This window comes from Molossus molossus, unplaced genomic scaffold (assembly GCF_014108415.1).
Source record: "Molossus molossus isolate mMolMol1 unplaced genomic scaffold, mMolMol1.p scaffold_m16_p_4, whole genome shotgun sequence".
Taxonomy (NCBI): domain Eukaryota; kingdom Metazoa; phylum Chordata; class Mammalia; order Chiroptera; family Molossidae; genus Molossus; species Molossus molossus.
In genome coordinates this window covers 71,778,670-71,850,758 of record NW_023425377.1, presented here as the reverse complement: position 1 = coordinate 71,850,758, position 72,089 = coordinate 71,778,670, and the positions used below count along the sequence as shown (strand labels likewise).

At 38.9% G+C, this 72,089-nt stretch overlaps 1 pseudogene; it reads left to right on the top strand.

Moving 5' to 3' along the window:
* Positions 1-36,877: 36,877 nt before the first annotated feature.
* LOC118643846 lies at positions 36,878-70,662 on the top strand (annotated as a pseudogene).
* The last annotated feature ends 1,427 nt before the right edge of the window (positions 70,663-72,089 follow it).

The following is a 72,089-nucleotide window of genomic DNA, read 5'->3' as shown; positions in this document are numbered from 1 at the left end:
CCCTTAGCTACACTCACCAAGAAACAAAGAGAGAGAACCCAAATACACAAAATCAGAAATGAAAGAGGAGAAGTAATAACCGACACCACAGAAATACAAAAGATTGTTAACAGCTACTATGAACAACTAACTATATGGTAACAAATTGGACAATCTAAGGGAAATGGACAAATTTCTAGAAACACATACTCTCCCAAAACAGGACTGGGAAGAGATAGAAAACTTGAATGGACGAATAACAACTAAGAAAATTGAAGAGGTAATCAAGACTCTCCCAGCAAACAAAAGCCTGGCCCAGTTGGCTTCAGGGGGGAGTTTTACCAAACATTCAAAAAGGAACTAACACTCATTCTCCTCAAACTATTTCAAAAAATTCAAGAAGAAGGAAGACTTTCAAACTCATTCTATGAGGCCAGCATAATTCTAATTTCAAAACCAAGAAAAGACACAACAAAGAAAGAAAACTACAGGCCAATATCTCTGATGAACATAGATGCCAAAATCCTGAACAAAATACTAGCAAAACGGATAGAGCAATACATCAAAAGAATTAATCACCATGACCAAGTGGGATTCATTCCAGGGATGCAAAGCTGGTACAATAATCACAAATCAATAAATGTGATACACCACATAAACAAAATGAAGAATAAAAACCACGTGATCATATCAATAGACGCTGAAAAGGCATTAGACAAAATCCAGCATTTATTTCTGATAAAAATGCTCAACAATGTGGAAATAGAGGGATCATATCTCAACATAATAAATGTGATATATGAAAGACCTATAGCCAACATCATACTCAATGGGCAGAAACAAAAACATTTCCATTAAGAACAAAAACAAGACAGGGATGTCCACTTTCGCCACTCTTATTTAACATAGTAATGGAAGTCTTAGCCACAGCAATCGGACAGAAAGAAAAAATATAAGGGATCCAAATTGGAAAGGAGGAAGTGAAACTGTCATTATTCACAGACCACATGATACTATACGTAGAAAACCCCAAACACTCCATCAAAAATTTACTAGACTTAATAAATGAATTTGGCAAAGTAGCAGGATACAAAATTAATGTCAAGAAATCGATGGCATTCTTATACACCAATGATGAAGTCACAAAAAGAAAAATTAAATAGAAATCCCATTTACCATCGTGGCCAAAAAATTAAGATACCTAGGAATAAACTTAACTAAAGAAGTAAAGAACCTATTTGCTGAAAACTACAAGACATTGCAAAAAAAAAAAAAATAAATAGAGGAAGATATAAAAAAGTGGAGGCACATACCTTGTTCATGGATTGGAAGAATTAACGTCATTAAAATGTCCATACTACCCAAAGCAATATAAAGATTCAATGCAATCCTCATCAAATGTCAATGACATTTTTCACAGAACTAGAACAAATACTTCAAAAGTTCATATGGAACCAAAAAAGTCTCTGAATAGCCACAGCAATTTTGAAAAAGAAGGACAAAGTAGGTGGGATTACAATACCAGATATCTGGTTATACTACAAAGTGACTGTAATCAAAACAGCCTGGTACTGGCACAAGAACAGGCATATAGACCAGTGGAACAGAAGAGAGAACCCAGAAATGGACTCAAGGCAATATGCTCAATTAATATTTGACAAAGGTGGCAAGAGCATACAGTGGAGTAAGGACAGCCTCTTTAATAAATGGTGTTGGGAAAATTGGACAGCTACATGCAAAATAATGAAACTAGACCATCAACTTACACCATACACAAAAATAAACTCAAAATGAATAAAAGACTTAAATGTGACCAGTGAATCCATAAAAATTCTAGAAGAAAATGTAGGCATCAAAATTTTGGACATCATACGCAGCAGAATTTTCACTGATATATCACTTAAGGCAACAAAAACAAAGGGAAAAAATGAACACATGGGACTACATCAAACTAAAAATCATCTGCACAGCAAAAGAAACAATTATCAAAATGGAAAGGCAGTCCACTTTATGGGAGAACATCATTGCCAATGATATATCAGATAAGGGGTTGATTTCCAATATATAGAGAGTGCTCATACAACTCAACAAAAGGAAGACAAAGAACCCAATCAAAAAATGGGCAGAGGAGTTGAATAGACACCTCTCCAAACAGGACATACAAATGGCCAAGAGACATATGAAGAAATGCTCAACATCACTAATCCTCAGAGAGATGCAAATTAAAACAACAATGAGGTATCTCCTCACACCTGTCAGAATGGCCGCCATCAACAAATCATCAAACAACAAGTGTTGGCGAGGGTGTGGAGAAAAGGGGACTCTAGTACACTGCTGGTGGGAATGCAGACTGGTGCAGCCACTGTGGAAAACAATATGGTGTTATCTCAAAAAATTAAAAATTGAACTTCAATTTGACATAGTGATCCCACTTCTCGGAAAATGCTGTAAGAAGCCTGAAACACCAATCAGAAAGAATATATGTACTACCATGTTCATAGCTGCACTATTTACAAGAGCTAAGATCTGGAAACAGCCCAAGTGTCCATCAGTAGATGAATGGATAAAAAAAGCAGTGCTATATATATACAATGGAGTACTATGCAGCTGTAAGAAAGAAAGATCTCTTATCCTTTGAGACGACATGGAGAGACCTGGAAAGCATTATCTTAAGTGAAATAAGCCAAGCACGAAAAGGCAAATACCACATGATCTCACTTATATACAGAATATAATGAACATAACAGTCTGAGGATTACGGTAGACCCAGAAACATGGAAGTAGGGCACAGACTGACATCCCTCAGAAGAGGGGGTTGGGGGGTGGAACGAGATAAACCACAGAACTTATATGCATGTATGCATAACCAATGGACATGGACAACAAAGCCGGGGACAGGGTGGGGGGAGGGGGGAAGATGGGGAGGAGGATGCCAATGGGGTAAAAAAGGAGAAACATCTGTAACAAAAAAATAAAAAATTATAATAAATAAAATAAAATAAATATTAGCCAAATTATCTAGGTGAATAAATAAATCTAGTATTAACCACAACATGATATAGATAATTTAGATTTAAACAAAGGGATAATATGATTCCTAATGTTTACAGTAACGTATCTTATACAGATACAATGTATTTTTAAAGGAATGAAAAATGGATTGAGGCTATTTTTTTCTTGCATTTTAAATTGACCAAGGGGACATTCTGTTCAAAATGTACTGAAGTTACAGTTTCTGGGTTTTTTTCATTATTTCTCTTATAATGCTTGAAATGTCTATTTAAAAAGGCAGTGTAAAATGTTACACGTTTATAAAAAGTGTTCTTTTTGTTTGACTGACAATTCATTCTTCATTCTTTATAATAACATTTCCACTAGACATCTTGTGAGTTAAGTAAAAAAAGCAAAAAGAATTGTGTTGTATTTATGGATGAATTCAAAACATGATTTTTTTATATTTTAGAAAATAAAAAATCATTTAATTCTTCATTTTATATTTCAAAATAACACATTTTGTTTTGATATATAACTCCTTGAATGATATCTTAGGTAACAGCTCTTTTAGAGATTTTAGGCTGTGCTTATAGTAGAATGTTGTCTTTATTAATGATACACACTTGATATCCTGCACAGTGTTCAGGATCTGATACATCAAGTAACCAAACATTTCCAGAACAGTTTATATGCACTTGCTCTGTATTTATTATCTGGGTATGAGAAATATAGGTCTCAAGCTTTCGTGGCACCCACAGGTTACCTTGACGATGACATATGCTACATTGCATGGCAGACTTCAGCATGTTCCACTAGGAGATCACAGAATGAGATTGTCTCGCCAAATCCTGGATGGTAAAATAAGGCGTACATTGCAGTGAGTGCCACTGTGGAGTCTAATAAAATGAGCACAGACAGACCGGAGTTTACACATCGTGGACAGGCAATGGTGATTATAAAATGGATCTACTGAAAGGATGAGTGAAGGCATGAACCAGGAACAGTAGTGCACTAGGACCCTGTCGCCAATCCCCTTGGTTTCTTTTTACTGAAAAATATTATGAAGTAGCATCATCATAGTGTAGTTGTGTATCTTCTACCTGTCTGATGGGAAATGACTCTCTGTGAGCAAAACAATCAATTAAAGCAGTAAATGGGTTTTCCTTCCTGTAGAATTTTCCTGAATCCTGAAAAGCAACTCTGGCTACACACAGATTGAGGTGTCTGCAAAGGGGAAAAGTCATTGGTAATAATTTTCCATATTATTAGCAGCTTTGAGAGTATATCTATTATTTCTTGCCTCCTAAAACAGAACTTTGACTTTAATGAAGGTTATCACTGTCTTATGATCAACTCCCGCTGTGTTGATATTACCTAGATATCATATTACGGGTTACTATGATGATCTTTCCTCTTTTAAGGTGTTTGACAAATATTATCAAGGTACCAGATCACTTGTTTTGTACTTGTGTTCACAGTACATAAAAACAGAATAAGGAGTCTGACTAAATTAAAGATTAAAGATTAAACTTCAGGGATATGGACAGATACATTTGGTGTATATATACATATATGAACTTTTAACTTCATTCATTTTACTCATTTGACCACTGCAAGGATATACCCACAGTTAAAAAGAATAGCTTGTGGTACATATACACAATGGAGTACTATGCACCTGTAAGAAAGAAAGATCTCTTATCCTTTGAGACGACATGGAGGGACCTGGAAAGTATTATTCTAAGCAAAACAAGCCAAGCAGAGAAAGACAAGTATCATATGATCTCACTTGTTTGTGTAATATAATGAACATAACAGTGAGGAATGGGGTGGTCCCAGAGACATGGAAGTGGGGTACAGACTGACAATCCCCAGAAGAGGGGGTGGTGGGGGAGAGATAAACCACAGAACTTATATGCATGTATGCATGAACAATGGACATAGACAACAAAGCTGGGGACAAGGTGGGGAGGGAGGGTGAGGGGGGAATCAGTAGGGGGAAAAGGAGAACGATCTATAACAAATATTAATTAATTAAAAATAAATAAAACATATGTTAATAAGAAAAAAGAATAGCTTATACAGCCTGCTGTCTATAGGCATTTGTTCAGAAGGTGTGTAGGTGAGATTACAGGGAATGAGTGGAGATGTGAATTTAATGCTCAGTGAAAGGGGTACACATTCGATCTCATATAGGATCTGTTCAGATTTCTCTGTGAAATCTGTCTCCAGTACTGAAATGACTACATACCTCGGTGAATCCAATAGGCCATTCTACCATTTTGTCATTTTTGACCAAGCCTTGATCATGTGGACTCAGACAAACTCCCCTACTTGAACTAGCAGCCCAACTCCACTCCTTGTCAAAACAATGAGAGCGTAATTGAATGCAATCACAAGAATTCCAGAATGTTGCCCAGAAGGTGGCTGACGCATGGGCTGTGGTGCAACCCTGACAAAGTCCACTTGAGGCTTATTGGAAGCTAATTTTTATACTTAAAAAATGGCTCAACACGGGGTTGTTCATTCTTTTGGCCTTTAGATGTGTTTTAGTGGGAGTGTGGTTGTCTTATGATGAGGTATGGAACAATCTATGACAGTGTAAAAATTCACAATTCCTGGATCTTAAGAATGTTTGGATTCAGTCAGTTACCCCTCAAATCTCAGGGGCTCATGGAACGCTGTGGTGGAGAACAAACCTTTATTGTTCAAGCATTTACTGTTTGTCTTCAATTACTTTGAACAGAAGCATTCTAAATACTCCAGAATTACAGCTTAGAAAGAAGAATCACCTTTTATTCTGAGTCAACTCTACATAAACTTGAAATTACATATCAACTATTCGTAGTAGTATAAATAGAAAGTAAGTGGTAAATTAAATGTTTACATTAATTTTACATGTACATATTTGCCTTTCTCTACAAACTTATTTTTATGGATATTTTGTTTCATTTAATCAACAAATTTGATTATGTATTCTCCCTCTATCATGAAGACAAGTGTTTATAAATATATTCTATATATGGGCTGTGGAGTAGAGGAGCCTGGGTTAAAATCCAGACAAACCCATTTACAGTCCAGGGGTGGCGGGCAGTCCTGAATTTATGTGCACATTTTTCTCACTATTAAAAACAGACTGCAGCCTCTGCTCCCATGATTCTTGCAGGATTTGTAAGAATAAGTATGTATAAAGACAATTAATTTTCCAGACTTACTTTTAGATATCATGTAGATCCAATTTCTGTGTTCAGAAAAAGGGTTTCATAGGGGTTTTGGGTACAGTACACACAGAAGTACAGATAAAGTAATTGGAGTCAGATATGGTTATCATGTCAATATTTTCTAGCATCACATACATCTCAAGGAAAAGTATAGCTGTGACTATCTATGATCTCCCAAGGTTTCATCATGAGTTGTGCATGGATATTTTACATCATTTCATCATACATTAGAAAATACTTTTCTGGTACAATTTCTATTTCATAGTTTGAAACTTAAGTACCCAATGACAGAAGTTTCCAAGTAGACATAATACTTACAGATAAGTCTATAAGCAGTGTGAAATAAACCTCCATCCACTTTGCCCAATTTTATGGATCTTGAGACCAAAACATGTTCCTGATGTATCTCAGTATAATACCTCTGGTGCCATCTAGTGGTCAATGCATGTTCTGTTTCTGGAGGACATTTACCTGCCCAGGAAGAAACATGGGTTGGTCTGCATGTCCAGTAGCATCCATTCCATTTTCAGCAAAAATATTTCATACAGGGCTCAGAGTACAGTATAGCCAGCGTTATAGATGCATACTTGGATTCGGACAAGGTATTGGTATAAACTCTAGGGAAGAATTTGGTAGACAGTCTCTGAGTTTTCCATGTGGAGACCTAGTAAGTGAGTAATCAAACATGTAAAGCCATAATTTACTGCAGAAGAATCTTCTAGGTCATTTAGTAGAGTTAACTCTCCTGAGAAAGTTTTTAAAGGCAGGCATTTCCCTCTTATTTTAAACGCTTTGTTTAATATTTGAAATGTGTGGGGTATGTTACAGATGATTCTTTTTTTTTTTAATCCTCACCCGAGGATATTTTTACATTTATCTTTAGACAGAGTGGGAGGGAGAGAGAGAGAGAGAGAGAGAGAGAGAGAGAGAGAGAGAGAGAGAAACATGATGTGAGAGTGACACATCGATCATCGATTGGGGACTATCTTCAACCGAGGTAGGAGTTCTTGGCCAGAATTGAACTTGGTACCCTTTGGTCTGCAGACCAACGCTCTAACCATTCATCCAACCTGGCCAGGGCTGGATGAATCTCATTTAAATTAAATATATTGGGGATTTTCTTCTTCTGGTATGAAAAGAAGAGGCTTCCATTGAAAGAGTGTTGCTTGTGGTGCATCTCATACATACCAATATCCCATGTTTCTGCCATAATCCACACCTTCCCTGAAGCTAAATAGAATCCAGGCTACCTGCATCACTACCCATTAACAAACCAGCCTTCCCATTTTCACTTTAAGTAGCTAATGACAGCTGAGTCTCATAATTAGCTAGAGGCCTTGGGGTTGTGTTTCTTGTGACAGCTCATAGTGAGAGGTGCAGTCACTCCGATGTGAACCCATAAAGGGGAGGGTCAGCAAGGACACCAGGGTCCTGTCTGAACCTGTCTTGAATTTCAGCTGTGGCAGGATTCCTTGTTTAGCTCACATGAAAGGTTCTCAGGATTGAGAGGGAGAGACACAGAGAGCAGAGTTGGCTCATGCCTCCATCAACTGATGTTCTTTCCTCGAGGACCCGGGAATGAACATGGGGTGGGCTCTGTCCTCACCCACCACCTTCCCCTTATGAGACATGTAACACCAGCAAGCTTTCTAAGCATGCACAGATCAACAAAGCCATACAAAGACTCCTCCAGAATTCCCATGCTGAGTCATTGGGCTTCGCTTCTTTTTATAAAACTTGAGAAATATCCTGGGAGCCCATTTGTGTGTGTGTGTGTGTGTGTGTGTGTGTGTGTGTGTGTGTGTGTTTATAAATTGATATAGAAACAGAGAAAAAGGGGACAGGGAGAAAAAGGAGAGAGAGAGAGAGAGAGAGAGAGAGATTTGTTATTCCACTATTTATGTATTCATTGGTTGATTCATGTGTGTGACCTGACTGAGGCTCAAACCCACAACCTTGGCACATCAGGTCTGGGCTCTAATAATCTGAGCTACCTGGCTAGGGGCCACCATTATGTTTTAATTTATAAATATACAATTAGATTTTAGAGGTGACACTTCCCCCGCCTCCCAAGAGCATGGCCTATCTTCACTGTTTTTCCTTATACATTTTTAAAAAATTTTTGTTAATTTATTTTTGTTACAGATGTTTCTCCTTTTTTTCCCATTGACACCCTCCTCCCCATCCCCCCACCCCATACCGGGCTTTGTTGTTTGTGTCCATCAGTTAAGCGTACATATATATAGGTTCGTTGGTTTATCTCTTCCTACCCCCACCACCTCCTCTTGTAAGGATTGTCAGTCAGTACCTTACTTCCACGTCTCGGAGTCTACTCTATTCCTCAGATTATTGTGTTCATTATATTCAACAAATAAGTGAGATCATGTGATATTTGTCTTTCTCTGGTTGGCTTGTTTCACTGAGGATAATACTTTCCAGGTCCTTCCATGCTGTCTCAAAGAATAAGAGATCTTTCTTTCTTAAAGCCACATAGTATTCGATTTTATATATGTACCACAGTTTTTTTATCCGTCCGTCTACTGATGAACACTTGGGCTGTTCCCAGGTCTCAGCTATTGTAAATAGTGCTGCTATGAACATGGGGGTACATATATTCTTTCTGATTGGTGTTTCAGGCTTCTTAGGGTATAGTCCTAGAACTGGGATCACTGGCTCAAATGTCAGTTCAATTTTTAATTTTTTGAGGTTACACCATAGTGTTTTCAATAGTGGATGCACCAGTTTGCATTCCCACCAGCAATGTACTAGAGTCCAATTTTCTCCACACCCTCGCCAACACTTGTTGTTTGATGATTTGTTGATGGCAGTCATTCTGACATGTGTGAGATGATACCTCATTGTTGTTTTAACTTGCATTTCTCTGATGATTAGTGATGTTGAGCATTTCTTCATATGTCTCTTGGCCATTTGTATGTCCTATTTGGAGAGGTGTCTATTTAAGTCCTCTGCCCATTTTTTATTTTGTTTTTTTGTCTTCCTTTTGTTGAGTTATATGAGTACTCTATATATTTTGGAAATTAACCCCTTATCTGATATATCATTGGCAATTATGCTCTCCCATACAGTGGGTTGCCTTTCATTTTGATGACTGTATCTTTTGCTGTGCAGATGCTTTTTAGTTTGATGTAGTCCCATATGTTTTTTCCCTTTGTTTCTGTTGCCTTATGTGATGTATCAGTGAAAATTCTGCTGTGTATGATGTCCGAAATTTTGATGCCTACATTTTCTTCTAGAATTTTTATGGATTCACAGGTCACATTTAAGTCTTTTATCCATTTTGAGTTTATTCTTGTGTATGGTGTAAGTTGATGGTCTAGTTTCATTTTTTGCATGTAGCTGTCCAATTTTCCCAACACCTTTTATTAAAGAAGTCGTTTTTACTCCATTGAATGCTATTGCCTCCTTTGTCAAATATTAATTGAGCATAATGTCTTGGGTTCATTTCTGGGTTTTCTGTTCTGTTTCACTCATCTGTATGCTTGTTCTTGTGCCAGTACCAGGCTGTTTTGATTACAGTAGCTTTGTAGTATTACCTGATATTCGGTATTGTAATCCCACCTACTTTGTCCCTTTTTTTCAATATTGTTGTGGCTATTCTGGATTTTTTTTGGGGGGGGGGGGCCGGGGGGGTTCCATATGAACTTTCAAAGTATGTGTTCTAGTTCTGTGAAGTATGTCATCATTGGTATTTTGATGGGTATTGCATTGAATCTATAGATTGCTTTGGGTAATTTGGACATTTTAATGATGTTAATTCTTCCAATCCATGAACAAGGTATGTGCTTCCACTTTTTTATATCTTCCTCTATGTCTTTTTTAAATGTCCTGTAGTTTTCTACAAATAGATCCTTTACTTCTTAGGTTAAGTTTATTCCTAGGTATCTTAATTTTTTTGCAGCAATAATAAATGAGATTATTATTAGTTTCTCTTTCTGTGACTTCATCATTGCTGTATAAGAATGCCGTCAATTTCTTGACGTTAATTTTGTATCCTGCTGCTTTGTCAAATTCATTTATTAAGTCTAGTAGATTTCTTTATGGAGTCTTTAGGGTGTTCTATGTATAATATCATGCCATCTGCGAATAATAACAGTTTCACATTCTCCTTTCCAATTTGGACCCTTTATATTTTTTCTTCTTGTCTGATTGCTGTGGCTAAGACTTGCAGTACTATGTTCAATAAGAGTGGTGACAGGGAACATCCCTTCAATTTTCCTGTTCTTAAGGGTAATGCTTTTAGGTTTTGCCCATTGACTATGATGTTGGCTGTAGATCTATCATAAATGGCCTTTATTATATCAAGATCTGATCCCTCTATTCCCACATTGCTGAGTGTTTTTATCATAAATGGGTTCTGGATTTTGTCAAATGCTTTTTCAACATCTATTGATATGATCATATGGTTTTCATATTTCCTTTTGTTTATGTGGTATGTCACATTTATTGATTTGCTCATATTGTACCATCCTTGTATGCCTGGGATGAAACCCACTTGATCATGATGAATAATGTCTTTGATGTATTATTAAATTTGATTTGCTAATATTTTGTTAAAAATTTTAGCATCTGTGTTCATCAGGGATATTGACCTGTAGTTTTCTTTCATTGTAGTGTCTTTTTTGGGTTTTGGAATTAGAATTATGCTGAGCTCATAGAACGAGTTTGGAAGTCTTCTGTCTTCTTGAATTTTTTGAAATAGTTTGAGGAGAATGGGTGTTAGTTCTTTGAATGTTTGGTAAAACTCCCCTGTAAAGCCGTCCAGGCCTGGGCTTTTGTTTGCTGGGAGAGTATTAATTACATTTTCAATATCTTTTGTTGTTATTGGTCTTTTGAAGTTTTCTATCTCTTCCCAGTTCATTTTTGGGAGACTATGTGTTTCTAGAAATTTGTCCATTTCGCTTAGATTGTCCAATTTGTTGCCGTATAATTGTGCATGATATTTGATAACAATCCTTTGTATTTCTGTGGTGTCAGTCATTATTTCTCTTTTTTCATTTCTGATTTTTTGTATTTGGGTTCTCTCTCTCTGTTTCTTGGTGAGTCTAGCTAAGGGTATAACTATCTTATTTATCTTTTCCAAGAACCAGATCTTTGTTTCTTTGATCCTTTGAATTGGTTTTTTGGTCTCTATGTCATTTATTTCTGTCTGATCTTTACTATTTTGTTCCTTCTACTTGCTCTGGGGTTTTCTTTTTGTTTGCTTTCTAGTTCTTTAAATTGTGACGTTAGATAATCTATTAGACATTTTTCTTGCTTCTTGAGGTAGGCCTGTAGTGCTATGAACTTCCCTCTCAGAACTGCTTTAGCTGCATCTCAAAGATTTTGTGTTGTTGTGTGTTCCTTTTCATTGGTTTCCAGAAAGTTTTTAATTTCTTCCTTGATCTCCATGGTGACCCATTCATTGTTTAATAACATGTTATTTAGCCTCCATGTTTTCAAATGTCTTTCCATGTTATTGTTGCAATTGATTTCCAGTTTCATGCCATTGTGATCTGAGAAGATGCTTAATATGATTTCAATCTTTTTGAACTTATAGAGACTTAATTTGTACCCCAACTTGTGGTCTATTTTTGAGAATGTCCCATGTGCACTTGAGAAGAATGTGAAGTCTGCAGTTTGGGCTGTAATTCTCAGTAGATATTTATTAAATCCCTTTGATTTAGTGCTTCATTTAGAGTTTGTGTTTCCTTGTTAATTTTTTGTGTAGAAGATCTATTCAGTGATGTCAGCGGGTTGTTGAAGTCCCCTGCTATTATTGTATTGTTGTTGATTTCTCCTTTGAAGTTCTCCAAAATATTTTTAATATATGTTGGTGCTCCTATATTGGGTGCATATATGTTTACCAAAGTTATAGCTTCCTGTTGGATAGATCCTTTCAATATTATGTAGTGGACTTCTTTGTCTCTAGTTATGGTCTTCATTTTGAAATCTACTTTATCAGATATGAGTGTTGCTACCCCATTATTTTTTTTGCTTTCCTGTTGCTTAAAATATTTTTTTCCATCCCTTCACTTTGAACCTATGTGAGTCTTTTGTTGTGAGGTGGGTTTCTTCTCAACAACATATATGTGAGTCATGCTTTTTTATCCAGTCAGCTACTCTCTGTCTTTTTATCAGAGCATTCAAGCCACTCACATTTCAGGTGATAAATTGATATGGACTTATCTATTGCCATTTTTGTTTAGTGTGGTTTTATTTTTCTTCCTATTTCTTCTACTTATTACAGCAGTCCTTTTGGCATATCTTGCAGTGCCAATTTTGTTAATATATTTCCTTAGCCTTTTTTTTGTCTGGGAAGCTCTTCATTTGACCTTCTATTTTGAGTGATAGCCTTGTTGGATAGAGTAGTCTTGGATTCAGATCCTTGTTTTTCATGACCTTGATTACTTCATGCTACTCCCTTCCTACCTGTAGTGTATCTGTTGAGAAGTCAGCTGAGAACCTATGGAGGTTTCTTCGTAGCTAACCTGTTGCTTATCTCTTGCTGCCTTTAGAATTCTCTCTTTGACTTTAATTTTTAGCATTTTAATTACTAGGTGTCTTGGTGTGGGCCTGTTTGGGTTCTTCTTACTTGGGGCTCTCTGTGTTTCTTTTTTTTTTTTTTTATTGATTAATTTTTGTTACAAATGATTCTCCTTTTTCCCCCCACTGATTCCCCCCTCCCCCTTCCCTCCCTGCCCCTTCCCCAGATTGTTGTCCATGTCCACTGTTCATGCATACATGCATATAAGTTCTGTGGTTCATCCCTCTCTCACCTCCCCACTCCTTAGGGGATTGTCCTCAAACTGTTATGTTCATTATATTCCACAAATCAGTGAGATCATATGAAATTTGTCTTTCTCTGTTTGGCTTGTTTCACTTAGGATGATACTTTCCAGGTCCCTCCATATAGTCTCAAAGGATAAGAGATCTTTCTTTCTTACCGCTGCGTAGTACTCCATTGTGTATATGTACCACAGCTTTTTAATCCATTCGTCTACTGATGGACACTTGGGCTGTTTCCAGATCTTAGCTATTGTAAATAGTGCTGCTATTAACATGGGGGTACGTATATTCTTTCTGATTGATGTGATAGCCAAAATGGTGAAAAACAGAAACTAAAGCCAAATGAAATAATGTGGAATTCTTGAGTAAAAATCATATAAACACCTTATCCTTTTTTTTCTGTTCTTCATTCTTTTTTTTCTATCTTCATTTTTTACTTATTAATGTGTTTTTGTTACGGATGTTTCTTATTTTTCCCCCATTGACACCCTTCTCCCCTTCTCCCTAACCCCATCCCCAGCTTTGTTGTCTATGTTCATTGGTCATGCATACAGGCATGTAAGTTCTGTGGTTTATCTCACCCCCACCCCCAAACTCACTTCCTCTGAGGCTTGTCAGTCTAAGGAAAAAATAAACACATGGAACTACATCAAACTTAAAAGCTTCTTTACAGCAAAGGAAACAACCATCAAAATGAAAAGGGATCCCACTATAGGGGAAAGCATAATTGCCAGTGATGCAAAAGATAAGGGGTTAATTTCCAAAATATATAGAGTGCTCATACAACTCAACAAAAGAAGACAAAAAAAAAACAAAAACAATTAAAAAATGAACAAAGGACCTAAATGGACACCTCTCCAAAAAAAATATACAAATGGCCAAAAGATATATAAAGAAATGCTCAACATCACTAATCATCAAAGACATGCAAATTAAACAACTATGAGGTATCACCTCACACCTGTTAGAAAGACCGCCATCAAAAAATCATCAAACAACAAGTGTTGGCAAGGGTGTGGAGAAAAGGGGACTTTATTACACTGCTTGTGGGAATGCAAACTGGTGCAGCCACTGTGGAAAACACTATCGCTTTACCTCCAAAAATTCAAAATTGAACTGTTATTTGACCCAGCAATCCCACTTCTAGGAATATACCCTAAGAAACCTGAAACAACCATCAGAAAGAATATATGTACCCCTATATTCATAGCAGCACTATTTACAATAGCTAAGATGTGGAAACAACCCAAGTGTCCATCAGTAAATGAGTGGATTAAAAAGCTATGGTACATGTACACAATGGAATACTATGCAGCTGTAAGAAAGAAAGATCTCTTATCTTTAGAGATGGCATGGAAAGTCCTGGAGAGTATTATTTTAAGTAAAACAACCAAGCAGAGAAAGACAAATATCACATGATCTCACTTATTTGTGGAATATAATGAACTAAACAAACTGCTGAACAAAATTAACCCAGAGACATAGAGGTGGGGTACAGACTGACAAGCCATCACTTTACTTTAAACCTATGTGAGTCTTTGTTGTGAGGTGGGTCTCTTGTAAACAACAGATATGTGAGTCATGCTTTCTTACCCAGTCAGCTACTCTGTGTCTTTTTATTGGAGCATTCAAAGCATTTACATTTAAGGTGATTATTGATATGTACTTATTGATTGCCATTTTTGTTTAGTGTGGTTCTATTTTTCTTCCTATTTCTTCTACTAATTACAGCAGTCCATTTAGAATATCCTGCAGTGCTGGTTTGGTGCTAATATATTCCCGTAGGCTTTTTTATTTTTGTCTGGGAAGCTCTTTATTTGACCTTCTATTTTGAGTGTAGCCTTGTTGGATAGAGTAGTCTTGGATTCAGATCCTTCTTTTTCATGACCTTGATTACTTCATGCCATTACCTTCTGGCCTATAGTGTTTCTGTTGAGAAGTCAGATGATAGCCTTATGGGGGTTCCTTTGTAGTAACTTGTTGCTTATCTCTTGCTGCCTTTATGATTCTCTCTTTGTCTTTAATTTTTGGCATTTTAATTATTTATCTAGGTGTGGGCCTGTTTGGGTTCTTCTTACTTGGGGCTCTCTGTGTTTCTTGAAGTTAAATACCTTCTTCCTTCACCAAGTTAGGAAAGTTTTGTCACTATTTCTTCAAATATATTCTCTAACCCTTGCTCATTTTCTTCTTCTTTGGGAACTCCTATGATGCAAATGTTATTATGTTTCCAGTTGTCCCACAGTTTTCTTAAGTTTTCTTTCTGTTTGGTAATTTATTTTTTCCTTTTGGTTTTCTGTTTGGTTGATATTTTCTACCCAGTCTTCTAATTCACTGTTTCGGTCCTTGGCTTCCTCTACTCTGCTGTTAATCCTTCCAATGTGTTCTTTATTCCTGCTATGACATTATTCATTTCCACTTGGTTGGTTTACAATATTTCTATATTTTTACTCATGGTGCTCATGTCCTTACTCATGCTGTTGAGCTTCCTCAAGACCATGGCTCTGAACTCTACTTCTGATAACTTGCTTAACTTCATGTCATTTATCTCATCTTTGGTAGAGTTCTCTTGATTTTCTTTTGGAATTTGTTTCTTTGTTTCATCATTTTGGCTCTCTCAGTAAATTTTGAAGCCTGCCATTTTTTTTTCCAGTGGGTGTTGGTGTTCTGCTGTTTGGGGCTCCCTCTATGGGGTTTGGATGAGTGTGGGAGGACCCGCATTTAACACCACTGTCAAGTCTTACTTTCCTGGTTAGATTTGCAAGCCCAGGAAAGGTTCAGTTATCCTTTAGCTTTTTGCCTGGAGGCTATTAGTCTCTGTTACTCAGGGTCATGGCACATAGCCCTCAAGTGTTCTGCATAAGAGGATTTCCAGACAGTGGGGCAGATGCTGGTTGATAATGAGCCTCAATTTGCATTTTTTTGGCTCACCTGTGTGGAATTGAATTTCTGAGGGAGGGTCTGCTGCTCTTTTTCACATGTCTGGGAGGAGCAAGCTGGCCACTGTTCTGTGTGGCTTGGAAGGAGTAAGCTGGCCACTGTCCTTTGTGTCCATGACTTTGCAAAACTCCAAATCCTGGGTGTTTTCATAGAGTTTCAGTCCTGTCCACCCTCCCTCTGCTGGAGCTCACATTGAGTGGCTTTAGCCAATTTAGTGCTCTGTCCTTGCCCTCTGGTGCTGTGGAGCTGACTTGCTATTTTAACCCTGAGGGCGCTGCTCACTGCTAAGACCACTGCTGTTTATGGGCTCCCAGCCTGCCACCCTCTCGCACCTCCAAAGATGTTATCAGTGTTCCTGGTTATATGGTTCTCTCCTAGTGCTTTTCTGTTGCCTTTTTTCAATGATTGTCTTTATTTTAGTTGTAATTTCCATTTGGTCCTGGGAGATCATCTGTGTAGCTTCCATTTACTTTGCCGCCATTTTCCCCTGTGTCTACTTCCTCCTTTTTAATTTGGATGCCTTTTGTTTTTTTCTACCCATCTGATCACCGTGGATAGAACTTTCAGTAATTTATTGAATGAGAAGGGTGAAAGTGGACATCCCTGTCTTGTTTCCATTCTTTGAGAAGAGATGTAAAGTTTTGGCCATTAAGTATGAGATTGACTGTAAGATTTTTATATATGCTCTTTATTATGTGGTGGTATCGTCCCTCTATTTCCAGTTTGCTGAGAGCTTTTATCAAAAATGGGTGCTGGATTTTATCAAATGCTTTTTCGGCATGTATTCATATAATCATGTGATTTTGATTCTTCATTTTTTTATATGTGGTGTAGCACATATATTGATGTGCAGATATTGTGCCAGTCTTGCATCCCTGGAATAAATCTAACTTGGTCATGGTGTATGATCTCTTTAATGTATGCTGAGTCCAACTTGCTAATATTTAGTTGAGGATCTTAGCATCTAAATTCATCAAAAATATTGGCCTATAATTTTCTTGCTTTGTTGTTTCTTTATCTAGTTTTGGAAGTAGGATGATGCTGGCCTCATAAAAAGAGTAGAAAATATTTCCTCCTCTTGAATTTTTTGGATAGTCTGAGGAGGATATGTGTTCTTACTTTCTTGAATGTTTGGTAAAATTTACCTGTGTAGTAATCTGGTCCAGTATTTTTGTTTGCTGAGAGTTTTTTTTCTTTTTTCTTTTCTTTTTTTATTACTGCTTCCATTTCATTGGTTGTTATCTGTTTATTCATGTTTTCTGATTCTTTGTGGTTGGACTTTGAAAAATTGTAAGTTTCTAGGAATTTGTCCATTTTTCCCAGACTGTCCAATTTGTTGGTATATAGTTGTTCATGTTAATTTCATAAAAATCCTTTGTGTTTTTGTGATGTCAATTGTTACTTTTCCTCTTTTATTTCTATTTTATTTATTTGGGTCCTCTTGCTTTTTACCAATTTTTACTGATTTATTTTTGTTACAGATGTTTCTACTTTTTCACCTTGGATATCCTCCATCCCATCCCATGCCCCCCTTGACCTAGCAAATTTGTCTACATCCACTGGTTATGCATACATGCATATAAGCTCTTTGGCTTATCTCATCCATTCCACCTGCCCCCTCCTCTGAGCTCTGTCAGTGTGAACCATACTCCTTTCTATTTTTTTATCCTCTCCTGAAGACATTTTTGCATTTATCTTCAGGAAGAGTGGGAGAGAGTGGGGGGAAAAGAGAGAGAGACACACATCGAGTAATTGCCACCCACAAGACTGAACCAGGACCGGAGACAAACTGCAACTAAGGTACATGCCCTTATAGGGAACCAAACCCGGGCCTCTCTGGTCCACAGGCCAATGCTCTAACCACTGAGCAAAACTGGCCAGCATAACCGTTCTTCTTTCTATATCTCTGGGTCTATTTTGTTCACCAGCTTATTTTGTTAATTATATTCCACAAATAAGTGAGATTATGTGGTATTTGTCTTTCTCTGATTGGCTTATTTCGCTTAGCATAATGCTCTCCAGGTCTCACCATGTCGTCTCAATTAATAAAAGATCTTTCTTTCTTAGAGCTACATAGTATTCCATTGTGTATATGTACCACAGCTTTTTTATCTACCCATCTACTTAAGCCATGGGCTATTTTCAGATATTAGCAATAATTAATAGTGGTGCCATGAACATAGGGATAAATATATTCTTTCTGATTGGTGTTAGGGTATATTCCTAGAAGTGGGATCACAGGGTCAAATGGCAGATAGATTTTTAATTTTTTGAAGAAACATCATATTGTTTTCTGTAGTGGCTGCACCAGTCTGCATTCCCAACAGCAGTGTACTAGAGTCCCCTTTTCTTCACACCCTCAACAACACTTGTTGTTTGAGGATTTATTGATGGCAATCATTCTGGCAGGTGTGATGTGATACCTCATAGTTGTTTTAATTTTCATCTTGACATTGAGCATTTTAAAAAATATTTCTCTTGACCATTTGTACGTCTTTTTTCCAGAGGTGTCTTATTTAGGTCCTCTGCCCCTTTTTCAATTGGGCTCTTTGTCTTCCTTTTGTTGCGTTGTATGAGCACTCTATATATTGTGGAAATTAACCCTTTTTTTGATGTATTGTTGGCAATTATGCTCTTCCATATAGTAGGTTCCCTTTCCATTTTGATGATTGTTTCTTTTGCTGTACTGAAGCTTTTTAGATTGATGTAGTGCCATGTGTTCATTTTTTTTTTTTCATCCTCACCCGAGGACATTTTTTTTTTTCATTTTTTGTTCAGATAGAGTGGGAGAGGGAGAGAGAGAGAGAGAGAGAGAGAGAGAGAAAGATTGACATGACAGGAACACATCGAGTGGTTGCCACCCACACAACCCAACTAGGGCTGGGGACAAACTGGAACCGAGGTACATGCTCTTAGCGGGAAACAAACCCGGGTCTCTCTGGACCACAGGCCAATGCTCTAACCACTGAACCAAACCAGCCAGGGCCCATGTGTTCATTTTTTACTTTGTTTCTCTTGCGTTAAGCATAAAGTCAGTGAAAATTCTGCTGTGTATAAAATCTGAAACTTTGTTATTTACATTTTCTTATAAAATTTTATGGATTCACGTGTAACATTAAGTTTTTTATCCATTTTGAGTTTATTCTTGTGTATGGTGTAAGTTGATGGTCTAGTTTCTTCTTCTTTTCTTTTTTTGCATGTAGCTGTCCAATTCTTCCAACACCATTTATTGAAGAGCCAGTCTTTTCTAAATCGTGTGCTCTTGCCACCTTTGTTAAATATTAATTGAGCATAATGTCTTGTGGCAAGTACCGATTTCTCTGTTCTGCTCCATTAATTTATATGTCTGTTCTTGTACCAGGACCTGGCTGTTTTGATTACAATTACTTTGTAGTATAACCTGATATCCAGTTTTGTGATCCTTTCTACTTTGTTAGTTTTCAAGATTGTTGTGGCTATTTGGGGTCTTTTTTGTTGTTGTTCCATATAAACTTTTGAGTATATGCTCTAGTTCTGTGAAATATGTCGTTGGTATTTTAATGCGGATTGCATTGAATTTATAGATTTCTTTGAATAGTATGGACATTTTAATAATGTTAATTCTTCCTATCCATGAACAAAGTATGTGCTTCCACTTTTTATATCTTCCTCTATTTCTTTTTTCAATGTCCTGTAGTTTTCTGCTAATAGGTCCTTAGCTTCTTTTGCTCAGTTTATTTTGAGGTATCTTAATTTTTTTGGCCAAAATGGTAAATGGGATAATTTTTTTAAAGTTTCTCTTTCTGTGAGTTCATAATTGGTGTATAAAAATGCCATTGATTTCTTGGTGATAATTATGTGTCTTGCTACCTTTCCAAATTCTTTTATTAAATATAGCAGGTTTTTGATGGAGTCTTTAATGTTTTCTATGTATAATATCATATCATCTGCAAAAAATGACAGTTTCACTTTCTGTTTTCCAATTTAAATCCATTTTATTTTTTTCTTCATGTCTAATTGCTGTGGCTAAGACTTTCAGTACTACATTAAATAAAAGTGGTAAAAGGGCATCCATGTCTTGTTCCTGTTCTTAAGGAAAATGCTTATAGTTTTTGCCCATTGAGTATGACATTTGCTGTAGATTTCTCATATATGACCTTTATTATGTCAGCTTATGATCCCTCTGTTCCCACATTGCTGAGTGTTTTTATCAGAAATGGGTACTGGATTTTGTGGAATACTATTTCAGCACCTATTGAAATGATCATACGGTTTTGATCTTTCATTTTATTCATGTGTTCTATCACATTTACTGATTTGAGAATATTGTACCTGCCTTGAATCCCTGGAATGAATACCACTTGGTTGTAGTGAATAATTCTTTTTATGTATTGCTGGATCTTATTTGTTAATATTTTGTTAAGAATTTTGAGATTTATATTCATCAGGGATATTGGCCTGTAGTTTTCTTTCTTTGTAGTGTCTATATCTGGTTTTAAAATTAGAATTACGCTGGCCTCATAAAACGAGATTGGAAGTCTTCCTACTTCTTGAATATTTTGGAATAGTTCAAGGAGAATGGTTGTTGGTTGTTCTTTGAATGTTTGGAAAAAATCCTCCTTGAAGCCATCTAAGCCTAGGCTTTTGTTTGCTGGATGAGTCATGATTACAACTTCAATTTCATACCTGTTATTGGTCCAGTTCTCTATATGTTCAAGTTTTTTATCTCTTCCTGGTTCAGTTTTGGGAGACTATGTGTTTCTAGAAATTTGTCCATTTTGCTTAGATTGTCTAATTTACTGCCATATAACTGTTCATAGTATTTGTTAGCAATCCTTTGTATTTCTGTGCTGTCAGTTGTTACTTCTCTTTTATTACTGATTTTGTTTATTTGGGTCCTCTCTCTTTGTTTCTTGGTGAGTCTAGCTAAGGATCCATCTATCTTGTTTATCTTTTTAAAGAACCACTTCTTTGTTTCTTTGATCTTTTGAATAGGTTTTTAAATTTTTTTTTGGTTTTCTGTTTTTTATTTTAATTAATTAATTAATTTTTGTTACAGATGTTTCTCCTTTTGCCCCCACTGATTCCCTCCTCCGCCTCCCTCCACGCCCTGTCCCCCACTTTGTTGTCTATGTCCATTGTGCATGGATACATGCATAGAGGTTCTGTGGTTTATTTATTTCCCCCACCCCCTCTTCTGAAGATTATCAGTCTGTACCTCATTTTCACATCTCTGGAACTACCCCATTCCTCAGACTGTTGTGTTCATTACATTACACAAATAAGTGAGATCATATGATACATGTCTTTCTCTATTTGGCTTGTTTCACTTAGAATAATACTTTCCAGGTCCCTCCATGTCATCTCAAAGGATAAGAGATCTTTCTTTCTTACAGCTGCATAGTACTCCATTGTGTATATGTACCACAGCTTTTTTATCCATTCATCTACTGATGTATATTTGGGCTTTTTCCAGATCTAAGCTATTGTAAATAATGCTGCTACAAACATGGGGGTACATATATTCTTTCTGATTGGTGTTTTAGGCTTCTTAGGGTATATTCCTAGAAGTGGGATCACTGGGTCAAATGGAAGTTCAATTTTTAATTTTTTGAGGTAACACCATATTGTTTTCCATAATGGCTGCACCATTCTGCATTCCCACCAGCAGTGTGCTAGAGTCCCCTTTTCTCCACACCTTCATCAACACTTGTTGTTTGATGATTTGTTGATGGCGGTCATTCTGACAGGTGTGAGGTGATATCTCATCATTGTTTTAATTTGCATCTCACTTGATTAGGAATGTTGAGCATTTCTTCATATGTCTCTTGGCTATTTGTATGTCCTGTTTGGAGAGGTGTCTGTTTAATTCCTCTGCCCATTTTGTAATTGGGTTCTTTGTCTTCCTTTTGTTTAGTTGTAGGAGCACTTATATATTTTGGACATTAATCCCTTATCTGATGTATTATTGCCAATTATGCTCTCCCATAGAGTGGGTTGCCTTTCCATTTTGGTGGTTGTTTCCTTTGCTGTGCAGAAGCTTTTGAGTTTTATGTAGTCCCATGTGTTCATTTTCTCTGACCCGCCCCGCAGGTCGAGCAACGAGGACTCTAGAGGGGGAGTGAGGATGAGGAGGGACAAGAGACACGAGAAATGGAGACAAGACAGGGCTCTGATCAAGTCTCAACTTTATTGCAGATAGGTAACAGATTATATACTTGTGGGAAAAGTCAGGCAGGAAGGGAGGAAAAGGGTGCATGAGCAGAGAAAACAATTCTCAATTATCAAAAGCTTTTACTGCTTCAACACCAACCAGGGGCCTTATCTCAGGAATGCTCCTCAAGGCGATACTTCAAGGACCTTCAGGCAATAAACTGCAAGCAGGCAAACAAGTTCTGCACGTACAGCCAACTTATTCTTAAAGGGCCCTCGCTTGACCCCAACAGGTCCCCCTTTTTAATTTTATTGATGATATTACGGGGTTGTGCCTGTCTTAGGTCGGAGAGATCTCACTGTAGTACGTTGAAGGTCTCTTACCCGTCATGGGATAACAAGGCAGCGAAAGGCCTTGCTCCTGTCTTAGGCGAGCCTATGTACCTCTCAGTGTCTCTCAGTTGCCCGTCATTGGCTAACCAACCCAGCGTAATTTAGGCCATCGTTTCAAAGTACGGAATGCCTTGTTCAGCCTGCTCGAGGCGATGATAATGGACCTGTATTTGCTGTATCTTTATTGCCTCAATTTGCTGCTTGATGAAGGCCATAATTTTGTTAAATATTATGGGCCCAAAGGATAGTAAAAGGAGCAAGCCTAAGAGAGGACCTAAAAGAGGGAGGAGGTAAGGGAGAACCCCATTCAGCCCGCTCCATAATGGATTGTCGAAAAGTTCTTTTCTTCTTTTCACCAGGTCATCCTGGAGCTGCTTTATCTTGTCTCTCACGATGCCTGACTTGTTCGCGTAGAAACAGCACTTCTCCTGTAGGGCTAAGCAAATCCCTCCCTGTTCTAAAGTGAGTAAATCTAATCCTCTCCTGTTCTGGAGGACTACCTCCGCAAGCGAATCTAACTGATCTTGTAAATCTTGAATAGTACTAGAAAGTGCCTGGACATCATCTATTAATTGATTAGATAGTTTTGTATAGGTGTGCAGTGACATCCCAACTCCAGCCATTCCAGTAGCGAGAGCCCCGGAAACTCCTAATCCTACCAAGAGGGGAATAAATGAAATGGCTCTTTTGGAGCGTCCCACCAGATAGTCAAGGCCGGGTATAGGAACAGGATCATCCCCGGAGATGACATCAATATCTGGTAGTAAGGTGGCTAGGACACAGATTCCCGTCCAGTTTTGAGGCAAGGCAGAGTAGGCTAGATTGCCACCACACACAAACACTGCTCCTCTATTGGGACACATAGAAATATTATATTCTATATAATTACTGCAATTGGCAAAAGTAATAAATCCTACATCTATGTCATAGCCATTATTCTGAAAATGGCCCTTAAAGCATGAGGGGTTGGAGAACCCCATGGGTTATACTCCAAAAGGTAAACTATAATTGCAATTATTATTATGTTTATAGGAGGTAATGTTTACAGGTAAAGCTACGGGCATAGGGGTGCCCAAAGTCATACATAACCAGCAGTCAGCAGCAAGCATAGGATTAGAAATATTTAATGCTTTATGAGTTGCATCTAATATATCAATTGTCTGGGTGTCCAAATCTACACCCCGTGATTTGGGCAGGGCCAAAGGATGGTAATTAATTTTTGGGTACAGCTGTTCCATAATTTGCTCAAGTCGTTTCTGAGTCTTGGCTTCTTTTATTTTGTCTTGTGGCCCTCCCCCATCAGAAACATGAATTGGGGCTTCTTTGGACCAACACACGGCCTTTCCCACGGTACCCGAGCAAGAGGCTTGGGCGTATTTACTGTGGGAACCTCCTGGCAGAATCTGTCCCCAATCTCCTCCCACAGCGCCTCCCCATTGTCATTGAAGAATTGCAGTGAAATAAGTTCTGCTGTTATAAGTACACTCCTGTACGGACTCATAACAAGAGGAGTGCATCTGATTAGAAAAGGAGGTGCATGGGCAGGTCCCAGGCCGCCCTTTTATAGTAGGTATGATAGAGGGTTTATTTGTACACTGCCATTGCGGCATCCTCAGTCCTCCAAGGTTACTGGGATCTGAGGTGAGATAAGCAGTTCTTTGACCACAATCTACTGTTTTGAATTTGTTTTTTGGTATTGCATAGTTAGTGGCGATGCCTCCTCGACAATCGCAGGGTTTCCCATATAGAGTGTCATATAATTCACTTTTACTTACCGGAGGTTGCAAACCGGTGTCTCCAAGCTGAAGGACTGCATTGAGCGCAACCAGGGTCAGCAAACGTACGGGCTTCATTCTTTCTGCAAGGAATGTGCTATGCTAGTTTAGCTACAGCAGGATTTATTTGTCTGACTAGTCTTTCCGGCAGCCATCCAGCAGAGTGCATCTCCTTTGAATAGACACAAACTGAGCCTCGCCCCCATATTAAGACTGGATCAGGGCCATGCCAGGAATTGTCTAATGGGTCTTTCCACAGTACGGAGGCGTATTGTTTTTGTGTGGAGGACTGCCAAAATCTTTGTGCTGTGGAAAGTCCTTGAGCATCCAAAGTTAAAAAATTTAAAATAAATAGTGTATGAGATAGTAAATTTCTGGGTGTCCCTTTAGTAGGGTACCATTCCCCCTTTTTTATTTTATTGATTGTGCATTTTATGGTTTGATTAGCTCTTTCTACTATGCCCTGTCCCTGTGGATTATAAGGGATGCCTGTAATATGTTTAATGTGCAATTTTGTACAGAAATCTGCAAACCGGGAACTGGTGTATCCAGGCCCATTATCTGTTTTTAGGGAATCTGGCTTCCCCATAGAAGAAAGGGCACTTAACATGTGTGCAATAACATGTTTTGTAGCTTCTCCTGTTTGTAGAGAGGCAAAAATATAACCACTAAATGTATCTATGGAGACATGTATATACTTTAAATTGCCAAACTCAGGGAAATGTGTTACATCCATTTGCCATAAGGCATTAGGTACTAGTCCTTTAGGATTAACTCCCAGATGAGGTATAGGTGTAGTCCGTAAGCACTGAGAGCAACTTTTAACTATTTGTCTAGCCTGTTCCTTGGTTATGTTATGCAGGAGTCTCAAAGTTCTGGCATTAAGATGATGCAACTGATGAGTCTGTTGGGCTGCAGAAATTCCTTTTTGTTGTGTTATGGCAAGGAACAAGTTTTGTGTGGCTGCATCAGCTTTTGCATTACCTTCCGATAATGGACCAGGAAGGCCAGTATGTGCCCTTAAATGTCCTATAAAAAATTGTTGAGTTCTTTGGTGAATTAAGGTTTGTAATTGTCTGAACAGATCACTAGCAGTGGAGACAGTTTTAATATGTCCTACTGTCTCTAGTAATGGAACTGATTGTGCAATATAGGCACTGTCTGTGTATATGTTTAGAGCTTGATTAGGAAAAGTAGCAAATACTGCAATATCTGCTTGTAATTCTATAAGTTGAACAGATGAACACTGTGTATGGAATTGAGTTACTGAGTCACCCACAACATAAGCTGCAGTCCCATTAGAGGACCCACCTGTAAATACTAATAAGGCATTATTTAGAGGCTTATGAGATGTTTTGACAGGAAAAATAAATTCATGTCGGTTAGCAAAATCCAGAAGCTTATTAGGAGGATAATGATTATCAAGTTGCCCACAATATGAGGCCAAAGAAATGGGCCATTCCTCAGTACTCTGCATTAGCCAATTAATTTGTTGATGAGTGTAGGGTAAAATTATTTCATCAGGCTCCTTTCCAAAATAACATTTACCTTGGTCTCTGCCTAATATTATTAATTGAGATATTGCTAAATAATATGGTTCTAAAACTCTTTTTGGAGACGCAGGCAAATGAAGCCATAGTAAGGGTGATGTCTGCCAGAATACAGCTGTAGGAGATTGCTTAGTTGTACAGATTACAAGTTTTAATGGCAGTTGGTAATCTATAAATGTGGTGCCCTGATTCTGTATAGCTTGTTCTACTATTTTTAATGACTGCCGAGCATCTGGGGTAAGTTGTCTAGGGGAGTTAGGGTCAGTATCTCCTTGTAAAATGTCATATAAAGGTCTCAGTTCATATTTGCTAAGTTTTAAGTAAGGAATTAGCCAATTAATATCTCCAAGTAACTTTTGGAAATCATTGAGGGTGTGTAATTTGTCTAATCGTAATTCTATTTTTTGGGATGAAATGTGAGTTCCCTGTAGCTGAAATCCTAAATACGTATATAGATGGGTTACTTGCACTTTTTCAGGGGCGACAATTAAGCCATAAAATTGTAAAGCCTTTTGCATTTCCGCGTAACCTCGCAGAACCTGAGATTCCTGTTCACCTGCAATGAGGATATCATCTATGTAATGAATAATATACATCTGTGCCCAATTATTTCTGACTTTCTGTAAGGCAATAGCAACATATGATTGACATAACGTAGGACTATTGGCCATGCCTTGGGGGAGAACTTTCCATTGATATCTTTTCATAGATTCTCTGAAATTAATAGATGGTAAACTAAATGCAAATCTTTTTTGATCCTCAGGATGTAATGGTATAGTGAAAAAACAATCCTTTAAGTCTATTATTATCTTATAGTATCCCAAAGGAATGGCTGCTGGGGAAGGGAGGCCTGGTTGTAGCGCTCCCATCAGAACCATAGTCTTGTTAACAGCCTTTAAGTCCTGTAACAATCTCCATTTTCCTGACTTTTTCTTGATGACAAATATAGGAGTATTCCATGGGGAATTACTTTCTGTTATATGTCCAGCTGCCAATTGTTCCTGTACCAATTGATGTGCAGCCTGCAATTTTTCAGCACTCAGAGGCCACTGATCAGTTACGGACTCAAGTATAGCCATAGTATAAGGAGCGGTAGCACCATATTGAGCCACAGCAGTTTTTAATTCTTTGATAACCTTAAAATCAAATCCAGTATGATGCCTCCAAGCCTGGCCTTGGGCGTCTGTTGTTTCCGTTACAGGATACGCTTCAGGTTCCTCATTTAAAGGAGGCGAAAGAGGTCCAAAAGGAGTTTTAAGTAGCTTTTGTTTATTATTCCCTTTGCTGGCCTGTTAGGATTACAGTGATACCTCGGTTCTCGAACATAATTCGTTCCAGGAGGATGGTCGAGAACCGAATTGTTCGAGAACCGAAGCAATGAAACCAATAGGAAAGCGTGACTCTCTCCACAAAGCGTGACTCTCTCTCTGCACTCACACTGATGACGCAAGCAAGGCGCGCTGGGCCGAATGAACGCCATTCGGCTCAACTCGGCTCATCTCGGAAGTTCGAGTTCCAAATATTTGTTCGGATTCCGAGACAAAAGTTTCTCAAATCTCCTGGTCGAAAACCGAGGCGTTCGAGAACCGAGGTATCACTGTATTTAAAGGTGGAGCAGGCTTCCCAGTTTTTAGCCTTTCTAAATGTCCAATTAAATCTTGATGTTCCTTTTCTAATTTTATTTGTTCTTTTAAGTACTCTATTTTATCTCTCAACTGTTTCTGAGGATCAATGATAGGGAAAGCAGCAGGAGCTGAGGGCAAGGCAGCTGTATATGGGGGTGGCCAGTAATTTTTATTATGATATCTGACAGCCTGATCAGCTAAATCATCCCAGCCAACCTCTCGAGGGTCGGCCTTGGGTGTGTCATCTTTACTCTTATTTTCGTCGTCACTCTCTTCCTCACTGGAGATGTGCTGTTCAACCTCTAATTCAGTAAGGGATGGATAAATTTTAGGTTTAGTTCCGGCCACCAATTCCTTTGCCTTTTTCTTTTTTGGGGTTTTGCATTTAATTTTTACCCTTGCTTCTGCTACTGCAGCCTCCTCTTCCTCCTCACTTTCCAGTGAAATTAAATCTTCCTGTTCCTTACTGTCTTTAGGTGGCTCTGGGGTTAATTTTGTCTCCTGTAATATAGTTTTTTCCTTTTTCTACGACATTTGCTACCACAGGATCAGATTGCCTTTGAGACAATAGCTCATTTATGGGGTTCCAATATGAAAATGCTGTGACAGGGACCTTCTCTGGCCCAAAGGTATTATAAAAATCTTGTAAGGCATCTCCTACCCTTTTCCATCTCTTTGGATCGATAGTTCCCTCAATAGGAAACCAAGGGCAGAGATCTTTGATATAATCAAAATATTTACATAAATGTTTTACTTTCACCTTTACTCCTTGTGCCTTTAATGCATGACCTAACTGTTCCACAAATAATTCATGCTTACTCATTTCTTGCCCCATGATCGCCGTTCACTTACCCGAGGGGTGCAGACGCAGCAGGTTCCCACGTCGTTCCCTCTTTTCTTTTATTTTATTTTCCTTTGCTTTCCTTTCTGCCGGCCACTCAAACAGCGTCCTTCACTGGATCCCCCGTGCTGGAGCCCCACGTTGGGCGCCACTTGAACCGACCCACAGGTCGAGCAACGGGACTCTAGAGGGGGAGTGAGGATGAGGAGGGACAAGAGACACGAGAAATGGAGACAAGACAGGGCTCTGATCAAGTCTCAACTTTATTGCAGATAGGTAACAGATTATATACTTGTGGGAAAAGTCAGGCAGGAAGGGAGGAAAAGGGTGCATGAGCAGAGAAAACAATTCTCAATTATCAAAAGCTTTTACTGCTTCAACACCAACCAGGGGCCTTATTTCAGGAATGCTCCTCAAGGCGATACTTCAAGGACCTTCAGGCAATAAACTGCAAGCAGGCAAACAAGTTCTGCACATACAGCCAACTTATTCTTAAAGGGCCCTCGCTTGACCCCAACATTTCTCCTTTGTTTCTGTTGCATTTGGTGATGTATCAGTGAAAATTCTGCTCTGTATGATATCTGAAATTTTATTGCCTACATTTTCTTCTAGGATTTTTATGAACTCATGATTCACATTTAAGTCTTTATCTATTTTAAGTTTAGCTGTCTGATTTTTCCAACACCATTTTTTAAAGAGGCTGTATTTACTCCACTGTATGGTCTTGCCACCACTGTCAAATATTAATTGAGCATATTGCCTTGGGTCCATTTCTGGGTTCTCTGTTCTGTTTTAGTGATTTATATGCTTGTTCTTGTGCCAGTACCAGGCTGTTTTGATTACAGTGGCTTTGTAGTATAAACTGAAATCTGGTAATGTGATCCCTCCAACTTTGTTCTTCTTTTTCAAGATTGCTGTGGCTATTCTGGGTCTTTTTGAATACCATATGAACTTTTGAAGTATTCGTTCTAGTTCTGTGAAGTATGTTGTTTATATTTTGATGGGTATTGCATTGAATCTATAGATTCCTTTAGGTAGTATGGACATTTAATGATGTTAATTCTTCCAGTTCATGTACAAGGTATGTGCTTCCACTTTTTTATATCTTCCTCTATTTTGTTTTTCAATGTCCTGTAGTTTTCTGTGAATAGGTCCTTTCTTTCTTTGGTTAAGTTTATTCCTAGGTATCTTATTTTTTTTCTGCTATGGTAAATGGGATTTTTTTTTGTTTGTTTCTTTTTCTGTGCGTTTATCATTGATGTATAAGAGTGCCATTAATTTCTTGATGTTAATTTTGTATCCTGCTACTTTGCCAAATTCATTTCAGTCTAGTAAATTTCTTTTTTTTCTTTTGTGCTACATGCCCCCAGCAGAAACCAAACCCAGGACTCTCTGGTTCACTGGCTGATGCTCTACCCCAGAGCCATACAGACTTGGCCAGTGCAAGTCTAGTAAATTTTTGATGGAGTATTTGGAGTTTACTACGTATGGTATCATGTCATCTGCGAATAATGACAGTTTCACTTCCTTCATTCCAATTTGGATCCCTTTTATTTTATTTTCTTGTCTGATTGCTGTGGCTAAGACTTTGACAATCTAAGGAAAATGGACAAATATCTAGAAACACGTAGTCTCCCAAAATTGAACCAGGAAGAGATAAAAACCTTGAACAGACCAATAACAACAAAAGAAATTGAGGATGTAATCAAGACTCTCCCAGCTAACAAAAACCCAGGCCCAGATGGCTTCATGGGGAAATTATACTGAACATTCAAATAAGAACTGATACCTATTCTACTCAAACTATTTCAAAAAATTCAAGAAGAATGAAGACTTCCAAACTCGTTTTATGAGGCCAGCATAATTCTAATTCCAAAACCGGAAAAAGACACTACAAAGAAAGAAAACTACAGGCCAATATCCCTGATGAACATAGATGCCAAAATCCTAAACGAATGACTAGCAAATCATATCTAGTAATACATCAAAAAAATTATTCACCATGACCAAGTGGGATTCATCCCAGGGGTGCAAGGCTGGTACATTATTTGCAAAGTAATAAATGTGATACACCACATAAACAAAATGAAAGATAAAAATCAAATGATCATATCAATAAATGCTGAAAAAGCATTTGACAAAATCCAGCACCCATTTCTGATAAAAATGCTCAGCAATGTGGAAATAGAAGGATCATATCTCGACATAATAAAGGCCATATATGAAATACCTACAGCCAACATCATATTCAATGGGCAAAAACTAAAAGCATTTCTCTTAAGAACAGGAACAAGACAAGGATGCCCACTTTCACCACTCTTATTTAACATAGTGCTGGAAGTTTTTTTGGTCTTTATGACATTTACTTCTGCTCTGATTTTTACTACTTCTTTCCTAGTATTTTCTCTGGGGTTTTCTTTTTGGTTGCTTTCTAGTTCTTTCAGTTGTGAGGTATGATAGTCAATTTAAAATCCTTCTTGTTTCTTGACATAAGCCTGTAGTGCTATAATTTTTCCTCTCAGGACTGCTTTTGCTGCAAAAGCTTTGTGTTTTTGTATGTTTATTTTCATTGGTTTCCAGGAAGTTTTTAATTTCTTCCTTGATCTCTTTAGTAACTCATTTATTGTTTAATAACATTCTATGTGGCCTCCATATGTTCAAATGTCTTTGTGTTTTTGTTGCATTGATTTCTAGTTTTATGCCATAGCGATCTGAGAAGATGCTTGATATGATTCCAATCTTTGTGGATTTGTAGAGATTTAGTTTGTGTTCTAACATGCAGTCTGTCCTTGAGAATGTCCTATGTGCACTGGAGGAGAATGTGAATTATGCAGTTTTGGGGTATGGTTGTCTGTAGATATCTATTAAATCCATTTGATCTAGTGCATCATTTAGAGTCTCTCTTTTCTTGTTAATATTTGGTTTAGATGATTTATCCTGTGATGTCACCAAGGCGTTGAAGTCCCTTGCTATGATTGTATTGCTGTTGATTTCTCCTTTATAGTTCTCCAGAAGATTTTTAATAAATTTTGGTGCTCCTATGTTGGGTGCATATATGTTTGCCAAGGTTATATCTTCCTGTTGGATAGATTCTTTCAATATTATGAAGTGATCTTATTTGTCTCTAGCTATGGCCTTTATTTTGAAATCTACTTTATCAGATAGGAGTTTTGCAACCCCAGATTATTTTTTTGCTTTTTTTTTTTTTTCATGGAAGATTTTATTCCATTCCTTGACTTTCAACCAATGTGAGTCTTTTGTTGTGAGATGGGTCCCTTGAAGACACCATATATATCAGTCATGCGTTCTTTTTTTTATTTTTATCCTCATCTGAGGACATTTTTCCATTTTTGTTTTAGATAGGGTAGAAAAGAGAGAGACAGAGAAAAACATCAGTGTGAAAGCAACACATTGAGTGGCCGCCTCCCACACAACTGCAACCGAGGCTAGGGACAAACTGCAATGGAGGTATGTGCCCTCAGTGGGAACCGAACCCAGGTCTCCCTGGACCACAGGCTGATGCTCTAACCACTGAGCTGAACTGGCCAGAGCCAGTCATGCTTTTTTATCCAATCAGCTACTCTGTGTCTTTTGATCAGAGCATTCAATCTATTTACATTTAAGGTTATTGCTGATATGTATTTATCTCTTGCCATTTTTGTTTATCATGGTTATATTTTTCTTCCTATTTCTTCTACTAATTACAGCAGTCCTGTTAACATTTCTTACAGTGCTGGTTTGTTGCTAATATATTCTCTTAGCCTTTTATTTTGTCTGGGAAGCTTTTTATTTCACCTTCTATTTTCAATGATAGCCTTATTGAATAGAGTATTCTTGAATTCAGATCTTTGTTTTTTCTTACCTTGATTACTCATTCAAGTCCCTTCTGGCCTTATGGGGGTTCCTTTGTTGCTTATTTCTTGCTGGCTTTAGGATTCTCTATTTGTCTTTAATTTTTAGCATTTTAATTATTATGTGTTTTGGTATGGGCCTATTTGGGTTCTTCTTACTTGGGGTTCTCTGTGCTTCTTGAACTTGAATGCCTTCTTTCTTCACCAAGTTAGTGACATTTTCTGTCCTTGTTTCTTCAAATATATAGTTTAACCCTTGCTCATTTTCTTCTTTTTCTGGAACTCCTATGATGGAAATGTTACATTTCTGGTTCTTCCAGAGTTCTCTTAAGCTGTTCTCCTGTTTTTTCTTTTGTTTTTTGTTGTTGTTGTTGTTGTTGTTGTTGTTTGTTTCTTTTATCTTTACCTGAGGACTTTTTTTGCATTTATCTTCTGATGGAGCAGGAGAGAGAGAGATGGAGAAAGAGAGAGACACACACACACATGGACTGGTTGCCAACCACATGACTTTAACCAGGGCCAGGGACAAACTGCAACCGAGGTACATGCCCATGCAGGAACCATACCCGGGATTCTCTGGTTCCTGGGCTGATGCTCTAGCCACTGAGGCAAACTGGCCAGAGCATGTCCTCCTGTTTTTTAATTGTTTTTTGATTTGTTGATTTTTTCTACCTTGTCTTCTAATTCACTACTATAGCAATCAGCTTCTTTCACTCTGCTGGGTTTTCCTTCTAATGTGTTCTTTATTACTGCTATGTCATTCTTTATTTCTAATTCGTTGGTTTTCAATGTTTCTATATCTTGACTCATGATGTTGAGCTCTTTACTCATGTTGATGAGTAGCCTCCTTATCATCGCTCTGAACTCTACCCCAGATAATTGCTTAACTGCATTTCATTTATCTCATCTTCCAAAGAGTTCTTTTGTTCTTTCATTTGGAATTTGTTTCTTTGTTTCACCATTTTGGCTATCTCAGTGGGTTTCCAAGACTGCCAAATTTTACCTGTGGGTATTGGCGTTTCGCTGTTTGTGGCTCCCTCTACTGGGTTTGAATAAGTGTGGGAGTATCCACGTTAAACACCACCATCAGGTCTTCCTTTCCTGGGTAGATTCACAAACCCAGGAAAGGTTCAATTATCCTCTAGCTTTTTGCCTGGAGGCTGTTAGTTTCAGTTACTTGATGAACAGATGAGCTGATGAGCCTAGGGTTGTAGCCTTCAACTGAATAAAAATCTTTCTCAAGTGTTCAGGGTAAGAGGATTTCCTGAGGGTGGGGCTGCTGCTGGTTGTTAATGGGCCTCAATTTGCATTTCTCTGGCCCAGCTGAGTGGTGTTAAATTTCTGAGGGAGTGGTTGTTGCTTTTCCTAGGGTCTCTTGGAAGGGGCTCTTTGAGTAATATGTCTACTGTCCTGTGAGGAAGTGATTCAGCAAAAACTCCCAGTGCACTCCAAATCCAGAGTCTCTCCACTCAGTTTCCAACCAGTCTGCCCTCCCTCTGCCAGAGCCCAAGGTAAGTGACTGTAGCTCATTTGATGCTCTGTTACAGCTCTCTGTTATGTGGAGCTGGCTTGTGATTTTAACCCTGAGGGAGCTGCTCACAGCTAAAAGAGCTGCTATCTGTGAGCTCCCACCTTACCATCTTGTACCTAGGTACAGATCCTACCAGGCTCAATTCGGTGTTCTTTTTTCATTTTCCCTGGGTATATGGATCCTCTATAACTGCTTTGCTATTGCTTGTTCCTATTTGTCTTTATTTTTGTTGTAATTGTAGTTTGATCCTGGGAGATGGTCTGTGTAGTTTTCATTCACTCCGCTGCCATTTTGGAATCCTCTCTTTGTTTCTTGATGGGACAGGCTAAGAGTTCATCAATCTTGTTCATTTGTTTGTTTGTTTTTCTTTTTGTTTTTGTTTTTTTGCCAAGAACCAGCTCATGGTTTTATTGATCTATTTTAGTCTCTATGTCATTTATTTCTACATTGATCCTTACTATTTTTTTTCTTCTACTTGCTCAGCTTTTCTTGTTGTTTTTTCTCTAGTTCCTTGAGGTGAAGGGTTAGATTGTTTATTTGACATTTTTCCTTCTTCTTGAGGTAGGCTGGTAATGCTATGAATTTCCTGTTGGGACTGCTATTGCTGTGTCACATAGATTTTGGTTCATTGTGTGTTTATTTTCTTTTACTTCTGGGAGGTTTTTGATTTCTTCCTTGATCTTATTGGTAAGCCACTCATTGTTCAATAACATGTTGTTTAGTCTCCATGTGCTTGAATGTTTTTGAATTTTTAAATTGTATTTGATTTCTATTTTCATGCTACTGTGTACCAAGTAGATGCTTGACCTTATTTCATTATTCTTGAGTTTTTTAAGACTAATTTTGGAAGAAAAAATGGCGGCGGAGTGAATGGAGCTACACAGACCATCTCCCAGGACCAAACTGAAATTACAACGAAAATAAACACAAATCATCAGGAAAGGGCAACCGAAAGGCAGCTTGGAGGACCACATAACCAGGAACACTGACTCAATCCTGGTAGGCTTGTTAGGACACCGGAGGGGGCTGCAAGCCCATGGTCCGCAGTGGCCTGGACTGGGACCAGTGGCCTTGGCTGGAAGCTGTGCCCTCAGCTGGGTCCTGTGGCCTTGGCTGGGACCTGCGGCTGCCTCAGCTGGGTCCTGCAACCTCGGCTGGGTGCTATGCCCTCAGCTAGGACCAGCAACCTTGGCTGAAAGCTACACCCTCGGCTGGGTCCTGTGGCCTCAGCTGGGACCAGCAGCTGCCTAGCCTGGGACCTGTGGCCGCCTCAGCTGGGTGCTATGCCTTTGGCTGGGTCCTGCAACCTCAGCTGGGTGCTATGCCATTGGCTGGGAGGTGCCACAGTCTCAGCCTCACTTAGCTGGGAGCAGCGCCCTCGGGTTAAAGTCCCAGGCAGCTCCATGGTGCAGAGCCCAGCCAGAGGCTAAATTGGCAGCAGCCACTCACCTTGGGCTCTGGCATAGGGAGGGCAGACTGGACTGGAACTGGGTGGGGACATTCAGGATTTGGAGGGTGCTTATAGCTTTTGCTGAATGCAGCCACGCAGGACTGTGGTCATCTTACTCCTTGCCAGGGCCCTGGGGAGAGGCTGCGGGCCCCTCCTTTGGAGATTCAACCCCACAGTGGCCATTGAAATGCTAATTGAGGCCCATTAACAACCAGCATCTGCCCCACCCTCAGGAAATCCTCTTACACTGAGCACCTGAGGGAGTTTTTTGTCCAATAGCCTGGGTACTGGCACTAGGCAAACTGCTCAACCATTGTTTTGCTTGCTCAGCCTTGCCTCCCACCCTGTTCAGGGAATAGCCTGCCCTGGGCTTGTAGACTAACTCCCATCCTGCTCTTATGGACTCACATTCCAGAGGCTCCTATGCATAAGTCCTGCAAGGTCAAACCCTAACAGACAAATCTCAGCTGCAACGGGCAGATATAAAAAAGCACAAACCCCGGCATCGGGCACGGCTTCTAGGACTCGACCCCTGGAGTCTGTGAACCCGCCTGGAGTGTACCCAATAAAGCCTGATCCCTGTTTATTCAGCTGATTGCTCTCCAGTCTCTTCTCTGTTTCTCAGTGGTGCCCCCGATTCCTTACATCTGGTGCCAAAACCTGGGAGTCGAAAACCAGGGAGAGAGAAAAAAGAGCGAGGGTTTTGTGACCCCACCCGGCCTTTCTGGTCGGGTCGAGAGTCCCCCTCCTCTCCCTGCGCCGCCACCCGTCTTCTGGATTCGGAATCTCCCTCGACCCAGCACTGACTTCGGAGCCAGGCTCCTAAAATTGTAAGTTGTTTCACTCTTTCTCTGGGGTTTTTGGGGCCAGGCTCCAATACCATTGGATCCAGGCTCCAAAACCGTTTGTGCGGACCCAGGCTCCAAAACCGTTTCGCTTTTTTCTGGGGTTTTGATCTGTCGTCCGTCCGGGGCTCGGGTCTCCCGTCCAAACCTTGGCCAAGTCGGGACGCCCCCGCCTCTCCGCCGGAGTTCCAGGAACTCCCGGTCTGAAGCTGCTTCTAGGGACACCTGAAGCTCCTTCATGACCACCCTGTCCGTCCAGGACAGACATCCATCCGGGGACGGGCATTCAAAAGGGACGCCTTTTGTATGTCCACTCTCCCGACACTCAAAGCCCCTCTAATCTGTCGCCATGGGCAATTCCGAATCCAGATTTGACCATAAGACCCCCCTCGGATGTCTCCTCGAAAACTTTTCCAAATTGGGATATTCTCAGAGTCTACACAAGGCACCGGAAAAGATTCTGAAGTCCCTTATATTCAGGCTTGGTTGGGTACACATCGCTCCCCCCCATATAATCCCCTCAGTTCCCCTGTTGCTGCCCACACCCAGTCCCGCACACCCACGGGACCCACTGTCCTTGCTCCCCTTCGTGAGGTTGCAGGGGCTGAGGGCCTAATTAGGGTCCATGTCCCCTTTTCTCTACAAGATCTCTCAAATCAAAAGACGTTTGGGCTCTTTCTCAGCCGACCCCTCCCTTTACATCAGGGAGTTCTGATATTTGAGTCAGACATATGATCTGACCTGGCATGACATCCGGGTTATCTGTACCTCCACCCTAACCCCTGAAGAACACAAGCGCATCCTAGCGGCGGCTTGACAGCAGGCAGATAGGGACCACATAGTAGACAATACTGTTCCCCTTGCCAATAAAGCAGTTCCCCAGGACAATCCTGCATGGAACTATCAGGCCGGCCCTGGATCTAATATTCCGCACCGGAACCTCATGTTCTGATACCTTCTTCGGGGTATGGACGCAGTCTCCAATAAGGTAGTTAATTATGACAAAATGAGAGAAATCACCCAGCACCCTGACGAAAATCCAGTCCTCTTCCTTAATCGACTTCAGGACGCCCTGGTCAAATACACCCGTCTAGACCCAGGGTCCCCTGATGGGGCCACTGTCCTTGCCTCCCACTTCATCTCCCAGTCCGCCTCTGATATCAGAAAGAAACTAAAAAAGGCTGAGGAGGGCCCTGAGACTCCCATCCAAGACCTGGTAAAAATGGCTTTTAAAGTTTTTAATGCCCGAGAGGAGACGGCTGAAGCGGCCCGGCAGGCGCGGCTGCAGCAGAAGGTCAGCCTCCAGACTCAAGCCTTGGTAGCGGCCCTCCGGCCAGCAGGGGAACCGGCAAAAGGACTGACCTCCAAAGGAGGGCAGCGCATGCCCTCGGGAACCTGTTTTAAATGCGGATAAAAAGGCCACTGGGCAAAGAACTGTCCGCAGCCTAGGCCCCCCACCAAGCCTTGCCCCCAATGCAAAATGATGGGACACTGGAAGTTGGACTGCCCGACCCTGGCTCAGTCCTCGGCACTTCAATGCAGAGGAAATGAGACCCAGGATTTCCCAGCATTGGAGCTACTGGGGCTAATGGATGACTGAGGCAGCCCTGGCTCTTCGACTCCGGTTACCCTCGCTGAGCCCAGGGTCACGCTCCAGGTAGCGGGTAAGTCTATCTCTTTCTTGATAAACACAGAAGCTACCTACTCTGTCCTTCCCTCTCATTCGGGCCTCATGGTTCCTTCCCAGGTCTCGGTCATGGGAGTCGACAGATCACCCTCGACCCCACGGTGGATGACCCTCCTTAACTGCCTATTTGAGGGTCACCCATTCTCCCACTCCTTTCTAGTCATGCCCTCATGTCCGGTCCCCCTCCTAGGGAGAGACATTCTGTCCAAACTTCAGGCAAGCATCTCATTCTCCTTGAAAGAGACCTTCTTGCTGGCACTGGTGCCAGGTCTCGACCTTGAACCTAACCCAGACCCCAAAATCCAGCTCCTACCTGCAGCCTGACCCGAGGTCTGGGACACAGATACCCCCACCACTGCCTCCCGGTCATGCTGACTCCACAACTTATGGTTTATACCCCTGCTGAATTCCAACGCCGATATATTTACTCTCACCCGAGGCAGAAATGCGCAGTTTTTCTCCCTTTCGTAACTGGTCTCTTCAGTTCCAGTTAGCCATTGACAGCGCAGCGGAATCCTTAGCTTCTCTCCAAAGACAAATAACCTCTCTAGCCCAACTTTCTATGCAGAACTGGAGAGCCCTGGACCTCCTCACAGTGGGACTCAGAGAAACCTGTTTATTTCTTGGGGAAGAATGTTGCTATTATATTAACGAATCAGGTTTGGTAGAAACCCACATTGAAACCCTCCACCAGCTAAGCTCAGAACTTAAAAAACAAAAGTTCTCAGCAGATGCCTCCCCCTGGTGGAAATCCTCTGTGTACTCCTTACTCTCCCCCCTCCTCGGCCTGGTACTCCTCATAATTATACTGCTAATTGCCCCCCATTTTCTTTGCTTCATTCAGGACCGATTCGCACAACTCACATGGACACTAGAAGTCCACCAAATGATGCTACAACAATACCAGCCTCTGACCAGTCCCCCGGACTCGGACCACACCGACTCGGGACCCCTCCCCTAACACCACACCCATCCAGCAGGAAGTAGCCAGAAAGACAACCTAGCCTCTATTCCTATATCACAGAGTCGGGAATGTCCAATCGCCTGGGAACTGGCACGAGGCAAACTGCTCGACCACTGTTTCGCTTGCTCAGCTTTGCCTCCCACCCTGTTCTGGGAACGGCCTGCCCCGGGCTTGTAGACTAACTCCCATCCTGCTCTTATCGACTCACATTCCATGCATAGACCCCGCAAGGTCAAACCCTAACAGACAAATCTCAGCTGCAATGGGCAGATATAAAAAAGCACAAACCCCAGCATCGGGCACGGCTTCTAGGACTTGACCCCCAAAGTCTGTGAACCCGCCCGGAGTGTTCCCAATAAAGCCTGATCCCTGTTTATTCAGCTGATTGGCTCTCCAGTCTCTTCTCTGTTTTTGGCGGTGCCCTTGATTCCTTACATCTTTCAGTCAACTCAGAAACCAAGGTTCTTCAGGTGACTGCTAGTAATAGCCTCCAGGCAAAAAAGCTAGAGGATAACTACCATTCCCTGGGCTAGCAACTGTAACCAGGAAAGTTAAGACTTGACAGTGGGTCCTCCCTGCCTCATCCAAACCCAGGAGAGGGAGCCACAAACAGCAGAACACCACACCCACAGGGAAAATTTGGCAGATTTCAAAGCCAACTGTGATAGCCAAAATGGTGAAACACAGAAACAAAAGCCAAATGAAAAAAAACAAGAGACCTCTACCAAAGATGAGATAAATCAGGTGCAGTTACGCAAGTTAATAGAACTAGAATTCAGACCCATGATCTTGAGGAAACTCAACAGCATGTGTAAGGACATGAGCACCATGAGTAAAGACATACAAGTGTTGAAAATCAGCCAGTTAGAAATTAAAAACCACCAAGAAGAAATGAAGAATGACATATCAGAAATAAAAAACACATTAGAAAGTCTAAATAGCAGAGTAGAGGAAGCTGATGACCGGATCAGTGAATTAGAAGATAGGGTAGAAAAAATCAACCAATCAGAAAACCAAAAGTAAAACATAATTAAAAAACAGGAAAACAGCTTAAGAGAACTGTGGGACAACTGGAAACATAATAATATTTGCATCATAGGAGTCCCCAAAGAAGAAGAAAATGAGCAAGGGTTAGAGAATATATTTGAAGAAATAGTGAGAGAAAATTTCCCTAATTTGGTGATGGAAGAAGGCATTCAAGTTTAAGAAGCACAGAGAGGCCCAAGTAAGAAGAACCCAAATAAGCCCACACCAAGACACATAATAATCAAAGTGCCAAAAATTAAAGACAAAGAGAGAATCCTAAAAGCAGCAAGAGATAAGCAACAGGTTACCTACAAAGGAAACACCATAAGGCTCTCAGCTGACTTCTCAACAAAAACACTACAGGCCAGAAGGGAATGGCATGAAGTAATTAAGGTTATGAAAAACAAGGATCTGAATACAAGACTACTCTACCCAGCAAGGCTATCATTCAAAATAGAAGGTCAAATAAAGAGTTTCTCAGACAAAAAAATAAAAATAAAAAAGGCTAAGGGAATACATTAGCACCAAACCAACACTGCAAGAAAAGTTAAAAGGACTTCTGTAATTAGCAGGAGAAATAGGAAGAAAAATAGAACCACATTAAACAAAAATGAAAATAAATAAGTACATATCAATAATCACCTTAAGTGTAAATGTATTGAATGCTCCCATAAAAAGACACAGAGTAGCTGATTGGATAAGAAAGCATGACTCATATATATGTTGCTTACAAGAGAGCCACCTCATAACAAAAGACTCACATCGGTTGAAAGTGAAGGGATGGAAAAAATCTTCCAAGCAAGCAGATAGCAAAAAACAGCTGGGGTAGCAATACTCATATCTGATAAAATATATTTCAAAATGAAGGCCATACTAGAGACAAAAAAGGCCACTACATAATATTGAAAGGATCTATCCAACAGGAAGATATAACCTTGATACACATATATGCACCCAATATAGGAGCACCAAAATACATCAAATATATTTTGGAGGACTTCAAAGGAGAATTCGATAGCAAAACAATCATAGCAAGGGACTTCAACACCTCGCTGATATCACTGAATAGATCCTCTAGACAAATAATTAGCAAAGAAACAGAAACTCTAAATGAAGCCCTGGACCAAAAGGATTTAACAGATATCTACAGAAAATTACACCTCAGAACTACAGAATTCACATTCTTCTCAAGTGCACATGGGACATTCTCAAAGATAGACCACATGTTAGGGCACAAACTAGGTCTCTACAAGTTCAAGAAGACTGAAATCATATCCAGCATCTTCTCAGATCACAATGGCATGAAAATAAAAATCAGTTGCAAGAAGAACATACAAAGACATTTGAACACATGGAAGCTAAATAGCATGTGTTTAAACAATGGACGGGTTACCGAGGAGATCAAGGAAGAAATAAAACACATCCTGGAAACCAGTGAAAATGAAGACACAACACACAAAATCTATGGGATGCAACAAAAGCAGTTCTGAGAGGGAAGTTCATAGCACTACAGGCCTACCTCAAAAAATAAGAAAAATCTCCATTAGAATATCTAACCTCACAACTTAAAGAACTAGAGAGCAAACAAAGAGAAAACCCCAGAGCAAGTAGAAGAAAGGAAATAGTGAAGATCAGAGCAGAAGTAAACAACATAGAGTCCAAAAAAAAAAAAAAAAATTCAAAAGATCAATGAAACAAAGAGCTGGTTTTTCGAAAAGATTAACAAGATTAATGGACCCTTAGCTAGACTCACCAAGAAACCAAGAGAGAGAACCCAAATACACAAAATCAAAAAAGAAAGAGGAGAAGTAACAACTGACACCACAGAAATACAAAAGATCATTAACAACTACTATGAACAATTATATGGCACAAATTCAATAATCTAAGCGAAATGGACAAATTGCTAGAAACACATAGTCTCCCAAAACTGGACCAGGAAGAGATAGAAAACTTGAACAGACCAATGACAACAGAAGAAATTGAAGATGTACTCAAGACTCTCCCAGCAAACAAAAGCTCTGGATGGCTTCACGGGGGAGTTTTACCAAACATTCAAAAAAGAACTAATACCCATTCTTCTCAAACTATTTCAAAAAATTCAAGAAGAAGGAAGACTTCCAAACTTGTTTTATGAAGCCAGCATAATTCTAATTCCAAAACCAGAAAAAGACACTACAAAGAAAGAAAACTACAGGCCAATATCCCTGATGAACATAGATGCCAAAATCCTGAACAAAATACTAGCAAATCGGATCCAGCAATACACCAAAAAAATTATCAACCATGACTAAGTGGGATTCATCCCAGGGATGCAAGACTGGTACAATATTCACAAATCAATAAACGTGACACACCACATAAATAAAATGAAGAATAAAAACCACATGATCATATCATTGATGCCAAAAAGCCTTAAGACAAAATCCAGCATCTATTTCTGATAAAAACGCTCAGCAATGGGGGAATACAAGGATCATATGTAGACATAATAAAGGCCATATATGAAAGACCTACAGTGAACATCATACTCAATGGGCAAAAACTAAAAGCATTTTCCTTAAGAACAGGAACAAGGCAAGGATGCCCACTTTTGCCACTCTTATTTAACATAGTACTGGAAGTCGTAGCCACAGCAATCAGACAGAAAGAAAAAATAAAAGGGATCCAAATTGGAAAGGAGGAAGTGAAACTGTCATTATTTGCAGATGACATGATACTATACGTAGAAAACCCCAAAGACTCCATCAAAAATTTACTAGACTTAATAAATGAATTTGGAAAAGTAGCAGGATACAAAATTAACGTCAAGAAATCAATGGCATTCTTATACATCAATGATGAACTCACAGAAAGAGAAACTAAGAAAACAATCCCATTTACCATTGCGGCAAAAAAATTAAGATACATATGAATAAACTTAACCAAAAAATAAAGGACCTATTCGCAGAAAACTACAGGTCATTGAAAAAAGAAATAAAGGAAGATATAAAAAAGTAGAAGCACATACCCTGTTCATGGATTGGGAGAATTAACATCATTAAAATGTCCATATTACCCAAAGCAATCTATAGATTCAACGCAATCCCCATCAAAATACCAACAGCATACTTCACAGAATTAGAACAAGTACTTCAAAAGTTCAAGTTCATATGGAACCAAAAAAGACCTAGAATAGTCACAGTAATCTTGACAAGGAAGAGCAAAGTTGGAGGGTTCACATTACCAGATTTCAGGTTATACTACAAAGCCACTGTAATCAAAACAGCCTGGTACTGGCACAAGAACAGGCATACAGACCAGTGGAACAGAACAGAGAACCCAGAAATGGACCCAAGGCAAAATGCTCAATTAATATTTGACAAAGGTGGCAATAGCATACAGTGAAGTAAGGATAGCCTCTTTAATAAATGGTGCTGGGAAAATTGGACAGCTACATTCAGGAAAATGAAACTAGAACATCAACTTACACCCTACACAAGAATAAACTCTAAATGGATAAAAGACTTAAATGTGACTCATGAATCCATAAAAATCCTAGAACAACTCTAGGCAACAAAATTTCAGACATCATACACAGCAGAATTTTCACTGACACATCACCTAAGTCAATAGAAACAAAGGAGAAAATGAACACCTGGGACTACATCAAATTTAAAAGCTTCTGCACAGTGAAAGATACAATTATCAAAACGGAAAGGCTACCCACTGTATGACAGAGCATAATTGCCAATAATATATCAGATAAGGGGTTAATTTCCAATATATAGAGAGTGCTCAAACAACTCCACAAAAGGAAGACAAAGAACCCAATTAAAAATGGGTAGAGGAACTAAATAGACACCTCTTCAAACAGGACATATAAATGGCTAAGAGACATATAAAGAAATGCTCATCATCACTAATAATCAGAGATGCAAATTAAAACAACAGTGAGGTATCACCTCACACCTGTCAGAATGACCGCCATCAACCTATTATCAAACAAGTGTTGGCATGGGTGTGGAGAAAAGGGGACTCTAGTGCACTGCTGGTGATAATGCAGACTGGTGCAGCCACTATGAAAAACAATATGGTGCTACCTCAAAAAATTAAAAATTGAACTTCCATTTGACCCAGTGATCCCACTGCTAGGAATATACCCTAAGAAGCCTGAAATAGCAATCAGAAAGAATATATGTACCCCCATTTTTGTAGCAGCACTGTTTATAATAGCTAAGATCTGGAAACAGCCCAAGTGTCCATCAGTAGACGAATGGATAAAAAAGCTGTGATACATATACACAATGGAGTACTATGCAGCTGTAAGAAAGAAGAATCTCTTATCCTTTGAGACTACATGGAGGGACCTGGAAAGTGTTTTCCTAAGTGAAACAAGCCAAACAGAGAAAGACAAGTATCATATGATCTCACTTATTTGTGGAATATAATAAACATAACAGTTAGAGGAATGGGGTAGTCCCAGAGATGTGGAAGTGGGGTACAGACGGACAATCCCCAGAATTGGGGGTGGTGGGGGAGAGATAAACCACAGAACTTATATGCATGTAAGCATACCTGATAGACATGGACAACAAAGCAGGGTATGGTATGGGGAGCATGGGGAAGAGGGTGTCAGTGGGGGATAAAAGGAGAAATATGTATAACAAAAATAAATTAATTAAAAAAATTTTAAATAAATAAATAATTAATTTAAAAAAATAGAACTCACTCCTCACTCTCTCTTTTTGACATACTTGCCTTTTCTTCATATCATCTGCCACCGTCTGAAATAATTTATTATGTTACTATTTTCTTCTACATTCATTCTTCCTCATTGGATTGTAGAGACTTTAGTTCTGCAGTACCATATACTCACATCTAGGACAGTGCCTAAAACATGGTCAGCACTCAATTTATATTCCTGAGGAACATAAAGAATTTCTCATTAAAACAGCAGAATAGCCCTGGCCGGTTTGGCTCAGCAGTTAGAGCGTCCGCCTGCGATCCGGAGAGACCCGGGTTCGGTTCCCGCTAAGGGCATGTACCTCGGTTGCAGTTTGTCCCCGGCCCCGGTTGGTCGTGCGGGTGGCAGCCACTCGATGTGTCCCTTTCACATCGATGTTTCCCTCTCTCTCTCTCTTCCTCTCTCTCCCTCCCACTCTGTCTGTACAAAAAATGGAAAAATGTCCTCGGATGAGGATTAAAAAAAAAAACACAGCAGAATACATAAACCTCTCAGCAATATAGGTAATTGGGACAAATATTCCATATCAGGGGTGGCACCAAACATCTCCTAAAGGGGACCCTCGGCATACACAAAATATTAAAAATAATGCCTAGACTGCAAAACATAAATTGTAGCATTTCAAATATGTAAGTAATGCAAGTCTGAGTGAAAATTAGTCATGTTATTTTATCTTTCCTGGTAGTCAACTCCCCCACTTGGAACCAATGAATCTTACACAAATTTTAGAATTTCTTCTTTTGGGGTTTTCAGAAAAACCAGAACTGAAACCTCTCATATTTAGGCTTTTCCTCTCCATATACCTGATCACTGTAATGGGAAACCTCCTCATCATTCTAGTCATCAGCTCAGATTCCCACCTCCATCCACCCATGTACTTCTTGCTGTCTAAACTGTCCTTTGTAGACATCTGTTTCATATCCACCACCATCCTAAAGATGGTAGTGAACATTCAGACATAGAGCATAGTCATAATCTATTCAGTCTGCCAGTGTTATTTATTCATACTGGGTTGGATGCTTTCCTCTTGACCATGATGTCCTATGACAGTTTTGGGGCCATTTGATACTCCCTGCACAACACAGTCATTGTAAACCCGTGGCTCTGTGGACTGCTGGACCTGATGTCATGGACCATAAGTATCACAAATTCATTGATATATAGCTTAATGGCATTGAGGCTCTCCAACTGCATGGACTTTGAAATCTCTCACTTTTTCTGTAAACTTAATCAGATAATCAAACTTACCTATGGGGAGAATGGGGAGGTGGGTGTCAATGGGGTAAAAAAGGAGAAACATCTGTAACACAAAATTAAATTAAATTAAAAATGTTTAAAAATATAAAAATAAGGAGAGGAAAAATGGCGGCGGAGTGAACGGAAGCTACACATACTGTCTCCCAGAACCAAACTGGAATTACAACGATAACAAAGACAAATCGACGGGAAAAAACAACAGAAAAGCAGCTTGCGAGGACCATATAACGAGGGACACTGACTCCATCTCAGTAGGCTTGCGAAGGCGTGAGACGGGGGCTGGGAGCCCACAGTCGGCAGCTCGGCAGCGGCCTTAGCTGGGAGCAGCGCCCTCGGGTTACACTCCCAAGTGGCTCCAGAGCACAGAGCCGGGACAGAGGCTGAAACAGCCACTCACCTTGGGCTCCGGCAGACGGAGGGCAGACTGGACTGGAGATGTGTCAGGACACTCGGGATCTGGAGGGCGCTCAGAGTTTTGGCTGAGTGCAGCCACTCAGGACGATGGCCACAATGCTCCTTCACAGGGCTCTGAGAGAGGCAGCAAACACTCCCTCAGACATCCAACCCCACCCTGTGGGCCATTGAAGTGCTAATTGAGGCTCACTAACAACCAGCATCTGCCCCACCCTAGGGAAATCCCCTTGTGCTAAGCACCTGGGGGAGCTTTTCAATCAACTGACAACCCAAAACTCATCAACTAACCTAGACTGCTAGCCTCCAGGCAAAAAGCTAGAGGATAACAGTACCTTTCCTGGGCTGGCAACTTTAACCAGGAAAGTAAGACTTGACAGTGGTGTTCAACGTGGGTCCTCCCTCGCTCATCTAAACACAGGAGAGGGAGCCACAAACAGCAGAACACCAACCCCCTCAGGGAAAACTTGACAGGCTCCAAAGCCCACAGTGATAGCCAAAATGGTGAAACACAGAAACAGAAGCCAAATGAAAGAGCAAGAGACCTCCACCAAAGATGAGATCAATGTGCAGCAATTAGGCATGTTAACAGAACTAGAATTCAGAGCCATGATCTTGAGAAAGCGGAACAGCATGAGTAAGCTCATAGAGACACTGAAAATAAGCCAATTGGAAATTAAAAACCAACAAGAGATAAAAAATTACGTATCAGAAATGAAAAAAACATTGGAAGATTTAAAAAGCACAGTAGAGGAAGCTGAGGACCAGATCAGTGAATTAGAAGACAGGCTAGAAGAAATCAACCAATCAGAAAACCAAAAGGAAAAAACTATAAAAAAAAACAGGAAGACAGCTTAAGAGAACTATGGGACAACTGGAAACGTAATAATATTCGCATTATAGGAGTCCCCGAAGAAGAAGAAAATGAGCAAGGGATAGAGAATATATTCAAAGAAATACTGACAGAAAACTTCCCTAATTTGGTGAAGGAAGAAGGCATTCAAGTTCAAGAAGCACAGAGAGTCCCAAGTAAGAAGAACACAAACAGGCCCACACCAAGACACATAGTAATTAAAATGCCACAAATTAAAGACAAAGAGAGAATCCTAGAAGCAGCAAGAGATAAGCAATAAATTACCTACAAAGGAAACCCCATAAGGCTCTCAGCTGACTTCTCACAAGAAACATTACAGGCCAGAAGAGAATGGCCTGAAGTAATCAAAGTCATGAAAAACAAGAATCTGAATCCAAGACTACTCTACCCAGCAAGGCTATCATTCAAAATAGAAGATCAAATAAAGAGCTTTCCAGACCAAAAAAAAGGCTAAGGGAATACATTAGCACCAAACCAGCACTGCAAGAAATGTTAAAAGGACTGCTGTAATTAGCAGTAGAAATGGGAAGAAAAATAGAACCACACTAAACAAAAATGGCAATAAATAAGTACATATCAATAATCACCTTAAACGTAAATGGATTGAATGCTCCCATAAAAAGACACAGAGTAGCTGATTGGATACGAAAGCATGACTCATCTATATGTTGTTTACAAGAGACATACCCCTCAAGAAAAGACTCACACAGGTTGAAAGTGAAGGGATGGAAAAAATTTTTCCAAGCAAATGGAAAGCAAAAAAAAGCTGGGGTAGCAATTCTCATATCTGATAAAATAGATTTCAAAATGAAGACCATAACTAGAGACAAAGACGGCCACTACATAATATTGAAAGGATCTATCCAACAGGAAGATATAACCTTGATAAACATATATGCACCCAATATAGGAGCACCAAAATATATTAAAAATCTTCTGGAGGACTTCCAAGGAGAAATCGACAACAACACAATCATAGCAGGGGACTTCAACACCCCGTTGACAGCACTGGATAGATTCTCTAGGCAAAAAATTAGCAAGGAAACAGAGACTCTAAGTGAAGCACTAGACCAAATGGATTTAATAGATATTTACAGAGAATTACACCCCAAAACTACAGAATACACATTCTTCTCAAGTGCACATGGGACATTCTCAAAGATAGACCACATGATAGGACACAAACTAAATCTCTACAAGTTCAAGAAGATTGAAATCATATCAAGCATCTTCTCAGATCACAATGGCATGAAACTAGAAATCAATTGCAACAAGAACATGCAAAGTCATTTCAACACATGGAGGCTAAATAGCATGTTATTAAACAATGAATGGGTCACCGAGGAGATCAAGGAAGAAATTAAAAACTTCCTGGAAACTAATGAAAATGAACACACAACAACACAAAATCTATGAGATGGAGCGAAAGCAGTTCTGAGAAGGAAGTTCATAGCACTACAGGCCTACCTCAAAAAACAAGAAAAAGTTCTAATTGACTGTCCAACCTCACAACTTAAAGAATTAGAAAGCAAACAGAAAGAAAACCCCAGAGCAAGTAGAAGGAAGGAAATAGTAAAGATCAGAGCAGAAATAAATGACATAGAGACCAAAAGAACAATTCAAAGGATCAATGAAACAAAGAGCTGGTTTTTCGAAAAGATAAACAAGATTGATGGACCCTTAGCTAGACTCACCAAGAAACCAAGAGAGAGAACCTAAATACACAAAATCAGAAATGAAAGAGGAGAAGTAACAACCAACACCATGGAAATACAAAAGATCATTAACAACTACTATGAACAACTATATGGGGTGGGGTGGGGGGTGCCAATGGGGTAAAAAAGGTAAAATATCTGTAACAAAAAAAAAATGGTTAAGATGGTAACTTATGTTATGTATATTTTAGCACATTAGAAAAAAATCTAAGTCAGGAGGCTAAAAGGGACATCACACTCTACCAGTGCCTCCATCCTCACTAACACTAGGAATTGCCAGTCTTCGTTTTGCTTCTCCAAAAGATGTGTGCAGTGGTATCTCACTTTGTTTTAATTTGCATTTCTCTGACGACTAATGATGTTGCAGGTATTTTTCTAACCTCATTTGCTATCTAAAGAGCCTCTTTGCTAAAGTCTGTTCAAATCCTTTGCCCATTTTTAAAAATTTACTTTTATTGTTGTGTTACAGATGCCCCTCTTTTTCCCCCATTGACATTCTCCACTCCTGTATCCATAGGTTATGCATACATGCATATAAGTTCTTTAATTAATTTCTCCCCTTTCTTCCCTCTAAGATGTGTCAGTTTATTCCCTTCTTCCATGTCTCTGGATCTTTTGTTTGTCATTTTATTTTGTTAAACAGATCCACACACAAGTGAGATCATGTGATACTTGTCTTTCTCTGACTGGCTTGTTTCACTTAGCTTAGTAATCTCCAGGCCCCTCCCTGCTGCTTCAAAAAGGAAGAGAGCCTTCTTTTTCTAGCTGCACAGTGTTCCATTGTATAAATGTACCACAGCTCCTTTTATCCACTTATCTATTGATGGGCCTTTTGACTGTTTCCAGATATTAGCTATTGTAAATAGGGCTGCTATGAATATAGGGGTGCACATATTCCTTCTGATCGGTGTTTCAGGATTCTTAGGGTATATTCCTAGAAGTGGAATCACTGGGTCAAGTTCCAGTTCCATGTTTAATTTTTTGTTAAAACTCCACGTTGTTTTCTATGCACCAGTTCTGTATTCCAACCAGCAGTATACTAGTGTTCCCTTTTCTCCACATCCTGGCCAGCATTGTCCTATTTTTATTTGATAATGGTATCCATTCTGGCAGGTATGAAGTGGTACCTCATTCTGGTTTTAATTTGCATCTGTTATGATAGTGGCATTGAGCATTTCTTGTCATGTCTCTTGACTATTTGTATGTGATGTTTGGAGAATTATTTATTCAGGTTCTCTGCCCATTTTTTATTTTTTTTATTGCTATTAATTTATTTTTGTTACAGATGTTCCTCCTATTTTCCCCATTGACACCCTCCTCCCCATCGCCCCCACCAGGTCCCAAGGTTTGTTGTACAAGTCCATCAGTTATGCATACATGCATATAAGTTATTTGGTTTATCTCTCCCTTTTCCCCCCACCCGCTCTTCTGAGGGTTGTCAGTCTGTACCCTACTTCCATGTCTCTGGGTCTACCCTGTTCCTCAGACTGATATGTTTCTTATATTTCACAAATAAGTGAGCTCATGTGATATTTGTCCTTCTATGCTTGGCTTGTTTTGCTTAAGATAATACCCTCCCAGTCCCTCCATGTCATCTAAAAGGATAAGAGATCTTTTCTTTTTTTACAGCTGCATAGCACTCCACTGTGTATATATACCACACCTTTTTTATTCATTTGTCTACTGATGGACTGTTGGGCTTTTTCCACATCTTAGCTATTATAAATAGTGCTGCTATGAACATGGGGGTATGTATATTTTTCTGATTAGAATTTCAGGGTTCTTAGGGTATATTCCTATAAGTGGGATCACTGGGTCAAATGGCACTTCAGTTTTTAAATTTTTCAGGTAACACCATAGTGTTTTCCACAGTGGCTTCACAAGTCTGCATTCCGACCAGCAGTGAACTAGAGTCCCCTTTCCTCTACACTCTCGCCAACACTTGTTGTTTCATGATTTGCTGATGGCAGCCATTCTGACAGGTGTAAGGGGATACCTCATGGTTGTTTTAATTTGCATCTCTGATGATTAGTGATGTTGAGCATTTCTTCATATGTCTCTTGGCCATCTGTATGTCTTGTTTTGGGGAGGAGTATATTTAGCATCTCTGCCCATTTTTTTAACTGGGTTTTTTGGCTTCCTTTTGTTGAGTTGTATGAGTTAATTTTGAAAATTAACCCCTTATCTGATGTATCATTGGCAATAATGATCTCCAATACAGTGGATTCCCTTTCCATTTTGATTGGTTGTTCCTTTTGCTGTGCAGAGGCCTTTTAGTTTGATGTAGTCACATGCGTTCATTTTCTCCTTAGTTTCTGTTGCCTTAGGTGAGGTATCAGTGAAAATTCCGCTGCATATTATGTCTGAAATTTTGTTGCCTACATTTTATTTTAAAATTTTTATGGATTCACAAATCACATTTAAGTCTTTCATCAATTTTGAGTTTATTCTTGTGTGTGATGTAAGTTGATGGTCTAGTTTTATTTTTTTGCATGTAGCTGTCCAATTTTTCCAACACCATTTATTAAAGAGGCTGTATTTACTCCATTGTATGCTCATGCCCACTTTGTCAAATATTAATTGAGCATATTGTCTTAGGTCCATTTCTGGGTTCTCTGTTCTGTTCCACTGGTCTATATGCCTGTTCTTGTGCCAGTACCAGGTTGTTTTGATTATAGTAGCTTTGCAGTATAACCTGATATCTAGAATTGTGATCCCACTTACTTTGTCCTTCTTTTTCAAGATTGTTGTGGCTACTTGGGGTCTTTTTTGGTTCCATATAAACTTTTAAAATTTTTGTTCTAGTTCTGTTAAATATGTTGTTGGTACTTTGATGGGAATTGCATTGAATCTATAGATTGCTTTGGGTAATATGGACATTTTAAAGATGTTAATTTTTCCAATTTATGAACAAGGTATGTGCTTCCACTTTTTTTATATCTTACTCTATTTCTTTTTTCAATGTCCTGTAGTTTTCTGTAAATAGGTGCTTAACTTCTTAGGTTAAGTTTATTCCTAGGTATCTTAATTTTTTTGCTGCAATGGTAAATGGGATTGTTTTTTTTAGTTTCTCATTTTGTGATTTCTTCATTGGTGTATAAGAATACCATTGATTTCTTGACGTTAATTTTGTATCCTGCTACTTTGCCAAATTCATTTATTAAGTCTAGTATCTTTTTAATGGAGTCTATAGGGTTTTTAATATATAATATCATGCTATCTGCAAATAATGACAGTTTCACTTCCTCCTTTCCAATTTGGATCCCTTTTCATTTTTCTTCATGTCTGATTGCTATGGCTAAGATTTCCAGTACTATGTTAAATAAGAGTGGCGAAAGTGGGCATCCTTCTCTTGTTCCTGTTTTTAAGGAAAATGCTTTTAGTTTTTGACCATTGAGTATGATGTTATCTGTAGGTCTTTTATATATGGCCTTTATTATGTTGAGATATTATCCCTCTATTCCCACATTGCTGAGCACTTTTATGAGAAATGGATTCTGGATTTTGTCAAATCCTTTTTCGGCATTTATTGATATGATCATGTGGTTTTTATCATTAATTTTGTTTATGTGGAGTATCACATTTATTGATTTGTGAATATTGTACCTGCCTTGCATCCCTGGGATGAATCCCACTTAGTAATGGTGAATACTTTCATTTAATGTATTGCTAAATTCCATTTGCTAGTATTTTGTTAAGAATTTTGGCATCTATGTTCAGCCGGGATATTGGCCTATACTTTTCTTGATTTGTAGTGTCTTTTTCTCATTTTGGAATTAGAATTATGCTGGCTTCATTAAACAAGTTTGGAAGTCTTTCTTCTAGTTATTTTTTTAAATTTTTTATTTATCAATTTGATTTTGTTATAGATGTTTCTCACTTTTCCCCCATTGACATCCTTCTCCCTTTCCTCCGCCCCATCCCCAGCTTTATTGTCTACATTCTTTGGTCATACATACATGCATGTAAGTTCTGTGGTTTATCTCTTCCCCCACAAACCCCATTTTTCAGAGGCTTGTCAGTCTGTACCCAACCTCTATGTCTCTGGGTTAATTTTGTTCAGCAGTTTCTTTAGTTTATTATATTCCACAAATAAGTGAGATCATGTGATAGTTGTCTTTCTCTGCTTGGCTTGTTTTGCTTAACATAATACTATCCACGTCATTCCATGCCATCTCAAAGAATAAGAGATCTTTCTTTCTTACAGCTGCATAGTATTCCATTATGTACATGTACTGCAGCTTTTTTATTCACTCATCTACTGATGGACACTTGGGTTATTTCCAGATCTTAGCTATTGTAAATAGTGCTGCTATGAACATATGTTTACATATATTCTTTCAGATTGGTGTTTCAGGTTTCTTAAGGTATATTCCTAGAAGTGAGATCATGGGGTCAAATGGCAGTTCAATTTCTAACTTCTTGAGGTAACACCATAGTGTTTTTCTGTCTGCTTTCCCATCAGCAGTGTACTAGTGTCCCATTTTATCCACATCCTCACCAACACTTGTTTGATTATTTGTTGATGGCAGCCCTTCTGACAGGTGTAAGGTGGTACCTCAGTTTTTTAAATTTGTATCTCTCTGATGATTAGTGAAGTTGAGCATTTATTCATATGTTTCTTGGCCATTTGTATGTCCTGTTTGGAGAGGTGTCTATTTAGTTCCTCTGCCCATTTTTTAATTGGGTTCTTGTCTTCCTTTTTTTTGAGTTGTATGAGCACCCTATATATTTTGGAAATTAATCCCTTATCTGATGCATCATTGGCAATTATGGTCTTCCATATTGTGGGATCCCTTTTTGTTTGGATGGTTGTTTCTTTTGCTGTGCAGAAGAATTTTAGTTTGATGTAGTCCCACGTGTTCATATTTTCCTTTGTGTCTGTTGCCTTAGGTGTTATATCAGTGAAAATTCTGCTGCATATGATGTCTGAGATTTTGTGGCCTACATTTTCTTCTAGAATTTTTATGGATTCATGGGTTACATTTAAGATACCTAGGAATAGCCCTGGCCAGTTTGGCTCAGTAGCTAGAGCGTCGGCCTGCGGTCCAGAGAGACCTGGGTTTGGTTCCCGCTAAGGGCACGTACTTCGGTTGCAGTTTGTCCCCGGCCCTGGTTGGTCGTGCGGGTGGCAGCCACTCGATGTGTCCCTTCACATCGATGTTTCTCTCTCTCTCTCCCTTCCCCTCTCTCCCTCCCACTCTATCTGTACAAAAAATGGAAAAATATCCTCAGGTGAGGATAAAAAAAAAAAAGATACCTAGGAATAAACTTAACAAAAGTAGTATAGGACCTCTTCACAGAAAACTATAGGTCTTTGAAAAAAAATAGAGGAAAATATAAAAAAGTGGAAGCACACACCTTGTTCATGGATTGGAAGAATTACCATCATTCAACTATCGATACTACCCAAAGCAATCTATAGATTCAATGCAAGCCCCATCAAAATACCTACGACATACTTCATGGAACTAGAACAAACACTCCAAAAGTTGATATGAAACCAACAAAGTCCCCAAATAGCCACAACAATCTTGGAAAAGAAAAACAAAGTAGAAAAGATCACATTACCAAATTTCAAGTTATACAACAAAGCCACTGTAATCAAAACAGCCTGGTACCAGCACAAGAACAGGCAGATAGCTCAATGGATAAAAAGCTGTGGTACATATACACAATGCAGTACTATGCAGCTGTAAGAAAGATCTCTTATCCTTTGAGATAACATGAAGTATTATCCTAAGTGAAACAAGTCAAGCAGAGAAAGACAAATATCACATGATTTCACTTGTTTTGGGTTATAATGAACATAACAGTCTGAAGAATGGGGTAGTCCGGAGATGTGAAAGTGGGATACACACTGACAATCCTTAGAAGTGGGGGCTGGGGGGAGAGATAAAGCTAGAATACCAACTTACACCATACATGAGAATAAACTCAAAATGGATAAAAGACTTCTTGAATTTTTAAAAATAGTTTGTGTACAATTAATGTTAGTTTTTCTTTGAATGTTCTGTAAAAGTCCCCCTTGAAGCTGTTGGAACCTGGGCTTTGGTTTGCTAGGAGAGTCTTGATTTTCTTCATTGTTATTTATCTATTTAAGTTTTCCATCTCTTCTTGGTCCACTTTTGGGAGACTATGTGTTTATAGAAATTTGTCCATTTTGCTTAGATTGTTGAATTTGTTGCCATATAATTGTTGATAGTATTTATTAAAGATCTTTTGTATTTCTGTGGTGTCATTTGTTACTTCTCTTTCATTTCTGATTTTGTGTATTTGGGTATTTCTCTTTGTTTCTTGGTGATTCTAGCTAAGGGTCCATTAATCTTGTTTATCTTTAAAAATAAAAAAATTTAAAGAAAAGCTCTTTGTTCCATTTAACTTTTCAATTGTTTTTTGGTCTCTATGTCATTTATTTCTGCTCTGATCTTTACTATATTCTTTCTTCTACTTCCTCTGGGGTTTTCTCTTTGTTTACTTTCTACTTTTTTAAGTTGTAGGGTTAGAAAGTAAATTAGAAATTCTTCTTTTTTTTTGAGGTAGGTCTGTGGTGCTATAAACTTCGCTCTCAGAACTGCTTTGACTGCATCCCATGGATATTGTGTTGTGTGTTCATTTCCATTGGTTTCCAGGAAGTTTTAATAACATGCTATTTAGTGTCCATGTGTTGAAATGACTTTGCATGTTTTGTTGCAATTGATTTCAAGTTTCATGCCATTGTGATCTGAGAAGATGCTTGATATGGTATCAATCTTCTTGAACTTGTAGAGACTTAGTTTGTGTCCCTTCATGTTATCTCAAAGGATAAGAGATCTTTCTTACAGCTGCATAGTACTGCATTGTGTATATGTACCACAGCTTTTTATCCATTCCTCTTCTGATGGGCATTTCGGCTGTTTCCAGAATTTAGCTATTGTAAATAGGGCTGCTATGAACATAGGGTTACATATATTCTTTCTGATTGGTGATTCAGGCTTGTTAGGGTATGTTACTAGAAGTGGGATCACTGGGTCAAGTGGCAGTTCAATTTTTAATTTTTTGAGGTAACACCATATTGTTTTCCATAGTGGCTGCACCAGTCTGCATTCCCACCAGCAGTGTACCAGAGTCCGCTTTTCTCCACACCCTTGCCAACACTCTGGCCTTGGCTTTTGTTTGATGGGAGAGTCTTGATTACATCTTCAATTTCTTCTATTATTATTAGTCTGTTCAAGTTTTCTATCTCTTCCTGGTTCAGTTTTGGAAGAGTATGTGTTTCTAGAAATTTGATCATTTCGCTTAGATTGTCAAATTTGTTGCCATACAGTTGTTTATACCAGTTGTCAGCGATCTTTTGTATTTCTGTGGTGTCAGTTGTTATTTCTTCTCTTTCCTTTCTGATTTTGTGTATTTGGGTTCTCTCTCTCTGTTTATTGGTGAGTCTAGCTAAGGGTCCATGAATCTTATTTATCTTTTCGAAAAACCAGCTCTTTGTTTCATTGATCCTTTGAAGTGCTTTTATTTTTTGGACTCTATATCATTTTTTTCTGCTCTGATTTTTATCATTTCCTTTCTTCTACTTGATCTAGGGTTGTCTTTTTGTTTGCTTTCTAGTTCTTTAAGTTGTGAGGTTAGGGAGTCTATTAGAGATTTTTCTTGCTTCTTGAGGTAGGCCTGTAGTGCTATGAACTTTCCTCTCAGAGTTGCTTTTGCTGTATCCCATAGGTTTTGTGTTGTTGTGTGTTCATTTTATTGTATTCCAGGAAGTTTTTGTTTACTTCCTTGATCTCCTCATTGACCCATTTATTATTTAATAACATGCTATTTAGCTTCCATGTGTTCAAATGTTTTTGCATTTTCTTTTTTTTTTTGCATTTGATTTCAAGTTTTATGCCATTGTGATCTGAGAAGATGCTTGATATGGTATCAATCTTCTTGAACTTGTAGAGACTTAGTTTGTGTCCTAACATGTAGTCTATCTTTGAGAATGCCCCATGCGCACTTGAGAAGAATGTGAATTCTGTAGTTTTGGGGTGTAATTCTCTGAAGATATTTGTAAATCCATTTGGTCTTGTGTTTCATTTAGAGACTTTGTTTTCTTCCTAATTATTTGTCTAGAGGATCTATCCATTGATGTCAGTGCTGTGTTGAAGTCCCCTGCTATGATTGTATTGCTGTTGATTTCTTCTTTGAAGTCCTCCAAAATATTTTAAAAATATTTTGGTGCTCCAATATTGGGTGCATATATGTTTATCAAAGTTATATCTTCCTGTTGGATAGATCCTTTCAATATTATGTACTGGCCTTCTTTGTCTCCAGTTATGGTCATCATTTTGAAATCTATATTATCAAATATGAGTATTGCTACCCAAGCTTTTTTTCCATTCCATTTGCTTGGAAGATTTTTTTTTTTTTCATTCCTTCAATTCAAACTATGTGAGTCTTTTGTTTTGAGGTGGCTCTCTTGTAAACAATATATTGATGAGTCATGCTTTCTTATCCAATCAGCTACTCTGTGTCTTTTTATTGGAGCATTCAATTCATTTACATTTAAGGTGATTATTGATATGTATTTATTTATTGCCATTTTTGTCTAGTGTGGTTATATGTTTCTTCCTATTTCTTCTAGTAATTACAGCAGTCCGTTTAACATTTCTTGCAGTGCTGGTTTGATGCTAATGTATTCCCTTAGCCTTTTTTTTGTCTGGGAAGCTCCTCATTTGACCTTCTATTTTGAGTGATAGTCTTGCTGGGTAGAGTAGTCTTGGATTCAGATCCTTGTTTTTCATGACCTTGATTACCTCATGCCATTCCCTTCTGGCCTATAGTGTTTCTTGTGAGAAGTCAGCTGAGAGCCTAATGGGGGTTCCTTTATAGGTACCTGTTGCTTATCTCTTGCTGCTTTAAGGATTCTCTCTTTGTCTTTTATTTTTGGCATTTTGATTACTATGTGTCTTGGTGTGGTTCTTCTTACTTGGGGCTCTCTGTGCTTCTTGAACTTGAATGCCTTCTTTCTTCACCAAATTAGGGAAGTTTTCTGTCACTATTTCTTCAAATATATTATTTAACCCTTGCTCATTTTCTTCTTTTTGGGGGACTCCTATGATGCTAATGTTATTACATTCCAGTTGTCCCACAGTTGTCTTAAGCTGTCTTTCTGTTTTTTTATTGTGTTTTCCTTTTGGTTTTCTGATCAGTTGATTTTTTCTACCCTATCTTCTAATTCACTGATCCAGTCCTCAGCTTCCTCTACTCTGCTATTTAGACCTTCCAATGTGTTCTTTATTTCTGATATGTCATTCTTCATTTCTTCTTAGTGGTTTTTAATTTCCAACTGGTTGATTTTTAACATTTCTATGTCTTTACTCATTGTGCTCATGTCCTTACACATGCTGTTGAGCTTCCTCAAGATCATGGCTCTGAATTCTAGTTCTGTTAACTTGCTTAACTGCACCTCATTTATCTCATCTTCCATATAAGTCTCTTGTTTTTTTTATTTAACTTTTGTTTCTGTGTTTCACCATTTGGGCTATCACAGTGGGCTTTGGAGCCTGCCCAATTTTCCCTGTGGGTGTTGGTGTTCTGCTGTTTGTGGCTCCCTCTCCTGGGTTTGGATGAGTCAAGGAGGACCCATGTTAAACACCACTGTCAAGTCATTCCTGATTAGATTTGATAGCCCAGGAAATGGTACAGTTATTTTCTAGCTTTTTGCCTGGAGGCTATCAGTTGAATTACCTGATAAACCTTGGCTTCTCAGTGGAATGAAAAACTCCCTCGGGTCCTCAGTGAAAGAGGATTTCTGGAAGGTGGGGCAGATGCTGGTTGTTAATTGGCCTCAATTAGCATTTCAATGGCCACTGGGTGGGGTTGAATCTTAGAGGGAGGGGCCACGCTCTCTCCCCACGGCCCTCGGAAGGAGTAAGATAACCACAGTCCTATGTGGCTGCAACTCAGCAAAAGCTCTGAGTGCCCTCCAAATCCCAAGTGTACCCACACAGTTCCAGTCCAGTCTGTCCTTCCTCTCCCAGAGCCCAAGGTAAGTGGCTGCTGCTATTTTAGCCTCTGTCCTGGCTCTGAGCTGTGGAGCTGCTTGGGAGTTTAACCAGAGGGCGCCACTCTCAGCTAAAGCTGCCACTCCCAGCCAAGGCTGCCACTCCTAGCCAAGGCCATCGCTTCCAGCCGTGGGCTCCCAGCCCCCTCTCGTGTCTCCGCAAGCCTACCAGGATTGAGTCAGTGTCCCTGGTTATGTGGTCCTCCAAGCTCCTTTTTTGGTTTTCTTTTCCTGATGATTTGTCTTTATTTTCACCGTAATTGCAGTTTGGTCCTGGGAGATGGTCTGTGTAGCTTCCATTCATTTTACCACCATTTTTCTAGTCCCTCGGGGTCTTTTTTGATACCATGTGAACTTTTGAAGTATTCGTTCTAGTTCTGTGAATTATGTCATTGGTATTTTGATGGGGATTGCACTGAATCCTTAAATTGCTTTGGGTAGTATGGACATTTTAATGATGTTAATTCTTCCAATCCATTAACAAGGTATGTGCTTCCACTTTTTTATATCTTCCTCTATTTTTTTTTTTTTTCAGTACCTGTAGTTTTCTGCAAATAGGTCCTTTTCTTCTTTGGTTAAGTTAATTCCTAGGTATCTTAATTATTTTTTGCTGTGATGGTAAATGGGAAATTTTTTTTTTTTTTTTTTTAGTTTCTCTTTCTGTGAGTTCACCATTGTTGTATAAGAATGCCGTCAATTTCTTGACGCTATTTTTATATCCTGCTACTTTGCCAAATTCATATATTAAGTCTAGTAGATTTTTGATGGATTCATTGTGGTTTTCTATGTATAAGATGTCAACTGTGAATAATGACAGTTTCACTTCCTTCTTTCCAATTTGGGTCCTTTTTATTTTTTCTTTATGTATTATTGCTGTTGTTAAGACTTCCAGTACTATGTTAAATAAGAGTGGCGAAAGTAGGCATCCTTGTCTTGTTCCTGTTCTTAAGGGAAATGCTTTTAATTTTTGCTAATTGAGTATGGTGTTGGCTATAGGTCTTTTATATATGGCCTTTATTATGTCAAGATATGAGCCCTCTATTTCCACATTGCTGAGCGTTTTTATCAGAAATGGGTGTTGGGTTTTGTAGAATGCTTTTACAGCATCTATTGATATGATCGTATGATTTTTGTCTTTTATTTTGTTTATGTGGTGTATCACATTTACTGATTTGTGAATATTGCACCAGGCTTGCATCCCTGGGATAAATCCCACTTGGTCATGGTGAATGATTTTTTTTTTTTATGTATTGCTGGATTTGATTTTCTGTTATTTTTTTCAGGATTTTGGCATCTATGTTCATCAGGAATATTGGCCTGTAGTTTTCTTTCTTTGTAGTGTCTTTTTCTGGTTTTGGAATTAGAATTATGCTGGCCTCATAAAATGAGTTTGGAAGTCTTCCTTCTTCTTGAATTTTTTGAACTAGTTTGAGGAGAATGGGTATTATTTATTCTTTGAATGTTTGGTAAAACAACTCCGTGAAGCCATCTGGACCTGGGCTTTTGTTTGCTGGAAGAGACTTGATTGCATCTTCGATTTCTTTTGTTGTTATTGCTCTGTTCAAGTTTTCTATCTCTTCCTGGTTCAGTTTTTGGAGACTATGTATTTCTATGAATTTGTTCATTTCACTTAGATTATCGAATTTTTTGCTGTATAATTGTTTATAATATTAGTTCACAATTCTTTGTACTTCTGTGGTGTCAGTTATTATTTCTCCTCTTTCATTTCTGATTTTGTGTATTTGAGTTCTCTCTCTTTGTTTCGTGGTGAGTCTAGCTAATGGTCCATCAGCCTTTTTCATCTTTTCAAAGAACTACCTCTTTGTTTTCTTGATCCTTTGAAGTGTTTTATGGTCTCCATGTCATTTATTTCTGCTTAGATCTTTAATATTTCCTTCCTTCTACTTGCTCTGCTGTTTTCTTTTTGTTTGCTTTCTCATTCTATAAGTTGTAAAGTTAGATAGTCTATTATAAATTATTCTTGTTTCTTGAAGTAGGCCTGTAGTCTATGAACTTCCCTCTCAGAACTGCTTTCTGTGCATCCCATAGGTTTTGTGTTGTTGTGTGTTCATTTTCATTGGTTTCCAGGAAGTTTTTCAATTTTTTTTTTTTATCCTCACCCGAGGACATCTTTTTTTGATAGAGCGGGAAGGAGAGAGAGGAAGAGAGAGAAACATCGACGTGAAAGGGACACATCGAGTGGCCGCCACCCACACGAACCAACCAGGGCCAGGGACAAACTGCAGCCAAGGTACATGCCCTTAGCAGGAACCGAACCCGGGTCTCTGTGGACCGCAGGCTGACGCTCTAACCACTGAGCCAAACTGGCTAGGGCTCCAGGAAGTTTTTAATTTCTTTCTTGATCTGCATGGTATCCCGTTCATTGTTCAATACCATGCTATTTAGCCTTCACGTTTTCAAATGTCTTTTCATGTTCTTGTTGCAATTGATTTCTAGTTGCATGCCATTGTGATCTGAGAAGTTGTTTTGTGTGATTTCAATATTCTTGAACTTGTAGAGACTTAGTGTGTGCCATACTTGTGGTGTATCTTTGAGAATGTCCCATGTGCACTTGAAAAGAATGTGAGTTCTGCAGTTTTGGGGTGTAATTCTTTGTAGATATCTATTAAATACCTTTGGTCTAGTGCTTTATTTAGAGTGTATTTTCTCGTTAATGTTTTGTCTAGAGGATCTATCTGGTATGTCAGCGGAGTGTTGAAGTCTCCTGCTATGATTGTATTGCTGTTGATTGCTCCTTTGAAGTCCTCCAGACAACTTTTAATGTATTTTGGTACTCCTATATTAGGTGCATATATGTTTACCAAAGTTATATCTTTCTGTTGGATAGATGCTTTCCATATTATGTAGTGGCTTTCTTTGTCTCTCATTATAGTCTTCATTGAGGCATACTTTCTCATCCAATCATCTACTTTATGTCTTTTTATTGGAGTGTTGAATTCATTTACGTTTAAGGTGATCATTGACATGTACTTATTTGCTGCTTTTTTTGTTTAATGTGGTTATATTTTTCTTTCTATTTCTTCTTCTAATTACAGCAGTCCTTTGAACATTTCTTGCAGTGCTGTTTTGGTGCTAATATATTCCCTTTGCCTTCTTTTGTCTGGAAGCTTTTCATTTGACCTTCTATTTTGAATGATAGCCTTGCTGGATACAGTAGTCTTAGATTCAGATCCTTGTTTTTCATGAACTGATTACTTCATGCCATTCCCTTCTGGCCTTTAATGTTTCTATTGAGAAGTCAGCTGAGAGCCTTATGGGAGTTCTTTGTAGGTAACCTGTTGCTTTTCTCTTGCTGCCTTTAGGATTCTCTCTGTCTTTTATTTTTGGCATTTTAATTACTATGTGTCTTGGTATGGGCCTGTTTGGATTCTTCTTACTTGGGGCTCTCTGTGCTTCTCGAACTTGAATGTTTTCTTCTTTCACCAAATTATGGAAGTTTTCTGTCACCATTTCTTCAAATACAGTCTCTAACTCTTGCCAATTTTATTCTTTGGGGACTTTCATATTGCGAATATGATTACATTTCCAGTTGTTCCACAGTTTTCTTAAGCTGCCTTAATGTTTTTTAATTGTTTTCTCCTTTCTGTTTTCTGATTGGTTGATTTTGATTTTTTTACCCTGTCTTTTAAATTACTAATCTGGTCCTCAGCTTTCTCTACTCTGCTTTAGTCCTTTCAATGTGTTCTTTATTTCTGCTATGTCTTTCTTCATTTCTTCTTGGTGGTTTTTCATTTTCACTTGGTTCATTTTCAATGTTTTCATATCTTTACTCATGGTGTTGATGTCCTTACTCATGCTGTTGAGCTTCCTCAAACTCATGGCTCTGAACTCTACCTCTGATAACTTGCTTAACTGCATTTCATTTATCTCATCTTTGGTAAAGATCTCTTTTTCTTCCATTTGGGAATTGATTTTTTTGTTTCACCATTTTGGCTATCTCAGTGGGTTTTGGAGCCTGCCAAATTTTCCCTGTGGGTGTTGGTGGCTCTTTCTACTGAGTTTGTATGAGCGTGGGTGGACCCACATTAAACACCACTGTCAAGTCTTACTTTCCTGGGTAGATTTGCACGCCCAAGAAAGTTTCAGTTATCATCTAGATTTTTACCTGCAAGCTATTATTCTCAGTTAGTTGAAGAGCCTTCGGTTCTCAGTTGAATAAAAAACTCCCTCAGGTGTTCAGTGTAAGAGGATTTTCTGAGGGTGGGACAGATGCTGATTGTTATTGAGCCTAAATTTGCATTTCTTTGGCCCAGCTGTATGGAGTTGAATCTGCAAGGGAGGGGCTGCTGCTTCTCCCCATAGCTCCAGGAAGGAGCAACAAGGCCACCATCCTGTGTGGCCACAACTCAGTAAAAACTCTGAGCACCTTCCAAATCTGGAGTGTTTCCACACTGTTTTATTCCAGTCTACCCTCTCTCTTCTGGAGCCCAAGGTGAGTGGCTATAGCTAATTTAGTGCTCTGTCCTGATCCTCTGCACTGTGGAGCCAGCTTGGTATTTTAAACTCGAGGGCACTGCTCACAGCTAAGACCACTGCTATCCGTGGGTTTTCAGACCCCTCTTGCACCTCCACAGGCCTACCAGGCTCAATTCAATGTCCCTGGTCATGTGGTTCTCTCCAGCTGCTGTTCTGTTGGTTTTGTGTGTGTGTTTATGATTTGTCTTTATTTGAGTTGTATTTCCAGTTTGGTCCTGGGAGAAGGTCTGTGTAGCTTCCATTCACTCAGTCACCATTTTGGAATCCATTTTTATGCTTTTTATTCTATTTTTTCAAAGTGATTATAGATTATGAGTATCAGTGATTTTTATTTTTTTATTAATTTATTTTAGTTACAGATGTTTCTTCTTTCTTCATTGACATCCTCCTCCCCATCATACCCCCATCCTGTTCCCAGCTTTGTTGCCCATGTTCATCAGTTATGTGTACATGCATATAAATTCTGTGGTATTTTATTCTTTGTTCTGCTCTGCAGAAGCTTTATTTCCTGTGGTCCTATTTCTTTATTTTTTTTCTTTGTTTCTCTTGAGCTAAGCGATGTATCAGTGAAAATTGTGCTGTGTGAGATGTCTAAGAATTTGCCACCTATATTTTCTTTTTTTCCCCTCTGTTAATCTTATCTTTTTTTTAAATTAATTCATTTTTGTTACAGATGTTTCTCCTTTTCCCATTGACGGCCTCCTCCCAATCCCCCCCACCCACACACACACACACACAGCGTTGTTGTCTATGTCTATGGGGTTTTTTTCTTTTTCTTTTTACATCTACCTGCCCAATTTTCCCAACAGCATTAATTGAAAAGACTATCTTTTCTTCATTGTATGCTCTTGCCTCCTTTGTCAAATTAGGATCATGCTGGCCTCATAAAATGAGATTGGAAGTCTCCTGTCTTCTGTAATTTTCTGAAATAGTTGAGAAGAATGGGTATAGATCTTTTTTGAATGTTCGGTAAAACACCCCCATGAAGCCATCCAGTCCTGGGCTTTTGTTTTCTGTGAGTTTCTTGATTACATCTTCAATGTCCTTAGTTGTTATTGGTCTGTTCAAGTTTTCTATCTCTTCCCAGTTCAATTTTGGAAGACTGTGTGTTTTTAGAAGTTTGTCCATTTCACCTAGATTGTCCAATTTGTTGGCATATAATTGTTCATAGTATGTTTCAATGAGCCTTTGTATTTCTGGGGTGTCCGTTGTTACTTATCCTCTTTTGTTTCTGATTTTGTTTATTTGGGTCCTGTTTTTTTATTCCTTGGTTAGTCTGGCTAAAGGTCCTTTGATCTTGTTTATCTTTTCAAAGAATTAACTTTTTGTTTCATTGATCTTTGAACTGTTTTTTTTTTTTTAATGAATTTTTATTTATTTTTTTGTTACAGATATTTTACCTTTTTACCCCATTGGCACCCCCCACCCCACCTCCCCTCCACCCTGTCCCCGGCTTAGTTGTCCATGTCCATTGGTCATGCATGCATGCATATAAGTTCTGTGGTTAATCTCTTCCCACCCCCCCACCCCCCATCCCCTCTTCTGAGGGATGTCAGTCTGTGCCCTACTTCCATGTGTCTGGGTCTACTGTATTCCTCAGACTGTTATGTTCATTATATTCCGTATATAAGTGAGATCATGTGGTATTTGTCTTTTTCTGCTTGGCTTCTTTCGCTTAGGATAATACTTTCCAGGTCCCTCCATGTCGTCTCAAAGGATAAGAGATCTTTCTTTCTTACCGCTGCATAGTACTCCATGGTGTATATGTACCACAGCTTTTTGATCCATTCGTCTACTGGTGGACACTTGAGCTGTTTCCAGATCTTAGCTATTGTAAATAGTGCTGCTATGAACATGGGGGTACATATATTCTTCCTGATTGGTGTTTCAGGCTTCTTAGGGTATATTCCCAGCAGTGGGATCACTGGGTCAAATGGAAGTTCAATTTTTAATTTTTTGAGGTAGCACCATATTGTTTTCCATAGCGGCTGCACCAGTCTGCATTCCCACCAGCAGTGTATTAGAGTCCCCTTTTCTCCACACCCTCGCCAACACTTGTTGTTTGATGATTTGTTGATGGCGGCCATTCTGACAGGTGTGAGGTGATACCTCATTGTTGTTTTAATTTGCATCTCTCTGATGATTAGTGATGTTGAGCATTTCTTCATATGTCTCTTGGCCATTTGTATGTCCTGTTTGGAGAGGTGTCTATTCAGCTCCTCTGCCCATTTTTTACTTGGGTTCTTTGTCTTCCTTTTGTGGAGTTGTATGAGCACTCTCTATATATTGGAAATTAACCCCTTATCTGATACATCATTGGCAATGATGTTCTCCCATACAGTGGGTTGCCTTTCCATTTTGATGATTGTTTCTTTTGCTGTGCAGAAGCTTTTGAGTTTGATGTAGTCCCATGTGTTCATTTTCTCCTTTATTTCTGTGGCCTTAGGTGATGTATCAGTGAAAATTCTGCTCCGTATGATGTCCGAAATTTTGTTGCCTACATTTTCTTCTAGAATTTTTATGGATTCACGGGTCACATTTAAGTCTTTTATCCATTTTGAGTTTATTTTTGTGTATGGTGTAAGTTGATGGTCTAGTTTCATTTTTTGCATATAGTTGTCCAGTTTTCCCAACACCATTTATTAAAGAGGCTGTCTTTACTCCACTGTATGCTCTTGCCACCTTTGTCAAATATTAATTGAGCATATTGCCTTGGGTCCATTTCTGGGTTTTCAGTTCTGTTCCACTGGTCTATATGCCTGTTCTTGTGCCAGTACCAGGCTGTTTTGGTTACAGTCGCTTTGTAGTATAACCTGATATTTGGTATTGTGATCCCACCTACTTTGTTCTTCTTTTGCAAGATTGCTGTGGCTATTCGAGGTCTTTTTTGGTTCCATATGAACTTTTGAAGTATTTGTTCTAGTTCTATGAAATATGTCGTTGGTATTTTGATGGGGATTGCATTGAATCTATAGATTGCTTTGGGTAGTATGGACATTTTAATTATGTTAATTCTTCCAATCCATGAACAGGGTATGTGCTTCCACTTTTTTATATCTTCTTCTATTTCTCTTTTCAATGACCTGTAGTTTTCTGCAAATAGGTCCTTTATTTCTTTGGTTAAGTTTATTCCGAGGTATCGTAATTTTTTTTGGAGCGATGGTAAATGGGATTGTTTTTTCAGTTTCTCTTTCTGTGAGTTCATCATTGATGTACAAGAATGCCGTCGATTTCTTGACGTTAATTTTGTATCCTGCTACTTTGCCAAATTCATTTATTAAGTCTAATAGATTTTTGATGGAGTCTTTAGGGTTTTCTATGTACAATATCATGTCATCTGCAAATAATGACAGTTTAACTTCCTCCTTTCCAATTTGGATCCCTTTTATTTTTTCTTCATGTGTGATTGCTGTGGCTAAGACTTCCAGTACAATGTTAAATAAGAGTGGCGAAAGTGGACATCCCTGTCTTGTTCCTGTTCTTAATGGAAATGTTTTTAGTTTCTGTCCATTGAGTATGATGTTGGCTGTAGGTCTTTCATATATGGCCTTTATTATGTCGAGATATGATCCCTCTATTCCTACATTGCTGAGCGTTTTTATCAGAAATGGATGCTGGATTTTGTCGAATGCTTTTTCAGCATCTATTGATATGATCATGTGGTTTTTATTCTTCATTTTGTTTATGTGGTGTATCACGTTTATTGATTTGCGAATATTATACCAGCCTTGCATCCCTGGAATGAATCCCACTTGGTCATGGTGAATACTTTTTTTGATGTATTTCTGGATCCGATTTACTAATATTTTGTTCAGGATTTTGGCATCTATGTTCATCAGGGATATTGACCTGTAGTTTTCTTTCTTTGTAGTGTCTTTTTTTGGTTTTGGAATTAGAATTATGCTGGCCTCATAGAACGTGTTTGGAAGTCTTCCTTCTTCTTGAATTTTTTGAAATAGTTTGAGGAGAATGGGTGTTAGTTCTTTTTTGAATGTTCGGTAAAACTCCCCCATGAAACCATCTGGGCCTGGGCTTTTGTTTGCTGGGAGAGTCTTGATTACCTCTTCAATTTCCTTAGTTGTTACTGGTCTGTTCAAGTTTTCTATCTCTTCCGGGAATAGTTTTGGGAGACTGTGTGTTTCTAGAAATGTGTCCATTTCGCTTAGATTGTCGAATTTGTTGCCATATAGTTGTTCATAGTAGTTGTTAACGATCTTTTGTATTTCCGTGGTGTTGGTTGTTACTTCTCCTCTTTCATTTCTGATTTTGTGTATTTGGGTTCTCTCTCTTTCTTTCTTGGTGAGTCTAGCTAAGGGTCCATCAATCTTGTTTATCTTTTTGAAAAACCAGCTCTTTGTTTCATTGATCCTTTGAATTGTTTTTTTGGTCTCTATGTCATTTATTTCTGCTCTGATCTTTACTATTTCCTTCCTTCTACTTGCTCTGGGGTTTTCTTTTTGTTTGCTTTCTAATTCTTTAAGTTGTGAGGTTGGACAGTCAATTAGAACTTTTTCTTGTTTTTTGAGGTACGCCTGTATTGCTATGAACTTCCCTCTCAGAACTGCTTTCGCTGCATCCCATAGATTTTGTGTTGTTGTGTGTTCATTTTCATTGGTTTCCAGGAAGTTTTTAATTTCTTCCTTGATCTCCTCGGTGACCCATTCATTGTTTAATAACATGTTATTTAGCCTCCATGTGTTGAAATGTCTTTGCATGTTCTTGTTGCAATTGATTTCTAGTTTCATGCCATTGTGATCTGAGACGATGCTTGATATGATTTCAATCTTCTTGAACTTATAGAGATTTAGTTTGTGTCCTATCATGTGGTCTATCTTTGAGAATGTCCCATGTGCACTTGAGAAGAATGTGTATTCTGTAGTTTTGGGGTGTAATTCTCTGTAGATATCTATTAAATCCATTTGGTCTAGTGCTTCATTTAGAGTCTCTGTTTCCTTGCTAATTTCTTGCCTAGAGGATCTATCCAGTGCTGTCAACGGGGTGTTGAAGTCCCCTGCTATGATTGTGTTGTTGTCGATTTCTCCTTGGAAGTCCTCCAGAAAATTTTTAATATATTTTGGTGCTCCTATATTGGGTGCATATATGTTTATCAAGGTTATATCTTCCTGTTGGATAGATCCTTTCAATATTATGTAGTGGCCGTCTTTGTCTCTAGTTATGGTCTTCATTTTGAAATCTATTTTATCAGATATGAGAATTGCTACCCCAGCTTTTTTTTGCTTTCCATTTGCTTCGAAAATTTTTTTCCATCCCTTCACTTTCAACCTATGTGAGTCTTTTGTTGAGAGGTGGGTCTCTTGTAAACAACATATAGATGAGTCATGCTTTCTTATCCAATCAGCTACTCTGTGTCTCTTTATGGGAGCATTCAATCCATTTACGTTTAAGGTGATTATTGATATGTACTTATTTATTGCCATTTTTGTTTAGTGTGGTTCTATTTTTCTTCCCATTTCTACTGCTAATTACAGCAGTCCTTTTAACATTTCTTGCAGTGCTGGTTTGGTGCTAGTGTATTCCCTTAGCCTTTTTTGTCTGGGAAGCTCTTTATTTGATCTTCTATTTTGAATGATAGCCTTGCTGGGTAGAGTAGTCTTGGATTCAGATTCTTGTTTTTCATGACTTTGATTACTTCATGCCATTCTCTTCTGGCCTGTAGTGTTTCTTGTGAGAAGTCAGCTGAGAGCCTTATGGGGTTCCCTTTGTAGGTAACCTGTTGCTTATCTCTTGCTGCTTTTAGGCTTCTCTCTTTGTCTTTAATTGGTGGCATTTTAATTACTACGTGTCTTGGTGTGGGCCTGTTTGGGTTCTTCTTACTTGGGACTCTCTGTGCTTCTTGAACTTGAATGCCTTCTTCCTTCACCAAATTAGGGAAGTTTTCTCTCACTATTTTTTTGGATATATTCTCTATCCCTTGCTCCTTTTCTTCTTCTTCGGGGACTCCTATGATGCGAATATTATTACGTTTCCAGTTGTCCCATAGTTCTCTTAAGCTGTCTTCCTGTTTTTTAATAGTTTTTTCCTTTTGTTTTTCTGATTGGTTGATTTTTTCTACCCTGTCTTCTAATTCACTGATCCGGTCCTCAACTTCCCCTACTCTGCTTTTTAAACCTTCCAATATGTTTTTCATTTCGGATATCTCATTTTTTATCTCTTCTTGTTGGTTTTTAATTTCCAATTGGCTTGTTTTCAGTGTCTCTATGTCCTTACACATGCTGTTCAGCTTCCTCAAGATCATGGCTCTGAATTCTAGCTCTGTTAACATGCCTAATTGCTCCACATTGATCTCATCTTCGGTGGAGGTGTCTTGCTCTTTCATTTGGCTTCTGTTTCTGTGTTTCACCATTTTGGCTATCACTGTGGGCTTTGGAGCCTGTCAAGTTCTCCCTGTGGGTGTTGGTGTTCTGCTGTTTGTGGCTCCCTTTCCTGTGTTTAGATGAGCGAGGGAGGACCCACGTTGAACACCACTGTCAAGTCTCATTTTCCTGGTTAAAGTTGCCAGCCCAGGAAACGTACTGTTATCCTCTAGCTTTTTGCCTGGAGGCTAGCAGTCTAGGTTAGTTGATGAGTTTTGGGTTGTCAGTTGATTGAAAAACTCCCTCTGGTGCTCAGCCAAGGGGCTTTCTCAAGGGTGGGGCAGATGCTGGTTGTTAGTGAGCCTCAGTTAACACTACAATGGCCCACAGGGTGGGGTTGGATCTCCGAGGGAGGGGCTGCTGCCTCTGTTCAGAGCCCTGGGAAGGAGCAATGTGGCCACCGTCCTGAGTGGCTGCACTCAGCCAAAGCTCTGAGCGCCCTCCAAACCCTGAGTGTCCCGACACAGTTCCAGTCCAGTCCGCCCTCCCTCTGCCGGAGCCCAAGGTGAGTGGCTGTGGCTGTTTCAGCCTCTGTCCCGGCTGCTCTGTGGAGCCGCCTGGGAGTGTGACCCGAGGGCGCTGCTCCCAGCTAAGGCCGCTGCCGAGCTGCCGACCGTGGGCTCCCAGCCCCATCTCGCGCCTTCGCAAGCCTACAGGGATGGAGTCAGTGTCCCTCGTTGTATGGTCCTCACAAGCTGCTTTTCTGTTGGTTTTTCCCGTCGATTTGTCTATGTTATAGTTGTAATTCCAGTTTGGTTCTGGGAGACGGTCTGTGTAGCTCCGTTCACTCTGCCGCCATTTTTCGGTCCTGAACTGGTTTTTTAGTCTCAATCATTTATTTCTGCTCTGACCTTTACTATTTCTTTCTTTCTACTTGCTCCGGGTTTTTATTTATGTTTTCCTTCTAGATTTTTAAGTTCTAGGATTAGAGAGTCAATTAGGAATTTTTCTTGTTTCTTGAAGTAGACCTGTAGTGCTATAAACTTCCCTCTCAGGACTGTTTTTACTGTATCCCATAGATTTTGTGTTGTTGTGTGCTTATTTTCATTGGTTTCCAGAAAGTTTTTAATTTCTTCCTTGATCTCATTGGTAACCCATTCGTTGTTTAATAACATTCTATTTAGCCTCTAAGTGTTTTAATGTTTTTGTGTGTTTTTGGTGTAGTTGAGTTCTAGCTTCATACCATTGTGATCCAAGAAGATGTTTGATACGATTTCAATCTTTCTGAATTTATAGAGACTTAGTTTCTGTCCTAACATGTAGTCTATCTTTGAGAATGTCTTGTGTGGACTTGAGAAAAATATATATTCTGAAGCTTTGGGGTGAAGTCTTCTGTAAATATCACTTAAGTCCAACCAATCTTGGTTGTCATTTAAGGACTCTATGTCCTTGTTAAGTTTTTGTCTGGAAGATCTATCCAGTAGTGTAAGTGGGGTGTTAAAATCACCCACCAAAATCATATTGCTATTGATCTCTTCCCTGAAGTCCTCCAGAAGTTTTTAAATATATTTTGATGCTCCCATATTTGGTGTGTATATGTTTACCAGGATTATATCCTCTTCTTGGATTGATCCTTTTAATATTAGATAGTCGCCTTCTTTCTCTCCTGTTATGACATTCATTTTGAAGTCTGTTTCATCATACATGAGTATTACTACCCCAGGTTATTTTTTTTATTTCCATTAGCTTGGAAAAATTTTTTCCATCCTTTCGCTTTCAACCTGTGTGAGTCTTTTGTTGTGAGGTGGGTCTCTTGTAGACAGCATATATATGGGTCATGTTTTCTTATCCAATCAGCTACCTATGTCTTTTTATTGGAGCATTTAAGCCATTTACATTTAAGGTTATTATTGATAGAGAGTTATTAGTTGCCTTTTTTATTGTATGCCTGTGTTCCTCTGTCTCTCTCTCTGTTTCTTTGTCTTCTAACAACAGTACCTTCAGCATTTCTCATATTGCTGGTTTAGTGGTGATAAATTTCTTTAGTTTGTTTTTTTGTTTGTTTATTTGTTTTTTGTTGTTTTGATTTTTAATCTTTGAAGCTCTTTATTTCTCCTTCAATTTTGAATGATAGCCTTGCTGGATAGAGTAGACTTGGATTCAGACCCTTACCTTGCATTACTTTGTACACTTCATGCCACTCCCTTCTGGCCTGCAGTGTTTCTATTGAGAAATCAGCTGTCAGTCTAATGGGAGCTCCCTTGTAGGTAACTTTATGTCTCTCTCTTGCTTCCTTTAAGATACTTTCTTTGTCTTTAACGTTTGCCATTTTTATTATGATGTGTCTAGCTGTGGGTCCTCGGGTTCATCTTGTTTGGAGCTCTCTGTGTTTCCTGGATTTGTGTGACATTCTTCTTCACCAGTTTAGGGAAGTTTTCTGTCATTATTTCTTCAAACAGGTTCTCTATTCCTGTCTCTGATTCTTCTCCTTCTGGTACACCTATAATGTGAATGTTGTTATGTTTTGTACTATCCCACAGCTCCCTTAAACTTTCCTCCCATTATTTAATATTTTCTCCATTTGCTGCTCTATTTGGGTGTTTTTTCTACCATGTCTTCTTAGTTGCTGATTCAGTCTTCAGCTTCTTCTAAATTACTATTAAACACTTCTAAGGTAT